The 72,089-nt window shown below is 44.4% G+C and overlaps 1 protein-coding gene across 4 annotated transcripts; it reads left to right on the top strand.

The window, feature by feature from the left end:
* Window positions 1-12,768: 12,768 nt before the first annotated feature.
* PATZ1 (POZ/BTB and AT hook containing zinc finger 1) lies at window positions 12,769-58,409 on the top strand. 4 transcript variants are annotated; one of them, XM_069215071.1, is made up of 5 exons: window positions 12,769-14,909; window positions 24,004-24,067; window positions 29,266-29,437; window positions 45,153-45,290; window positions 57,200-57,877. In XM_069215071.1, the coding sequence occupies exons 1-5, from the start codon at window positions 13,678-13,680 to the stop codon at window positions 57,739-57,741; spliced, it is 2,148 nt and encodes a 715-aa protein (XP_069071172.1). In that variant the 5' UTR covers window positions 12,769-13,677; the 3' UTR covers window positions 57,742-57,877. The 4 variants fall into 4 exon arrangements, with proteins under 4 accessions (XP_069071172.1, XP_069071170.1, XP_069071171.1 ...); XM_069215069.1 differs by lacking the exon at window positions 45,153-45,290 and having other exon boundaries at window positions 57,200-58,409; XM_069215070.1 differs by lacking the exon at window positions 45,153-45,290 and having other exon boundaries at window positions 13,535-14,909; window positions 24,004-24,034; window positions 57,200-58,409.
* Window positions 58,410-72,089: the final 13,680 nt, after the last annotated feature.

Here is a 72,089-nt window from a genome sequence, read left to right as displayed (position 1 = left end):
TGCCAGAACAAGGGGACCTAACTAGCACACTCGCCCTGGCCTAGGGAAACCCACAGCCCACCTCCCCCACCCAGACACCTCCACTGCGCGCAAAATCAGCAGAATGAGTGTACACTCACCCCCTTGTGGCTGCTGTGATGCCCTTAAGCGCCCATCCAACTCCGGGTACGCCACCGCCAGGATCCTGAACATCAGGGGGGTCATGGTGCGACGGGCACCCCTCCCACGTTGGGAGGCCATCCCCAGCTGGGCCTCCGCCGTCTTCTTGCTGCAGCGGCAAATGTCCTCCCATCTCTTACGGCAGTGAGTGCTCCGTCTGTGATAGACCCCCAGGGTCCGGACGTCCTTGACGATGGCACGCCAAATATCCTTTTTCTGGTGGGTGCTGACCTACATGAATTGTACATGGGGAAAAGAAAAGTTATTACCAACTGCACCGTCACAGTCATTGGCCCCCATCCCTACCCTTGCCATGTGGCACATGCACTCACCGTCGTTTCATGCACGTCTCAATCTCCCCCCGATCTTTCATCTACCCCACTCCACATAGGCATTGCCCATACAGCATGGTAACGGTGTACTTACCTGTTTGTCTGGAGGACCGTAGAGTAGCGTGTACTGGGGGAGGACCCCATCCACGAGTTTCTCCAACTCCTCCGATTTGAAGGCAGGGGCCCTTTCCCCAGACGCACGAGCCATTGTCTCTTCCAGACCGAGGTCACAACAGCACTTGCAGTGTAAGTCCTCTCCTGTCGAAGATCAGGTATCGAGTGATTAAACAGACAGAAAATGGTGGTCACGTCCACGGCGGTGCGTACCCTCGCCGCCGGCGTACATCATCATTGGCCATAGGGTCCAATGTTAACCAATGCAGAATTGCGCTGCGGTCTTCGACCGCCTACCGCGACAGTTTACAACGCCAGCACAGTTACCTCACATCCCATTGTCCCACTTTACAGGTCAGGCAGCCGCCATTTCAGGGGCCCACATGGCTTAATTTTTAACTGCGTCACACATACCAAGGCCTTGCCTCAACACTCATACAGGCCAAATTTCGGATTATGATTCGTGTTCTGTGTAAGCTGTGGGTACTACCTCTGAGTTGGTTGACTCTGTGCTCACTGTTGTCCTTCATAGGCACCGTCCGCTGGGACATGAGGAGATGGCGGCATCCTCCGGTGTACAGACCGCTGGTGGACCTGTCGACAATGGAGGAAAGACATGTGATCATCACCTACAGGCTTGATCGTGCCACAATCCTGGAACTGTGTGCCCAGCTGGAGCCAGACCTGATGTCAGCTATCCGCCATCCCACAGGAATCCCCCCTCAAGTGCAGGTGCTGCCAGTACTCCATTTCCTTGCAAGTGGGTCATTTCAAACAACAGTGGCCATAGCATCAGGGATGTCCCAGCCTACGTTTTCCAACGTGTTGTCCAGAGTATTGTCTGCCCTGCTGAAATACATGCAGAGCTACATCGTTTTCCCTCAGGTGGAGGATTTGCCTGCAGTAAAAGGTGACTTCTATGCCCTGGGACATATCCCCAACATCATAGGTGCAATTGATGTGACACATGTGGCTTTGGTACCCCCCCGGAGGAGTGAACAGGTGTACAGAAACCGGAAGAGTTATCATTCCATGAATGTGCAGATGGTGTGTTTGGCAGACCAGTACATCTCCCATGTTAATGCCAAATTCCTTGGCTCAGTGCATGACGCTTACATCCTGTGGAATAGCAGCATCCCTTATGTGATGGGGAAACTCCAGAGGCACCGTGTGTGGCTATTAGGTGAGCACCTGGAAGCAAGTCAGTGGGAATGGTTGTCTGGGTCTGGGGATATCCCTACAGGTTAGTGTGTGTCGAACAATTGTCCCTCGCCATTTGCAGGTGACTCTGGTTACCCCAACCTGTCATGGCTACTGACCCCAGTGAGGAATCCCAGGACAAGGGCAGAGGAATGCTACAATGAGGCCCATGGGCGAACTTGGCGGATTATAGAGCGGACCTTCGGCCTCCTGAAGGCCAGGTTCAAGTGCCTCCATATGACAGGTGGATCCCTATTCTACTCACCAAAGAAAGTGTGCCAGATCATCGTGGCCTGTTGTATGCTTCACAACTTAGCTTTGCGATGACAGGTGCCTTTTCTGCAGAAGGATGGTCCAGATGCCGGTGTTGTTGCATCTGTGCAGCCTGTGGACAGTGAAGACGAGGAAGCAGAAGAAGAGGACATCGACAACAGGAACTCGGTGATCCTGCAATATTTCCAGTGAGACACAGGTAAGAATACAAACCTGCTTACTACATGTACTTTAACAGTACTACCTCTCAACTGTCTGTCGTTTTCACCCAGTGTATGGTCACGGAGTTGTCACTTTCCCTTACGATTTCACAGATGTGGGTCCCACTGTGTGACATCTGCTTTGTTTCCTTATGGACTAGAGCTGTGTGACATAGGTATGTTGACATTACATTTGAAAGAGCATTTTGACACTGTAATTGCTAATTCACTATTTCGAAATCACAGACTGACTCCAGATTGTTTTGTGCTTCAAGGGTGTTTATTTAAGTGCTCAATATTGGAGGGGGTTGTAAAATGGTGAGGGGTGATGGTGGAGGAATGTCCATGGCAGAGTCCAGTCTATTAGTCTCACAGGTGCATTGCCCAAATGGGCATAGGAAGTGGAGCTGGGGCAGTTTGAGGATGGACAGGGTGACAAAGTGGGACAGAAGGATGACATTCAGGGTGGTCTCTTTTCTTGGCGGGGGTCTTGGCATCGTTCTCTGTCTTTGTCCTGGATCTCAGGGAACGTTTGCGGGGTGGTTCACCCTCTGCAGGGGGTGGGGTGCTGGTGTGGTGGTCCTGTGGCGGTGCCTCCTGTCCACTAGTGCCGGCGGAGGTAGTGGGCAGTTCATCGTCCAGGCTGTCAGGGGCCCCTTGTTGTGCCACAGTGTCCCTCCTGGTGTTGAGGACTTCCTTAACCACCCCTACGATGGTGCCCAGGGTGGAATTGATGGATCTGAGTTCCTCCCTGAAGCCCAAATACTGTTCCTCCTGCAGGCGCTGGGTCTCCTGAAACTTGGCCAGTACCGTTGCCATCGTCTCCTGGGAATGGTGGGAGGCTCCCATGATGTTGGAGAGGGCCTCATGGAGAGTGGGTTCCCTTGGCCTGTCCTCCCCCTGTCGCACAGCAGCCCTCCCAGTTCCCCTGTGTTCCTGGGCCTCCGTCCCCTGGACCGTGTGCCCACTGCCACTGCCCCCAGGTCCCTGTTGTTGTTGGGGTGGTGGGTTAGCCTGGGTTCCCTGTAGTGGTGGACACACTGCTGATTGACGTGTCCTGGGGACAGAGGTATGGGCCCACTGGGTGGGTGCTTTGCTGGTGTTTCCAGAGGGGGGAAGCTCTGTGTTGGCCTATGACTATGTCAGGGGAACCGACTGTCCAGAGGTCCCCGATGGGCAGGGCTGGGCATCTAGATCCAGTTGGACGGAGCTGCTGTCATCACTGTGGGCCTCTTCTGTTGGTAGTGTGGACATGTGTGGACCCTCCTGTCCGGTGACGTTGAGTAGGGGTCCTGCAGGGGTATAAAAGGATGTTTATTACATCTGTGTGTGGCATGGTGTGCAATGGGTGGGTGACCGTGTACCCCAGTGCTTGCATTCCTGTGTGGGTCCTTGTGTGATGGTGGTTTAGGGGGTTGTATGGGTATGTGCAGTGGCCATGCTTTGTTGTCGCATGCAGGGCTTGGGTTTGGGATGTGTCGTTTGTGATTTTGGGACATTTGTGAGGAGTTGGAGTGATGGGGGTATGTGATAGCATGCAAGTAGGGTGGGGGATGTAATAGTTGAGATTTGACTTACCAGAGTCCATTCCTCCATCTACTCCTCCAAGGCCCTCAGGATATGGAATCGCCAAGACCTGCTCCTCCCATGTTGTTAGTTGTGGGGGAAGGAGACGGGGGTCTGCCGCCAGACCGCTGAACCGCAAGGTGGTGTCTTGAGACCACAGAACGCACCTTCCCCCGTAGGTCGTTCCACCTCTTCCTGATGTCATCCCTATTTCTTGGGTGCTGTCCCACTGCGTTGACCCTGTCCACTATTCTTCGCCATAGCTCCTTCTTCCTAGCAATGGAGGTGTGCTGCACCTGTGATCCGAATAGCTCTGGCTCTACCCGGACAATTTCCTCCACCATGACCCTGAGCTCCTCCTCAGAGAACCTGGGGTGTCTTTGCCGTGCCATGGGGTGGTGTGGGTGATGTGTGGGGTGGTGTGTGTAGTGATAAGTGGGGTGATATTTAGTGGTGTGTTGTGTGAGGTGTGTGGAAGTTATGTGGGTGATGGTATTGTGTGCCTGTGGATGCTTGGTAGTTGTTTGTAGTGTCACTCTCTGGCCTTCTCTCAGTAATTTTGTCGTAGGGGTTTGTGGGTGATGTGGGTGAGTTTTATACTGTAATGGGTGTGTAGGAGTGATGTGTGTATGTGTATCAGGTGTGTGTATTTTGAATTGTCCAATGTGGCTGTGTTTTGTAGATGTGTGTGTATTTTGAGCGCGGCGGTGTGTACCGCCAATGGAATACCGCGGTTGAAAGACCGCCACGTGGATTCGTGTGTCGTGATTGTGTGGGCGTATTTCTTTTGGCGTGACGGTGGAGGTTTTGTTTTCGCCAGTTTATCACTGACCTTTGGTGTGGCGGACTTCTGTGGGTGTCTGAATTTTGGCAGATTCCGAGCAGTGGGTCATAATGACTGTGGCGATATTCCGCTGCTGCGTCGGTGCGTTGGCGGTCTTCTGCACGGTGGTAAGCGGCTTTTACCGCCAATGTTGTAATGAGGGCCAGTGTCCTTAAAAATATATTGAGACATGTGTAATGTGTGCAAGAGGTTCTTTCCCAGGATGCGAACAATGAAGACACAGACTGGTGAAGAAGATGCAACAAATTCGATATCTGACGAGCAGAGTGATGAGAACATCGTAAAGCAGACCGATCAAAAACATGTGAAGTGAGACATATTAGAATTCATAGATTTGGTATAGAACTTTCACTGGACAGCGTAATAACGTACGATTAATTGACCAATTGAGAATTAGGTGATAGTTTGGGTGACTTTGATATAACAACACAACAGAGGAGAATTATTCAGATTTTAGGCAGACTATTATTGATGGCAGATCTAACCCCATTATGAGATGCGATATTGATAAGAGGAGATTCGACATTCTGGCATTTGACTCATACTCTCTGACTGAGAGCCTGATGTTTTGCTGATCGATTGATGACCTGAGGACGAAGACTGATTCTGCTTGATGACTCATACCGTGGATATGTAGATATGACAACGTGACTGAATTATATTTTTATGCATTTTCTTTCTAGGTACCAACTGCGCTGTCTTAATAGTTTTCTTTAGTTAGATGTTTTCTAAATTTGTGTTCTAAATTGTTTTGCATGAAGCCCCACATGCTGATGCTAATCTGGGTTAGTTGAGGTAATTCACATGACAACTGACAAATTGCAGAGACAAATGGCTGACAAATTATTTTGCTGAACTCTATGGATTATGCAGTCCTGTTTAAGATGACTACTAATGATTTGTGCTGATGCCTTAGGAAGCATTGTGTTTCAAGCTTTGATTAGATCATGTTTCTTGCGTCTTTTTGGTTAACAAATATTATTCATTGATTTTGATTTGATTTGGAGATTAATCTACATGACTTTAGCATTGTTAACATAAGGGAAATAAACTTACTAAACTTTTACTAAAGGTGTGGTTATTCATGGCTGAAAGGTCATGGTGTGTCACAATTACTAACTCCATTGATTATTGATTTGACCAATAATTATTTATTATTGTGTATTGATTATTGTTTCTGTTCTGGAGCTATGGTAAGAACATCTTGAACGAGTCAAAAGATTAATCGACCTATACGAGTCCCCTTGTAAGTTTACTTATTAAGGGCCAACCAGCTACCACACCTTAAGTGGAACGGGTGTGCCCAGACATGGGTTCTGTGCACACTGCGTCACTAGAACCAAGCAATACCCAGCTGATGAGCCCTAATCAGGGCAACATCGGTCCTGGGTTGCATGTGTTCTGGTTCGCGGAGGACCTGGCCTGGCAGTTCGCACTGGACTGTTCCGAATGGAGCAGGGTTAAGAAGGATTTGCATATGGCTGCATCCAAACTGAGGTGGCATGGTGAGCAAAATAATGATGGGAGGCAGCCCTTACCCGATAATCCTATGTGAGTCTGGATGCGCTGCTGAAGTTAAATGTCCAAGTGAGGTGCAAGGTGGGTCCCAGCTTCCACTACAGTCTCCTGCTATGGCTTAATGATCGCCCCGCTGTCTCCACACACCACAGGGCTGGGTCAGAGCGGACAATCTTAGTGAAGTGCCTTGTCAGAAGGCACCATCTTGGAAATTCCATTTTGTCTCCTCTCTTTGTGCACAAATATCAGCACCTTGTGGTCTCTGAACGTAATTAGGACCTCATTTCACCCCCACGGGCATGTTCTCAATTGCATTTGTGTGGAAATAGTGATAAAAAGAAAGCTAAAAACGATTTACGGACTGGCCGGTCGGCAGACCGACATGGTGTTGGGTCCCTGCAAGCAGAATTTGACACAAGATTGTGGACTGAGCAGATATTCAGTGCTTATATTGGGGCAAGTGTGGCTGTGGAGTATTTCCAAGATGGGTGTAGCATTTAGTAGACCACTGGCCATGCACTGAAGAGGCAGTGTTGTCGGTAGGAATTGGGGACACATGGGCAACATTTATTACTGGGTGGATTCAGGAAGCTACATGAGAACGTCTGCACAGTAGCAAACTTGCAAACAATATCTATGAAGTTAAACACAGCAAATTATTTTTAAAGTACTGCACCTGTGCAGTGTTAACAAGACTTCTGGGACGAAGAGCCCTCCAGTCTAAGCTCTGCATGTCAGGGGAAATGTTATTACTTTTTATGCTAGGGGACATAGCGCCAGAATTTAAAGGCAGTACTTATAATGGTGGATCAGCAAGTTGTATCAGTACAGGTTGCTGGCTCTACTCACTAACAGAGTGGGCTCAGTTCATGGGAGCAGTATTGTAGTGCGGAACACTTTTGGTTCCTGAAGAACTCTGCAGAGCTGTGATGTAGACGCATAAAGATGTATAATACATAGCTCTATGTGTGGAATTTATTGGCAGGTACCCAGGCTGGGGAGGATGCTACAATTGGGAATGAGATAGGGAATAATTGACCCGAAGGTCGACAGTGCTCTCCCAGCGTTCGCCGTGCTCCAAGCAACCTGCTGGTTTGTGCTATGTGTGCCTTCTTCAAAGTGCAGAATCGATGTTTGGCGTATGTGGAGTCAAAGCGCAACTCCAGTGGGTGTGAAGTGTTTGAGGATAAAGCTTCACTGAGAAGTCTATGCATCATCATTGGTCAAGAGCCTACTGGCAAGGCTATACAGAGAGGTACAGCACTAACATGCAATATGGAGCTATACAGTACGAGGAGCGCTACAGCTGAAGGCGGATACAACTAGGTTTTGGAAGTGCAGCAAATTACATGATAACGTTGCGATCAGCAGCACTGTGAGGCAACGATCAACCAGGTGTCAAAAACCGCAAAATAACCCCTGAAAACGCAACAGTTCAGATACAAGGAAAGGCCATCTGCTTACCAGAACTGATTAAAGAGAGTCATCATACCGCAGCACTGGGAAGTGGCTCAAGGAGAAGTGCCCAGAGTTGTGCTACGGAGCCATCCACGCCTGAAGTGACAAGAGGCACCGTAGAAGGCTGTTTTCCAATGGAGACCAAGAAAGTGCAACGTTTCCTGCAGTACTAAAGATGACCCTGAGGCCAGCATGTCACAGGGCCTGGCTGACAGTACGAATGGAAAAGGTCCTGATGGACAGCAGATGAAGCTGGCGGGACCTCTGATATCAATGTCAGTAAGTTCTACAAATGGTAATAATCTGTTGTTGACCTGAAACCACCACCACCATTTCAATACCGCCAAAAAGCAAAATACAGGTGATAGATTGACTGATTTGATAGAGTCATTTGATGAGTTCATTGATGTGCTAGAAGAAACAAATAAAAAGATTATCAAGTACCTCAAGAATCTTGCTGGTGATGGTATAAAAGAAGGCATAAAGAAAATGCTGCGAGCTAATGAAGTTATGTACTGTCAAATTAAAGCAGCTTTGAATCTCAAGTTAAATCCCATGCTGAATGTACATTACAAAAGGTACATATTCAGTCAAGAACGACAAGGAGTTGGTGAAAACATAGACAAATTTGTTGAGAGACTGGATACGCTCAAACACTGTACATTCAATGAATTCACTGATGAAAAAGCAATAACGGATGCCTGTCAGATGCATTCAAATGACAGATGCTGAGAAATGTGAATTCAGTAAGACAAAGCTGAAATTATTTGGTCATATCTTTTATGATGTGGGCAAGACACCAGATCCAGCTACAGTGCAGCGGTGTCAACTGCCAGTCCTCCACAAGATATTTCCGTGTTACGCTGATTCCTTGGCATGGCCAGTTACTGTTCCAGATATAAACAAGACTTGGCCACTGTGAGTGTTACATTGAGAAATTTGAGGAAAAAGAATGCTTATTTTCAGTGGTCACATGAATGCGAGCAATGTCTTAAGAGAAGGAAACATGCTATTAAAAAATCTACGTACAGAGGTTGTTGTTGACGTTAGCCCAGTCAGCTTAGGTGCAATCCTGCACAGCACAATAGCCACCCAAATGTTCGAAGACATATTGTGGCATATGCAAGCAAGAGTTGGTCTCAGACTGACCGTGCTTCTTCACAACCTGAAAAAAAAGAGTAAAGCAGTAGTGTGGGCTTGTGAACATTTCCATATGTTCCTACACAGAAAACCTTTTATGCTTGTGACAAATCATCAAGCATTGCTGACCATCTTTGGTAATCCACACCAACTCCGCACACTGAAAGTTGGGGTATATGATTACAACAGTACAACTACAAAATAGTGCATCATCCAGGGAAAGATCAAAATCCTGCCGACTACTTCTCCTGAGTGCCTATACAGTGTCAAGGTAACACTTCTAAGACAGCAGAAGCCTGCTGTCATTTCGATGGAACAAACTATCACTGCCATGAGTCACGATAGTGACACTTTAAAACTGAAAGACATTATTACTCATCGATCATGGGACCAACATACTTGGCCGCTTAACAGTGACAGTGAATACCAGAAATTAAAAAATGTCAAAAATTAACTGTCTTTGACACAAGAAGGTATTTTCCGGAGAGGTTAGAGAATTGTCATTTAGGAAAGTCTGCGACAACAGATAATTGGAAGTGGCCATGAAGGATATTGTGGAATTGCTGCCACAAAACGAGCTCTCTGCGATCAAGTTTGGTTTCCTCATCTTGATGAGAGAGTTGAAAGAGAATTAAAGGCAACTGCCTGTCATCGAAAATCACTCAACACCCCTTAAACATGTCAGAGTTGCCAAAGCATGCATGGGAAAGAATGGCTGTTGACTTTTTCGGTCCACTTGACAATGTTTTCCATTAGTAGGCGATCTCTCACTCAGGAAAGAGTTCATTGACAGATTAGATGGCATCTTTGCGACATGGGGCATTCCTGTGGTTTTAAAATCTGACAATAGCCCACCTTTCAATACTTGAGAATCCAGAGACTTTCTCAATCCACTTGAGGTAAAGCATCAGAAGAGCACACCTCTTTGGCCACAGGCTAATGTCCTTGTTGAGCATTTCATAAGTACATTAAAGAAAGCTGTTCAGCGTGCTGCAGTAGGAAGGATCAACCTTCAGACTGTCTTGAATTCTACCCTACAAGCTTACTGTTCGACTCCTCACTCAGCCACAGGTGAAAGCCCTGCAACGTTGAAGTTTAGGAGAGTAATGACAACCAAGTTACCTCAATGAACCAACACAAGATCAAGCACTGAAGAAGAAACCTATACAAAACACTTGGATCGTAAAAGGAAAATGAAGGCCTATGCTGACAAGAGACGACATGCAAAAGACATTTTCATCACAAGAGGAGACTGGGTGCTCATTTGTCAGCCAAGAAAACATAAGTCTGATGCTCCATCTGATGCCAAGCCACTCCATGTTGTAACCAGCAAAGGACACTTGGTGACTGCCCAATGTCCTGTGAAATCCATTATGTGAGATTCCTTGCATTTCAGACAGGTGGCTCATCACTCATCAGATACTGATGGCTCTGTTTCGGAAAGGACAATTGCGAAACCTCAGACTGACTTTGCTCCTGCATCGCCAATGCAGATCATGGACACTCCTGTTGCTGATTCCAAGTTTCTGAAGACATAATAGGGATGAGTAATGCACCAAGAAGAGTTATCAAAGAGCTATGATTGTGTAGATGTTTGTTCATTTTTTTAATTTAACAGAGGGGGAGATATAGTGTCATGTATGAATGACAGCACCCTTTTGGCTCCTGAAGAACTCTGAAGAGCTGTGACATGTTAAACTTGGTGAAGTGAATGCAGATTTAGAATGCTGAGTTTGCGGTTACATGCAGACAAAGACATGTAATACATAGCTCTGTGTCTGGTCTATTTACTGGTGGGTACCCAGGCTGTAGAGGACGCTACAAGTACCACGGCTTCTTATTGGATTGGCAGCGAGTGATATGTATAACTGAGTATATCTACGTATAGGGTGCCCACATCAGCAAAGCAACAACATGTAACAGTTCTTTCCATGGAGAAATTGCCCTAAGAGTTCATTTAGCAACAAAAGAAAGGAAACCACTGGTTAATCAGCAATGTCATGCTCCAAGTGACTGCCAAAACTTCAGTTCTAAGGCTTAGCCATGCATAAAGCAGTTTTCGTACGAGGAAGAGTTCACTTTGGACACCTGGAGGTTAAAAAAGCACATTTAAAAAAAAAAACAATAGGCTTTGATACTATTGTAACTATTGCATATTGATTCAATATGGATCTTTAATCACGTGTGGGGGGAGAATTTCTTCACCTAGGCTGCTGATTAATATTGGACAATTCCCCACAAACACTTGACTTAATTACTAGAAGTGAATGATGTGTGTGCCTTGAGGAACTGCACATCTCGCAATAAAATACAGGGTTTGAAGATAACCATGGAGTAATCATATAGAGAGTGATGCTAAAACGGCTTATATATTACAGACATTAGAGTGGGAGACCATTGCCGAGCTGCTGAACGAGGGGGAGTTGGCATTTTGTTTTGTGTATGCTGGGACAATACTAGAGCATCCAAATGAATAGGCATAGAGAGCAGATGCTCCTGGTCCGAAGCATGCTGCAACGAGTCAGAGATGAGGATTAGCACCAATTGCTTCTCATGGCGACAATTCTAAGTTCAAAGAGTAGGAAGCTGCCAGTGACCGATTTTGTTCATTTGGGGGAAGTGTTACTACTGGCAGTGATTGCTGTTACTTAGGATGGGCATTGAAAAGCATGATACGGTATTACAGCGATAGCTGTTGCTTATGATGGGCATTGAAGAGCATCCCACGGAATTACCGTGATAGCTGTTGCTTATAGTGGTAGCATTGCTGAGGCTGGCACAAGGTGCGACATCCGCTTCTAATGATGTGGCAGTCAATTGCACCTCACGAGGAATGACGGTGATGAGTTGCTTATGGGCTGGCAGACCAATGTCATTTCATAGGGGATGCCAGCGATAGCTGTTGCTTACAAAGGGCGCAGTGCTTGTGAGCTGGCACCGACAGTTGTGGGGCAGTTTAGAGCATCTCACCAGGGATTAGTACGGATAGCTGTTGCTCCTGGTGTGTATAAACTCATTAGGGTGGGGGGGGTGTACAGTGAAGGTTTAGGTCTGCTGGGGGCGGGCAGTCAGCGTTGTGCACTACTGATGCGGTGCCAGATCAGCTCATGGCGGGGGCCAGTGTTCAGTGTTGTGCATGGTGGGGGCTGCTGGCAGCACAAGTGAGCGCTGTGCATGGCGGGGGCAGAGATACGGCAGCTCTAGGTGGGGGGAGAGCTGGCGCTTTCCCACTTCCTGGCTCACTGAGGGGGAGGGCAATGCTAGGGGGCGGGCGGGCATGGGGGGGGGGGGGGGGGGGGGGGTGAGGCTTCTGACGGTGGGGGTGGGAGGGTCTAGTCATCCTTGGCCGGAGGGGGCTGGCTTTGCTCAGTGCAGTGGGGGCTGGCCTTCTTCCTCCGGGGATATTACTACTGGGGGGTGGGGGGCACACAACAGATCAAATAATTTGCTAAAAATACACAGGGGTGGGGGCGTTTATCACGGCTCCCACCATTGTACCCACCGCCCCTCCCTGACTCCCCAACCCCCCCCCCCCAGCCTGGGTTGCCTCTCCCCCTTGGGGGTGGGGGGAGTCAGTTCTCCCCCCTCCTCCACCCCCCCCCAGGGGTGAAAGTGCAAGAGGAAGTGCCGCTGCTGCCATTTTTCCTCCTCCCGAGCTAGAGAGGCACGAAGCGGAGCGGGGGCGGCGGACGCGTGACCGGCGGCGGCGGAGCGCAGGGTGCCCGGCTGCGCATCTACTCGAGTCCGGGGATTAGCGCGCCGCGCCGGGCCGCGTGGTCGAGAAGGGAAGTCTGCAGCCGGCGCTCTCTGGCGCGCGCACACCGGGCGGGCAGGGAGCGAGGGGGCCACGGGGGAAGGGAGGGAAGAGCGAGGAGGACACCGGGAAGGGAGGAAGGGCACGGCCAATGCGCCCGGCCCGCTTCCTCACAGAATTCCCCTCACGCGGCGAGCGCGCGCCCGAGCGGGGGCGCGCCTGGCAGGGAGGGAGGCGGGAAGGAGGGCGCGTGCCCCAGGCGGGCTGTGGCGGCGCAGCCCGGCCGGGAGCGCGCGCTGCACGGTGACCCCTCCACACTGACCGATCCCATGCACCCTCCCCCCACCGCCAGAAAACCGGACCTGGCTGCGCTTGGAGCTGCACCACGGGCAACTGAATTTACAAGAACACTTGTGGTCAACTCTACACTGTGTAAAGCATCCCATTCGTAAAGCCGTCAGAAACTTGGACTGAACTTCATTCCCTCCTCAAGTAAAACTTGTCTCCCAAATGGCCACGCGATTTTGACGTGAGTCTTGTAGACTGTTATTTCCCCCTCATCCATTATAACGGGTCCCTCGATTCAACAGGTGTTAAAATACATTCCGTGCAACCCTCAACTCTTTGCTTAATGTTAATCCCTCCAGGTCTTTAGAGAACACAAAGAAGCCCCCATTCAACTAAAAAAAAACGGGTTGTACCCCCTCCTAATTCGAAAGCTCGCAAAACCCTATAAACACAGGATTCTTTGCCTTTTTATAATTTAATACCAGAAATAGCAAAAAGTGCATCATGTCTACTAATTTCGTGTATGGTACATTAATTTAGCAGACGAAGGCTTGAAAGCGTCTGCCTCCTTCACAAAATTGACTACAAGGAGTCCAGTAAAGGAAAAAATGTACATCGTATGCCACCCCCAACTCTGTAAAGAATTTCTGCCTGCATTTATTGCATTGCAAGGTTGAATCTCCTTATCTACTCTTTACCAACATCTCAAACGACACCTGCCCCCTTTTACTCTCCCAGTTTTATGGTCTGTATAATTTACGTTCTGGAGTTGCTTCTGGAAAAATCCTCCTAGGTGCGTTTGCTTAGTTCCCAACCCACTCCTTATTAGCCATGGAGCGCATAAATGAGGCGTGTGGGCCCTCTCACTACACTTACCAGGTTAGCCGGCACAGTACTGATATGCTGCATGGCCTAAACCAGCAGCGCAAGAACGGGGGACGCTTTTGTGATGTCCTCCTCCGAGTTGGCGACGATAGCTTCCCTGCACACAGGGCTGTGTTGGCTGCTTGCAGTGAGTATTTTGAGTCTGTCTTCAGTAGCCAGTCCAACATGGGGAATGGAAGGGATGGTGGTAGCTCAGAGGCAGGTGGCTCAGGGTGCCGTGAGCTAGAGATGCACACCATCAGTCCCAAGGTTTTTGGGGATATCCTGGATTTCGCCTACACCTCACGCATTGTTGTGCGACTAGAGAGCTTCCCCGAGCTCATGACTGCTGCCAAGTTCCTTGTGATGAGGTCGGTCATTGATATCTGCCAGGAAGTGATCAAGCAGTCTAATGTCCAGATCTTGGTACCCCCTTCGCGTGCAGACATTATGCTCTTCCGCCCAGGAGGTGAACTGGGCTTTCCCTTGGACATGACTCATAGCCAAGGTATGACTTCAAATGGGATTGCTGGAAGTATGCAAGATGAGGATAGCGTCCGCCCTGGGGCAGCCATTGGTAGCCAATCCTCTCTGCCACTCATGCAGGGTGTGGACCGGTTATCAATGGTGGCAGGCCAAGTTTCTCCCCAGCTACTTTCTTCCCCATTCCAAAACATCGGCCAGAGCCTACAAGGTTTAAGCAGTAATAGCAAGCGGGGTAGGGGTCGCCCCAGGAAAGCCAGCATGCTTGATTCCGTGTTGTTTGGAGGTCCTGGTGGCTTGAGGGATGCTGGCATTCTCCCGTGCGGCCTATGTGGTAAAGTCTTCACTGATGCCAGTCGCCTTCGCCAGCACGAGGCTCAGCATGGTGTGACCAGCCTCCAGCTAGGTTATGGAGATCTGGCATCACCATCACGGGTCAGTGAGAATGGACTTCTCAGCCAAGACAATTCTGACTCACTGCAGAAAAGAAACCGCAGCAGGAAGCAGGTGGCTTGTGAACTGTGTGGCAAGATATTTCGGGATGTCTACCACCTTAACCGACACAAGCTGTCACACTCCGGTGAGAAACCATACTCCTGCCCAGTGTGTGGCCTGAGGTTCAAGAGGAAAGACCGCATGTCCTACCACGTACGATCCCACGACGGCTCTGTGGGCAAGCCTTACATCTGCCAGAGCTGCGGCAAAGGCTTCTCCAGGTAAGACTTGGGCACTATTGTCTTCTGCATTGTAATTTGAATGTATGGCTGATATTGGTTTGTTAGCACATTATGTGAAGGAGCTATTGTTGGCGAGAATTACTGGCATGATTACAGTCTCTGTGGTAGGAATTTCAGTAGACCGTTTACAAATAGTTTTTACTGTATCCAGTATTTGTATGTGTTTTTGTATATTGGACTATATGTAATAAAGTTAACAAACCATCCAAATTCATTTAGTTAAATTGAAAAAACAAGCAATAGACACCGATTAAAAATAATACTATAAACCATTTTGAAGCTGCAAATGGAACCCGCTTGAATTTTCTCCAAGGTTGCTACTGCTGTGGCCCTTTTGGAGACTGTGTCTACTGTTTCAGCAAATTCCGGGTGTGATTTTGCAACTGAAGCATTCTTACACACCTGATACTGGCAATGCTTTGAAAACACACTTGTCCCAATACATGCTGGGGGAGAATTTTTGACACCAAGCACCCTTTGCCCAGCAGCTATTGGAAAGTGATTACGCTCTCACAGCAGCCTTTTCTAGGCACAATCTACGAACCAATTAGATGATATGATTCAGTAATTATGATTCTTCGTGCTGGGACTATGGCAACGTCCATTGATGAATTTGCCTTCACTCATTCCAGACTTTACCATGTTACACCGGGCCTGGACCAGGTCACTCTGACCCTCAACACTAGAATTAATTACTTTTCTTCCCTTCGTAAACAATCATCATTCTCCTGGCACCATTTTAGTCCTATGTAAAAATATCGAGGGTGCAAATGAACTGGCAAAATATGGGCTACCAGAAAATTGAGAAGGTAATAATATGTGAGTACATATAGATTCACTCTCCTTTAATTTCAAATCTATGTTTCTTGAAGATATACATGTAGATAGGAAAGGACAGTTGGTTAAATATATAAATCTATATATGCCTACCTTCATGATGTTGTGGTAGGCAGAGTTGTTGTATATCTTAAGGTACATAGATGTAGAATTAATAACAAAACACCTGTACCTCACTATGTATACTTCTCGCCACGATGTTCTGGTAGTCGATAGATTGTTAGGAGGATATTTAAATATCGATATGCTGATAGTAAACCCCATTGGGCCTGCTTTGGTGTGTCTGGCGTACAGCGTTGTCGCTAGTGAGCCGTATTGAGGCCAGCGCGTGATTCATAACAGACTGTATTTGCAGCGTGTGGGCGATATAGATGGTTGGGATACCCTTTACTAGTTTGATTTGTGCACTGAAACAGCATAAACTTAATTCCAAGGTTTGGGCATTTAGGAACTAGCACGTTCATGTCTTTTAACTTGTATGATAATACAATGTGCGCCAAATCCGACAGATTTAAAGGCCGTGCCCAGCACCACATCAGCCAAAAGGCGTTGCTGCATAAAACACACCATCTCAGTTAAAAAAAAAAAACAGATGGTGATCCTATGCCACGCTTAAAGGCTTCAACTGGAACGTCCAAACAAGAAGCCGCAACATGCTGGCAGTAACACACAGCAGTACAGCTGCTTTCTAGCATGGGTTGTAGTGTTTGATCACGTGACATGTTTGTTATTCCCTTTGGCTGTCACTATGCGCTCGTCTACACCACATCAAAATTGTGATGCAGTATCCCAGGAGGAAGCATGTACACTGTACCTTTCTTGCAGCAAGTCTGTTGCAGGGATAACTGACCACCTTGTTCTTGCTGTTTTTTTCCTAATTGTTTTTTATCACTTGCTGCCCATGCATACATACCGCGTCTGATCGCATCATGCACAACTGTCACCCGTTTATACCGTATACAGTCATATTTGCCCACCCCAACGTTGTGGGGACGGTGTAGGGCTGTTCTATTCATAAGGCTCACGGTTTTTCGTTTTTACTGATTTTTACAGATCAGTACAGATAGAAACCCATCTATTTTCCTGTCTATTTTTAAATATGGATAAATACGTAAAATAGATTTTCTTTTGGATGACTCTCACTACTGTTACTCATGAGTGCTAGGTCAATAGCTGTGCAGATTGAAAGGTAGAGGAGTTAAGAAATGAAATCTGATTTCCTAGTGAAGCTTGAATAACTGCAGCAGTTCCTCTGTTTAAGCTACTCTGCAATTGAAATAGTTTCAAATGACTACATTGTACTGTAAGTGGCTAAAACTCATTGTACATTTAAATATGAGTAAACATTTGTCGGGTAAATAAATGTGGGAATATACACATTACAGCTTCAATTTTGTATTTTTTTTACACTAAATACAAAATAAACATGTAAATGTCAAATAAATTCCATAAAACGGGGAACCCTATATTTTTTATTGTTATCACTTTACTTTAACAGAGTCTCTCAGACATTATTAACCAAGTGTGGCCGCTTTTTGTCCCTGTTTCCGGTTAAGCAGAATTTAATGTGTGATTGATGCATGCTGAACTCAGTAGTGTGTGTTTGTAGTAGTGTCAGACCGATCCAAAGAATCATAGGGTTTGTCTTTCAAATGCTGCCGACTCTGGGGTGCAATATGCCACGGAGGTGGTTGCAGAGCTGAACGTGCAGCGTTTTACGTACCCGCAAATTGATGAAGAGGTTGTTAGTATATTACACAGATTTGAAGAGGGATCTATAGTACTTGTTTGCATGTGCAATTTATTACTGCAAGACACTAAGCCGAAGAGGATGTGCAGTGTATGATTGCAATGTATAATGTTTGTGTGGGTGTGTCGTTTGTAACTGAGACGGACTGTGCTGAAACTGTGTGCAGTGTGTGACTAAAATGCATTGTGCTAATTTGGTTGTGCCGTATGTGACTGAGGTGAACTGTGGTGGGTAGGGTGCATAGTGTATGACCAAAATGCTCAGTGCTAATGTGGGTGTGCAGTGTATAGATGAGGTATACAGAGCTGTTATGGGTGTGCTGTGTAATTTTCTTTACTGTAACAATGTGTGCTTGTTAGCAAAGATAGTACCTAAAATAGGTAAGATTAAACCATCACTAAAGGTTACTGCATTATTACTTTCTGACATGTAGCTTCCAAACTGGGCCAGACTGGGGAACCAAAAGCAGCTGTGGCAAAAATACTCGCAACAGCCTGTTCCATTCCCCTCCTCGCACTATCTCTTTCCATCCAACTGTTCTCTCTCACTTCTTCTCCTTTCCCTCTTATCATTTTGTCACTATCTTCCACCTGACCTCTTCTTTTTTCCCCTTTGAAACCTGCCTTATGCCTGCTGGGAAAGGTAACTGTAGGAAATCTGCCTTTACTAGATGGTCCTCTCTGATATTTCACCTTTTGCTGGACCCTAACATGGTTGAACTGACGTATTCTTAATCAGCACGTTTAACTTGCCTATAAGTTCCTATTATATGGTATAGAAAGTGAACCCAGGGCTTGGAGGTTAAATGTCAGCAGTGAACAGCAGCGCCTATTGTGCCATTCACTACAGTGGCAAAGCAAACATGATTTGGGGCCTACCCTGTGTAGCCAGATTGCTGCAGTGTAAACCTGCAAGGAGAGCTGTTAGCTAACCTTTTTTGGCTGGTAAAAACTTCCCTTTTAAATATTAGTAAGCCACTCCTGTGTAGGTCTAGCAGCCCACAAGGAAGGGTGCAGAATATTTAAAAGTGAGATATATGTTACCATGTCCATATAGTGTCAAATTCCAAAAGTCTACTTTCACTGTGGCAGGCCTAGCAGTCATATATAGAAAGCCAGAGTGCAGAATGAAATAGTAATGATGCTGACTCTGGAAAGGGATGAGTCATTATTTTAAAAGTTATTAAAATCCAGTTTAATGGTGGTCAGATTTTTAATACATATTAAGGAAAAGTAACTTTTAGAAAGTTACTCTTTATCTGCCTCAACTTTCAAAGGCTAATAGGCATAGACCTGTCATGTCTCAGCCTGTGCTCAGCTTTGAATAGTTGTGAAAAGAGGTGTGTAATGCCCCTGTAATATCCCCATGGAGCAAACAGGCTGACCTGAATGGGCAAAGCATATCAACTGAACTGCTCAGTATATTCAGAGTGGGGGCTGTGGGCATTCTGCTTGGCAGGTCTGTTAAGACACATGTAACACTTGGGAAACACTTGAAGGACGAGAACAGGATCCCAACACATTTCCTATGTATCTATCACCTGTCTCGTTACTGAAGGACCCTGCTTTTGTACTACTAGACTTCTGTCTCTGGGTTTGTTGTGGGTACAGTGCCTGCTTCAAACTTTATTTTAGCGTTGGGTAGGTGAGGATACCAGAATTATCATAGTACACACCTCACACACATCCCCAGCCTTCAGAACCCAAGTTTAGCGCTGTCTTTGATCAGTAAAGATAAAGCGCATGCACAATAACCTTTAACAGATGTGCTTTGTCAATGTAGTTAATTTCAGGACTGAGAAACAACACGATGTATAATATAATAAGGCAGTTCAAAGATTATTGGGCGTAACATTCCACATTATCAGCTCCATGGAGCTGTAACCAGCGCCCCTGGCTCAGTGGCAGCATTTCACAAAGTTTGCTTCAAAATTTAGGTTGAAAAAACTGTGTGCGATGCATGTTTGAAATACGCAGGGCTGATGCTGGTATGCACTTTATTGCTGACAGACTGCTGAACAGGGTGTACTATGTATTACATATGGGTATGACTGAAATACTTATGGCCTGGTTTGCAGTGACGTTATCAATGGTTTGTGACTGCAACTGTGGTCGTAAACCACTGATCAGACACCGATAGATCGAGGGGAGGTAGGTGAAGCGCACAGGGGAAGCTGTTCCCGCTTTACACAACTGCCCCTTTGGGGATCGTGTTGGGCAGCCTCTGGGCGAGTACATACTGGTTAAAAGGACACTGCCATGCATATAGAGGAATGTTGCAATTGGTGCATGTATTGCGCAGTCGCAGTGGAACAGGCAAGGGATGGCTGTGGCAGTGGCACGACACATGGGCAGGAGCATCCAGCGAACAGTGTAACATCAGAGTCGGTGGCAGCACAAAGGACCAGTGTTCATGATGTGTGCGTTGTGTAACAGAGATGCTGGTATTCACCGCCCGTAACCCACTTTTTCCATGCACACAGACCCGTGTGTCCACCCCAGTGTGTCCATGTAAAGGCTCGACAGTGGAGCGACTAAGGCGCCCTCCTCACACGCCCTGTGGATATTCCAGGCGCTGCATCACAGACTATGCTTGGTCTTGAATGGGGTAGCGGGGCAGCCCCATGGCCGCTCTGCCAGCTCACAATAAGAAGCCTTCATATCCCTCTGACGGCAGAGTGATCGGCGACCCTCGGGCCCTAGCCCGTGTCACCAGCAGGAAGGAGTGAGGGAAGGGTCAGAGGTCAGACTAAGCCACGATGTCAACAAAGCGGAGGCTGCAGAGTTAAAAATGAGACCTTTTTCCATTAAGGACGTGGAGCTCGTGGTGCGGGGCTTGGCTCAACCATTCATTGAATTCTGGCACTTGTAATCATGAAACACTTGAGTTAAAGAATTCAAACCAACACATCTGAAAACAAATTGTAAAAGAAAGCAGCCTGTCTGGAGTGTTCGGGTCATGGTGACATGGAGTCACCTCGTACCCTTTTAAAGGAAGGTACTTAGGCTTCATAAAGCTGCGAAGTTACCAGTTGGCCACACGTCATAGAGGCGTTTCCAGTTCCTAGCTTGCATTTTACATTCTGCTGCATTCTGGGAGTTGCAGTCTTGGTTCGTGTCAGCTGAGCAAGTCACACTAAAGTGCCCGGTTGCACTAGGTTGTAAAGGAAGCAGGCAGGAACGGAAGCTGGTGTGGTAACAACCTTCCTGTTCATGTACTTAATCCAGAAACGAGTTGTACTTTCTAGATGCACAGTAGGTGCACCTTGTAAGGAATAATAAAGTATAATGTGTTTATTCCCGTTTATTATAATAGAATACTTTTTTGATAAGTATGTTTCATTTTAACATTAAACTAAATCTAAATATACTTTGAATGTCGACATAATTTAATTAATTCATCATTAATTGATAGATGTTGTTATTTTAGTTCACTGCCTCCGCTATTTTCCATGGGAATATGTTGCAAACCGTGTGAGTTTCCAGGTCTGGCGCTTGATTTACTCCCAAGATATTTACACCTGTTTTTACACTTTTAACAGGTTGGGGGGCAATAGTAACATGAAAATTGTAGTTTGTGAATAGCAACGGGCTTATTGTTTTGTGGTATGCATTTGTTTTACCATGTCCCCCAGAACCCCACCTTAAATTTCCCTAAACACCTCCCATTTGGTAGTAAGCATTCACCTTCTTCCTGCCACAATTACTACTGACACGTGTACCTATGTGCGTGGAGATCTCTACCACCATGGCGTATTTTTATCCTCCATGAAAAATCAAACTAGCAGTTGATCCTAGTTTCTCAGTGCTTGGCACCATTGTGGTACCAGATTATTCTCCAGTAGGCCAACAGCTACCTATGACGTGCTAGCAGAGCCTAATGCCCTCCCCTTTACCACCTTCACAGCAGTGATGCCCACTAACTGAGAAGGTCCTCGAAGTTCTGTGGGATTACTGTCTCAGTCAGCTGTATGGGCAAACTGATCACAAGCCCTGGGGTTACTCTTCAGTGCTAGTGGTTTTCGAAATTTGCTTAATTTGCCTTTGTGTAATTAAGATACATTTCGGGAAAATTACATGAAATGCAAATCCGTTTTATAGCTCACTTGTGTCCCTACTGCACTTTTTCGCGCAAGGACATATTTAGCTCTGCAAACAGCAAGAGAAACGCAGTCGTCGCAACTGGCCCCCATTTTGCGTTCTCGTTGTTCAAGTTGTACTTGTGCTCCCGCTCTGCAATTTTGTACATAACTGCAGCCAGATTATGTGACATGGCATAATTTAAGCAATTTCTCGTAACAAGTTTAAACGGAAATTACACCTGCACAATTTGAGTTTCTCATGGGGTTTCTCATTTCATCTTGGGGAATAAATCTGCAGCTGCAATTGCCGTTCACTTAGTAAGTGGGTGGAAAAATCATACGAGGCAAACTGTCATGACCACTGGAAACAAGAAAACGTGAAAGGCATTTGTGAAATTGTAATATACTGTGTTTGTAGAAGGATGGCCCACTGTTGTTGGAGTGTGGAATAAGAAGGGACGGATTTGCATGCCAAACCTGCTAATTAAGAAAACATTGTAACTGGCTCATGCTGAACTTCAGTGACTTGCAAAACACCAAAAATGCAGGCATTTGCAGAGCCAATATATCTGGCCTTATGGTGACGTGCAAATATAGCCGTGCACAAGTACACATTTATGTATGCCTGTGCTTATACGTATTAGCATGTTTAGCTAGCCCTGTTGAAGTGCCCATTGGATCTTCATTTCACATGGAAATGAAAGTGGGGCTCCCACCCTAGTTGTGCAGACGCATGGAAAGATGGCTCCAGCATATCCACGAGAACTACACAGTGGACCTTGAAAATCCTTACGTCCATGATATTGCCGCTCACTACCACATTGAACCCTCTGTGCCTCAACAAAACACCTACCACTACAACACGCAAGGCTGTCAATGTCGGAAAGATGCTTCATAGGTTCAGGTGCCCTCTTGCATCATGAATAGTCGCATGTTATTTGACACAACCTTCAGCCAGCTTTGGCGTTAAGCGATCTGCACTTTGCATTTTTAGGTTTGTCGTTTTTCCTTTTTGCGTTCTGTAACTTGCAGTTTTTCTTTCCCAACCCAAGTGCAGGCCAAAATCTTCTAGAACGCAAAACTCTTCTAATTTATAAGCCTTAAAGAGTCACACGTTGCATGTGCTATTAAGAGATTTAAAAACGAATCCCAGCATGCTTTAGGATAGCATTATCAATGTCTATCATTTAGACTTTAGTTTCTCATCCCGTAAGGCAGTCTTAGATTACCCCTTGGACCCAAAGTCCCTATCCTGTTTTTAGGGTGGGATTGCGCTGGATTTGGACTTTGTGGCCAGTGATAGCATTTCCGATTCACATCCACGCTGCACCCAGCAAGCAATGCAGTTATTGGTCTGTTTCACTAATTCTTCATCACTTTTCTGATATTGATACTGGTCAGTTGACTTTTGTTGTGTGAGGTTGTTGTCTCATTTCCAATATAACTATCCCTTCATCACTGTGCATTTTAACACCGACTATCTTGAAAAATACAGTATTCCTAAAGTGTTCTCTCCCAGCTTATACAAGAATATATGCTTCCAATTTATATTTTTCTATCTTCTATCATATATGTATGCCACCCTGATGTTATAGTCTACCTACTGTGATGATGCATCTTTGGGGTATGTACTCTTTCTTAGCATTGTCTGGGCTCAAGATCATAGTAGTTCATGAGAAAAATAGTTTCGGCAGGTGTTGCAGGAGCTATATAACACTAGCCATTATGAAATTCATAGTGCTGTGCAGTAGTGTTGCTATCATGTTTTATAATGCATCCAGAGGAATGTAGTCTTTGTCGCTATTAAAAGGGAGACCAAAAGTATTGTATGCAGTTCTGTTTTTGCCACATACGGTGGCCTGTGAACCTGTAACGTGTGTGTGTGTGTGTGTGTGTATATATATATATATATATATATATATATATATATATATATAGTGTGTGTATATATACACACACAATTTCGTTTAGTATTGCCTAATGTATTATTGTCTAATTTATGAATTTATGTTTTATGTATGCTAGTGTGTTGTAGAAAATGTATTTGTTATCAATAAATGTAGAGAGGAATTGTGGGTTATGTATTTGTTTTTACTTATGTTGGTGCATCCTGGTATAAGTAGCCTACATAACCTTCGTAAACCATGCTCATTATGAATACCAGGATGTGAAGTTATAATTACCTTTGTAGGACCCTGATTTTAGAAGAATGCAACCAGTAGTACGGGGCCCAGCCTACATTGCGAGCCTGAGTAAGACTCCCATGGAGTATGACGGGTCACGGAATGTAACGTGGCCCTAACTCTGGTGGAGTTTTCAGGATGGATGTCGGGTGGCTGGTTGGGTAGCCAGGGTCAATGCTGCCATGTCTAACTTGTCCTATCATTTGTTTTGTTTTTCTTTAGACCGGACCACTTGAACGGGCACATCAAACAGGTGCATACCTCAGAAAGACCTCATAAATGTGAGGTAGGAACCTCGGGTACAAGAGCAGATGGGAAGGGTGAGAGTAGGACTGTGTCAACAGTACCATCTGAGTGTAGGCCCAGTTGGGACCAGAGCAGGCCGGTGAGTACAGATAGGTCTGTCGCAATGATATTTTGTCTGTAGGATCTGCGAGTAATGAAGTTGGTGGGTTGGTGCAGCTGGGTCCGTGGCATTGGAAAAATGGTGCAAAGACTACCAAGGCAAGCATAATGGGTGCTTCCAAAGAACAGATTCTGAGGCATTGATCCACTTTTTGTTACCAAGAGTTGTGATTCTCAGAACATTCGGAGTGTTGTGTGGAATTAATGGCCACTCTGTTCGAGGAATGAGAATCTGGTCGCAGGTGGTTGTTAGTGATGAGGCTTAAGGTAGCAGCTATGAGTGCTGGAATATGCAGGTTACCACAGATGCTTTTCTATCGTTTATGCTGATGGTGGGACGTGTTGTACTGAAATGGTACTGAGTCTGCTTGCTAGTAATTAATATAGGAAGCCGAGTCCTATGTTGTGGTACAGCTGCTTCTTTTCGTTACAGTGTTTCTCTGCAAGGTCTTCATCTTTGAAATATCCTGGGCTGAGAATTCAAACAATTCTATGTGCTAGCAATAACAAGCAGTTGCTGCAGGAATTCCCAGAGGTGTACCACCATTCAGAAGTGGCAGTAGAACAATGTGGGTGTTTAGGGTATTCTGAGACCCGGGCAGACAATAATTCTTATGAAGCCTTTGAGGGGGGAAAAAGGAGTATGCAGAGGCCCCCTAGGAGTTTAAAATTGATAATCTGTGTATGTCAATTCTTCACTGTAGGGGCACTGCATAGTATCTTGTAGTCATAGAAGCCAAATCGGAGCTTTGCTCCACTGTCATCGAATTGCTTTGCAAAATCTAGCATACAAAGCATATTTCGCTGCTTTTTATTGCAGTCTTCACTGTATAAAAATAGTCAACCTTTTGGGCATTTTCATGCAACAAAGAACAAGGCAGTAAATTATCATATAAAAAATTATCAGTATTGTTCCCTGGCCATCTTTTGGAAATCGCATTGTGCTCCATGAAAGGTTGACAACCCTTCCTGCTCTTGCCAGGTGTCTAGATGTTTTCATCTCTAGGACACGTTTTAATGTTGTGCATGTGCTACCCTAAACCGCAAAGCAAGTGTATGGCTGGTCTCTTGGCAGTACTCTCCAACCTTGCAGCTGGAGTAATGACAATGGAAATGTTTCCTCCAAAAGTAGAAACAGCATATTTTTTGAAGGACCTGTTTTTCAATTGGCATTAAAATTGCTCACCCAGAGTCAGCTTCAAGCTCCAGCAGGTATTATACGAATGTTATCTGTCTCACAAAAATACCGAATACCATTAAGAATATTTTACTTTGAGCAAAACATGTTCCATGTTTTACCGTTAGTTTGATGTAGCAGTGACCTCTTTCATCTCGATTACGGTCAACTGGTTTCATTTCCCTGAGATTGTATGATGAAGTTACAATATATATAGAGAACCCCTCTACTCGATCTAATTTGCTAACAAGTCCGATGTCTACTGTAAAAGACTTAGGCGAGGCAATCAAACACTGCTGCCGCTCAAAATCTGGAGGACTAGATGAAATGGAATCCATAAGACTGAAGATTATCAGGATTTAGTAGTTAGCAATTTCAAATTCTTCCCAGGTGATGCAGGGTGCCATCACCAGGAACATTCTCACCCTCATGAGGACGCCTCAGATGTCGGGGCATGGTGAGTTCAGCTCACTATCAGCCGATACCATGATAATGCTCTCCCAAGTACCGTTGCAGTCCAGATTTTGTGTCTCAAGAGACTGAAAAAAAATCCATATTTTCGGTGTGATCTATATCCATCTCTGGTGTATTTTTTATTTTGAAGAGCCATTCAAATCTTTAGCATCTGAGAGTCATGAATCCCAGTTGTGGAGCATTTCTCAGACTGAGCGAGCACATACACTGATGATACATTCCTGTTGCAGCAAATCTACCAAATTCAGAAACACCCTGATGGGTGAATCTCGAAAATTATGCTTCTAAAATGTCATCTGTCTCCAACTAAGAGTACCTGCTTTATAGATCTGGTTGAAGGGGCACTCATTGACAGTCCTCTTTGGAATCATCTACAACCAAGTGCCACTGAACTTTTTACAGAGGTGAAATACTTTCCCATCTCTTGAAATATTTAATCGCTTGTACATTGTTTTCAATGCAAGCACTTGCTTGATGACTCACTGACAATCTGTATGGACAAGCTTCTTCCTCAATCATATAGCTACCTACGATTGGTTTGTGCTTAATGGTTTGGAAGGTGTCCCCGAGTGAGGTTGCTGTCTGAGCAGCAGTCCAACAAATCCTAGGAAAGCGGGTGCTGTCAACTGACTAACATCACAGTATCTGATTAGACGTTGAAATCATTGGCTTATGGTGCCCACAGGAATTGCCCCTGTATCTTTTCCAGTCCCAGAAGACCAATTAACTTCAGTGCTTCACACTAGATGTTGCATGATTTCTTGCACATTGTGTAGATGTGGTGAAGCGTGAGAAAGTAAAACTTTTAACAATTTTATGATATGAGAGACCCCCCCCCCCCTTGCTTATGAAGCTTTTGTTCAACCATTCAAGCAGTGATCTTATGTAAGAGACATGCACTCTCTCGGAGGTCGCTGTTACTGTTGAAAAGTCTTTTGAAAAGACTGCTGGTAGTGTAGTCAAGTGGGAGAGCAGAAAACTGACAGTGTTGTCTGCTCATTATAAATGAGAGGTACGAATAGCATCGATTCAGAATGTGGTTTTATGTAGTTTGTACAATAAAAACTAATCATGTCTCGTCCTGAAGGTTGAATAAATTGCATTCAGGCGACCCTAATGAACCTCTTTTTCTCATTGGTTTTATAGATGAGAACATATCTAAATACTCTCATATGATTTATTTTAGTTGCTTCCAAGCTTCCTTTGTTTAGTGCATGTGGACAGGTATTTTCCTCCTTTTGTCCTCCTTCGAAATAGTGTCCAAAGAAACCTGATATGGAGCATAACCACTAATCTTTGGATACTGGTCCGGAACTTCTTAACACTTTGGGTTCAACTTTCCTCAACATCTCGAAGATTGCATCAAGCTGGCACACCAAACTACTATCAACCACCTAAAACGTGACCGAAGGAATGCTAGCGAAAAGCCTAAACCATTGGAAATTATTATGGGTAGACGCTACGCCTTTGTTGTGGTTGCTTGTGTTCCTGTCTGGATGGGGCCCCACCTGGCAGTATGGGATAAGACTGTTCCCAGGAGGAGCAGACAGTACTGATTTTCAAAAGGCAGGTCTCTGTATAGAGTGGCACAGTGGGTGAAAAATGATGGGTTGGAATGCTACTTTAGAGCGACTGTCAGTGGTTTAAACTGTTTGCAAGGATTTCTCCCATCACTTTTTGTGTGTTTGATGTAACTTGTAAGTGACCAAGGGTACACCCAGACATGGGTTGCTTGCTCGCTGTGCCGTAGAATCCGCTGACTAGGCCTAACAAGGCCAAGACCGTCTGGGGTTGATTGTTTTTTCTTCTGGAGGGAGCCTCGCCTGGCAGTATGAGATATGCTGTTCCCATGGGGAGCAGAGTGAGTACTGATTTGCATAGGCCAAGTCTGTCTAGAGCGGCACAGTGGGCAAAAAACGATGGGTTGGAATGTAACCCTGAGTTATTGCCAGAGGTTAAGACTATTCACAAGCATTCCCCCCTATCACCTTTTGTGTGTTAGCTCCAAGTAACCATAACTGGGTATTTGATCCAGCCGCTTGAAGTACAGCGCATTAGCAGAGGTCGTTCAGTCTCTCAAATGATATTCGTGTGTGTACTGGTATTAATATGGCGCAAACTTAACTATGAAGCATCGTCACAGAGTGTTGGGAGAAGAGCTGCAAGATCGTGTACATCACTAGGAACACACTAATAAATTTTACATGTGTTTAGATACAGGGAGTTTAAGGGCCTGATTTTAGAGTTTAGCGGATGGGGTTACTCTGTCAAAAACGTGACAGATATCCCGTCTGCCATATTACGAGTCCATTATATCCTATGGACAGTGTGATATGGCGGACGAGATGTCCGTCACGTTTGTTACAGTAACCCATCTGCCGTATTACGAGTCCATTATATCCTATGGACAGTGTGATATGGCGGATGAGATGTCCGTCACGTTTGTGACAGTAACCCATCTGCCGTATTACGAGTCCATTATATCCTATGGACAGTGTGATATGGCGGATGAGATGTCCGTCACGTTTGTGACAGTAACCCATCTGACAAACTCTAAATCGGGCCTTAAGTGATTTACCCAGAATCACACGAAGTTGAATTTAGTGCTGAGAGTAGGATTCAAGCCTAGGTCTCCAGGTTTCCAAGGCGTCAGCTCGAGCCGTTAGACCACATTCTCTTCATGGCACTATGTGCACATTTTCAACAAACAAATCTCCTTGAAAAACGTTCAGGTTCTGATCCTGCCTGGCCTAAGAAGAAAGGGTGTGGTAAGCTTCTTTTTAGGATGCATCTAACGTCTAAAACCCAAAAGGCTCTTATAAATGGGATCTGTGCAAAATTCCTTTCACAAAGGGATACGCGGTAGACAGTTCCAGACAAAATATTTTTGTGTGTTCCATTATTTGCATTCTGTAGCTGTGACATCTAGCAGCTGATTTACAAAAAAAAATAGCAGTAGAACTGTCGAAGATGACATTTTGTACCCTGGGCTTACCTCTTTTGGGGGATGGCAGGCACACCCGTGGGAATCTTTGCGAACTCTGGCTTTAGAAGTGTGGCACCATAGGATATTTCCAAGATGAAGATTGTATAAACTATTCAGTAGACTGATATTTGACAATAATTCTAGAAGTAAGGCACTCATCTGTGGGTAAAGTTATGTTGTCTGAGAACATTGTTTATACATAGATTGAAAACATTGACACTGAACAAGGATCTGTGGGCAACCTTCAAGTAGGCTACTACCAATGACTCTAGCAGTTAGCAGAAGAGATGTGATCGCACTAGCCCGCAAAAGATTTTGTAGATGCTTAGCGTATGAAGAAGGCTAGGTCCAGATCTTGCTCTATCAGGCCTATGGTGCCTATGTTATTTCCTCATCTCTATTACTCTTGCTCTGTTTTTTTCTTGTTCCCATTGCACCATAGACCTGCAACGCCTCCTTTGCCACTCGAGATAGATTGCGCTCACACCTGGCCTGCCACGAAGACAAAGTGCCATGCCAAGTGTGTGGGAAGTACCTGCGGGCAGCCTATATGGCAGATCACCTGAAGAAGCACAGTGAAGGCCCCAGCAATTTCTGCTCCATCTGCAATCGAGGTAAAGCATTGTTTGTTTTGTTCCACAAAAAAAGTGTTTTTTGTGCAATTTAGCGCATACAAGAAGTGCTCTGTCATGTTTGTGTCGTAGACACCACAATTATAATGTTGTTTTCAGGGGGTTGAGTACTGAAACCTGTGCTGTGTCAGTACACTAATGTCTGATGCAGGCGAGTGGAAAGGGCTCAGGTGCTTCTGTTGCAAATGGAGAAGAATCGCAAAACCCATTAAAGTCTAATCTTAAATGAGCATTATGGTGTCTACTTCATTACAACTGGGTATCAACTCATGTGCTGACAAACTACAGTGCCAAGGGTAGGCTAAAAAAAATTGGAGTTGCTATTAATGCAGCAAATTAGATATTTAAAGATGAATTCACCATTTAAGTTATTTTTATTTTATTTTTATTTTTTACAATCCTGTGCTTAAATTATGCTTGTTTTGTTATAGCGTATGTGACCAGGTTTCCAAAGCAGGTAGTAGGTAGGTGGCTGAGGGTTGAGCGATTTTGTCATTTTAAACTACAATCACTTTTCGTGGATGGTCATCAAAAACCTGGTCAGTGTAGCTAGTAAAACAAAATTCTCAAGCTAGCCACCAATTCTGATTGACTATGCTGTCTAGTTACAAATATGCATTGGAAACTGTCTGCTCTGTTACACGTGGTTAATTGTAACTTTGCTTACAAGTGCACACATGGTTTAGAGGTTGCAATGTGATCAGCTTGTGAACAACGGGCTCCATAGGCACTCTATTTTTTTTATTTTTAAATGTGCTTTAAGCAGGCAGTCTTTCATTTTGTTGCCAGACGACTACAAGGGTTTTTTTTTTATTGGGGGGGTGGGGGGGAGGCTTTAATTCTGATTACTACTCTCCTATTTCTTGTGCTATCCACCAAGATTTTCTGTCCTCACCACTCTTACTTCCTCCTTATGCCACGAGCGTTCATGTCCAAAGCAATGCCTGGTGTCATTTGTACGCCCGCCCGTGATGCCTTTCACTTGAATGTGTTAGCGGCACATCCTGGAAATTTGAGCTATACAACCTGCTTTGGTACTTGATTGTGTTAGCGGCAGATCCTGGAAACTTGAGCCATATAACCTGCTTTGGTAGTTGTTTTGGAGGCTATTATTACCTGACAGCGGCCTTGATAGTTTCCCGATTTAAAGTTGCTGAGTCCACCTCTCTTAGAAGTTCCTCATTGTGGCTTTCAAACAACAATTGAATTTGAGGTTCTTGACATTAGCAAGTCTAAGTTCAATACAAAATGTCTTGTTGTTGGGCACCTTGGTTTTCTCCTTTTTTGTTTTCCTTTGAAGGAGGATCTGTACCTAAAGAAAGCAGAGGATACTAAACCAGGTTGCCTTTTTTCGCAGAGTTAAATAACACATGTTAACCTAAATTCACTGCGCAGGGCCCTATCCAGCACTGCTATATGTAAATGCCGTAGGTCAAAGCTACTCGACAGTGCTGAGTCAGCGCTACCTTTATTTGAGAGCAGATCTAAATCTTCTGTCTGAAATATGAGGACGAACACTCAGTATTTCACATCAAGGCTGTCAAACACAGGAAAGGTGATGGGAGGAAAGTTTGCCGTTTTGTCTAACCTTTGGCAATTTCTCAGGGTAGCATTCCTGCTCATCCTTGTTTTGCCCACCATGCCTCCTCAGACACAGGCATGTGCAAATCAGTCTTGGTCCTGCTCCAATAGGAGCAGTTCAGCCTAACTGCCAACCCAGGTCCCCTCTGAACCAGAACACAAGCACTTCTTGGCTTACCTTTGGCCACTTAGGGCATTACAAAAGGTAATGGGAATATGCTTACAATTTGTCTAACCCCTGGCAATCAATCCAACAAAGCTGGACCTGGACTGAGGCTAATTTGCACATGGCTTGGTATAATCAGAGGTGGAATGGTGGTCAAAAAATGATGGTTTGGAATGATGTCCTGAGCGATTTCCAGTGATTAGACAAACTGCAAGCATTCCTCCCATCACCTTTTGTGTATTTGATGTAACACATAAAAGCTCGCCTGTAAAGTACCTTCTTTTTCTTTATAATTAAATGTGAATTTCCTGTTTGGAAACTGTCTGGGAATGTCTACAACTGCAAGGAGGGAGGGGGCAACAGTTTCTTCCAAAGAAAGCCTAGTAGGGGCTAAACATGAGCTCCCCCCTTCTTTAGCACTGCCCTGCCATGCTCTCTACCCATGCATCCCATCCTTTTCCACCCAGTATTACATTTTTCTCAGACTGGGTAATTCATTCTGATAGGATGGATTTACAGTTGTTCCTCAGAAGGGAGGGCCATGATTACTACCAGAATCACAAGGATGGTGATTTTTCTTTTCTCTGTCAACTTGCTATCTTTACTTCAGGCTCTGTTGGGAACCAAGCCTAATTGGAAAGGGGGGCAACCTGGTTTCAAGCAAATGAGTGGCATTGAACTTATTATCTGAAAACAGAATCATTTGCACACACAAGGAGTAATGCTCACGTAAACCATTAAACAGTAGCCCAGTTTGCTGCTTGCAGATTTTAGGAATTACTGTATGTTTAAAAGGCCACTGATTCAATCCATGCTCCAGTATGAAGATTGGGAGCACCCGAAATTTCACAAAATTAGTATTTTTTTTTTTTTTTTTTTTTTTTACATATGGTGGTGGTATTTACCCATTCTTCCAAGCTGTTACCATGCTCCATGAATACTGCACCTGTTTATTAAACCTTGGCTAGAATCTGCTTATGCTAGCTCATGCTCTCTACCCACCACTTCAATCTGCTTGCTCACTCCTGCTGCAACCACTCATTTTCCACAGCTCCACTTTGTAAATCCTACTTTTATTTATTGACCTGTTGCCATTCTTCAGTTATTCCGTTTGGTGAGCGCCCTCAACGTCAATCTACCCTCTCTTGCGCTCAGACTGTGCTTAAAGAGGCATAGAAATGCGTCATTAATATACTTAAAGGAGATCTGAGTCAGAAGAGGGAAAATGAGACACCTGGATCTTCGTGGAAGGAGAGGGCGAATACTCATCTGAGCGGAGTCTGACCCTATCAAATGGCAAATTAAACTAACCTGCCGTTTGCTTGCAGAGCCAAAGCATGGAAACAGCCCCCCCCCCCCCTAGCAATCTGAGGGTTCCAGGACTATTTCAAATGGTGCAGAGCTTTAAGACAGACTAAATAATCTTGTTATTTATCTATAAACGTGTTCTTAGAGCATCTGCTTACACATTCTACTGCCCAAGGAAGTGACTCAACCAAGGATTTTGTTCTGCAGAGCTTTGAAGCTGCATACAGTTGGTTGACCAAGAGCATAATACCACAGTGCCAGCCCATAGTAGCATCAAATAAATTGCTGCTCTATGATTTGTTTAGATGAAGGAACTGGCAGCATCTATCAGTACTTAGATTTTTATCCTTGTCTTTCTGGTACTCTCTTTTCTTATGCTTGAGAACAGACAATGCGGAAACAGATGCAGACTTTATCTCCATTGGGTGTCTAAAGGGTGAACTTCGCCTTTGAGTTTGCACAGGTTCAGCCACTCTGGATTGAATTAGCCTGAAAGGCCTCACCATAGCCTCCCACTCAAGGGATTTACCCACCTACGTATCTGAATTACCAGCAATTAGTCCAGAGTCTAACGACCATTGAATGCTCTATGTGGTGTTGATACCAAGGTAGAACCTGCTGCCACCACCCACAACCCTTTCCTCTGCCTGAATGCCTCCCTCCCCGTTTAGTGGTCTCATTGAAACTTATTGGGACACTGTGGTTTCCCTTTGAGAGGTTCTTGGCAATGCTTGTACTAAGGAAGGCTGTCTTGCAGAGACGGTGGAAGGCCTGTAAAAGGGAGTGATCCTATCCTTGATGCAGTGTGACCCTCGCACCTTTAGAGCTAAGCATGATTGTCATTTGTATTGCACCTTGAAGAAAATCCTGCTTGCAGTAGTACGACAGCATATACGTGACAAAGCCAAGGGTTCCCTGCTGCATCTATATCGGCCCCTTGTTAGTAGTAAATCAAGTTAGGTTTTGAAGTGACCTCTACCCAATTCCAGTGCAAGAAATGCCTATTGGATGGGAGTTTCAGACAAGTAATCCAAGGTGTGTATGGGTCAGTTGCCTAAAAATCCTCTCTACCCTGTATATTGTGTGCATCTGTAGTAAACCCCATGTTTTTGAGGGATAGAATCACACAAAATAGAAGAACTGTAAAGGTTCCTGCCAGAAAAAAAGCGGGCAGCTGATGGGGGAGGAGCGGGAGATATGTGGGGAACGGCAAATTTTATATGGATACGTTGCCAGAATTGTGCACTCTGAAGAATTCTTAAAAATGTTCCCACTAGCTGGAAAGGCAGGAGAGTAAGATGACAGAGTAGCCTGGTAATTGTTGTCCTGTTTAATTTCCTGTTTATTTTTATTTTTTTAATCTCTTATTGGTGTAGGGAGTATCCAGCATCTCTGATCTCCATAGCTGTGCACTTAACTTTTCCATTGTCACATCTAAAATTGACATTTATAGCTACCACCATTCGCTTTACATGCCTGTTCATTGTCTGTCTTTTTCTCAATTTGCTTCTGTTACCATTTGCTGAGATAATTTTGTACTTCCTTACAGAATAGATTCCTTTTTTTCAGAAATTTTGCCTCCCTAAATCTGAGATCTGATGACTTATTCAACCTAACTTGTAGAAAATCTATATCTTATTTTTCTATCGTTAAATTACACTGTGGCTCATGACTTTTTCGCATGAATTTTTCTTTTATAGGTCTTTAGGCTGTGTTCGGTTTATTTGTAGAGCACTCTTGCACAACAGACAACCTATCTTTGGCACTAAAGAACAATAAAACCATATAACCTGATGGTGGGGTGAAACAAATGAAGAAAAAGAAGCCGAAAAGACTAAAGCACAAGCCAGTAAAGACCTACATGGTTGCTCATTAACAAGGCCCCAAGCACAGATGGTGAGGCAACAAGAGCCAAGCCTTAACACCCAGTGTAGAGAAGGCCATTAATTCAACATTTTAGTATTAGGCGCATTTAGTGAGGCATGTTTGCACAGATTAGCGCCATTTTGCAGCAGAAGGTCATGGATGACTGAAAGACTGTGTGTGCCGCCAATAGATTTGAAGATTAGTTTGCTTCGCATAGACAACCAGTGAAAGGTTTGAGGGATAGGGCCGACAAGTTCTGCGCATTGTATTCCAGTGAGGTGCCGTGTGCTTCCTCTTGCACAAGTTGTAGACAGCCCAAACGTTTGGCGACCCCATATAAACTGAATAATCGACCGCGGGATGTGGTCCATGACTGTGTGGTCGCACTTGGAGATGGACCGTTTTGTAATCAAGAGCCTGGTCACAGCGGGATCGAGTTTAAGAAAATTAGATGACATCCACAAACTGACCTAAGTAACTTAATCAGCCAAGTTAGAGGATTCGTGAAGCAATTATGCTGGGGACTTTATTAAGTGGCAATAGTGTGGATCCCTGGTGGATCTTTATAGACTTGGAACGTTCGGATGGTCACAAAGCCATTTGTGTTCTATCCCTCAGGAAGGATTTCCTGCAGTTCAGTACCGGGCCTCGAGCCTGGAGAAAAAGATGGAGAGCTGGGTGGAATTAAATGTCTCCCAGAGCTCTATTGGGATCAGTGTCTGCCAGTTCACACATATTGTGTAGCATGGAGGGAAGGACCATCTCCGTGCTATAGACGGGTCTACCTCGTGTCTGTAACGCATCGGGCGTGCCAGTGTTTTCCACGTGTTCCTGTGGGTGGCTGTAGAGTAGTTTCTCAGTTGGTTTCCTCAGGTCTGGCAATAGAGAAAAGGGGCAAATATCAGATGGGGATCGATCCTTCCTTCCTTCCTATCTTCCTTTCTTTCTCTTTCACTCTCTCACTTTCTTTCTTTCCTTTTTTCTTTCCTTTTTTCTTTCTTTCTTTCTTTCTTTCTTTCTTTCTTTCTTTCTTTCTTTCTTTCTCTCTCACGTTCTCCTTTTCTCTTTCTTTCATGTTTTCTTTCTTTCATGTTTTCTTTCTTTTTTCTTTCCTTTTTTCTTTGTTTCTCTTTCCCTCTTTCTTTCTCCCTCTTTCTTTCTCCCTCTTTCTTTCTCCCTCTTTCTCTTTCTCTCTTTCTCTTTCTTTCTCTTTCTCTTTCTTTCTCTTTCTCTCACGTTCTTTTCTTTCTTTCTTTCATTTTTTCTTTCTTTCTTTCATGTTTTCTTTTTCATTTTTTCTTTTCATTTTTTCTTTCTCTCTCTCTTTCTCTTTTTCTCTCTCTCTTTCTCTTTCTTTCTCTCGCCCTTTTGCTCTTTCTTTCTTTCTTTCGCTCTTTCTCTCGCCCTTTTTCTGGCCCTTTCTCTGTCACTTTCTTTCCTTCTCTCGCTTTCTCTCTCAGCAATTTACAATAAACCTCACACTATAGGTAATATCTAAAAATGCCCGATCCATAACTGTCTCTGTAGTAGGAGCAGATATTGTACGAATAGACCCAGATGTGTATTCCTTTATTAACATTTGAGCCATTGTGCGTGCTGCAGAAGGTGGTCTTTGACAACTTGTAAAAATTGCCCAACTATTAAAGAATGCAAGTGAAACATTCATCCCATGGGCAATATATTCAGCTTGATGGATACACTCATGACAAAGGAAAATGACTTTTGGTAAACATTCCCTGGATTTCAGACATGTGGTGATATTGATAACGTGCTACTCTGCAAAGTTGCAGAGGCTAGAAAATTAGGTGGGCATCACAAACTTTGAGGTGGCAGTAATAAAGGAGATTGACCATTGTATGAAACTGTGCTGGAGGCCATAAACATAAATGATCTTGACACCACAGCTGTCTGTCATCGCAATTGTGGGAGTACCCACTCCACCTCTCCCCATGTGGTACTGGAAAGGCCATTAGACAACAATGACATTGTTAAGGAACACTCGCAATGGGCAATGTATGGTGCTACAGGCAGCGGAAATCTGACACCTGTTGGAGCATGGACACTGTTTGGTGTTTTTATTTATTTATTTACTTTTCTGCACTGCTTTAGGGAGTCCTAGAGCAGGGGATGGGAACTTCATGTGGTGAGTATGGTTTTGCCAGAGATTTGGAGACTACTGTACTCCACTTATCTAAGCTCCCAATGTTCAGAAAGAGACAGCACACATTCATGCAGGTGGGAGGCAGATCAGAGGTTTTGGACATCATCAAAATAAGAGTTTGTGCTTCTAAATACTCTCAAAGCTCAGAAGAACTAATAAAAGCTCTACCAGGCCAGCAATCACAAAATATTGAGCATTTGTGTGCATGGGCATGTATAAGAATGCAGTTGAGGGGTGCCGGTAATTACATCTTTTTTTTTTGTTGTCCTCCTGAAACTGCCTCAGTCCCTTGATTGGTTAATTTTGGCAGGAGGCTGTAAATACTTTTTCCCCCCAAGAAGTGTGAAAAAAGATAATCAATAGCAAGTTGGTGGACATGAGGTGGTGCAGATCATTGTTTCCCTTACTAATTTGTGCAACAAAGGCTAACCGGTAGGTAGGTATGAAGATTGTTTTCATATTTTTCTTCTTGTGAAGGTTAAGTTGTTACCGCTGTACAGTAACATGCAAGGCTGTGTCTGTTTGAAATCAAATTAACGAGCAAAATTAAATCAAACATGTGGCATTAATTTTGTTCTGTGGAGTGCCTCCAAATCTACCATTTGTCTTTTATAGGTTATTGTTTATTAAGTTTTAAGAAACTGTTTTGTCAAGGACCATGACTAGGACTGAAAGCTAAGCGTCCCTCGCCATGGAGGACGCAAAGGCAACCACACTCCATTTTTCACCTGTGCAGTAGCCTTGTTTACCCTCTGCTAAAATGTCTGCTGCAGGGAATACTTTACAGCTAATGCTGTAGATAGGGCAGGTCTGCCTGCTAATAGCCTTGCCCACCCATTGGTGCAGATGCTGACTTTGCTGTTTCTGCCCAGACGATGCACAGGATGAGATGGCCAAAACTGTCCATCGCATGTCGCCTGTCTAGCAAACTTGTGTACCTTGCAGTTTTCGCAATCCGTAATTCAAAATGTTAATTGTTACATTACTGGCCTTGCACATGAGGAAAGGGTTGGTAACTTGCTGGTTGTGTGACTTTAAATTTCCAAGTAGTTCCAAGAGAAAGCAAAGTGGCAGCAGAGATTGATCTGTGGTCTTGGTTGGGGTCCTCAAGCCAGTACATGTAGGCAGGGATGCATGAAGGAATGTCTTGGAAAAAATGGTGAACTTTAGATGTGGCTAAACAGCAACATGCAGAACAAGTGGTAGAGAAAACAGATTCCCAGGTCATAGAATAGTAATTTAATAACCAGTTCAGTCGTCATACAGCATTTAGTCCAGTAATCCTCACCTTGAACTTCAGCCAAAACAAGGCTGTTTATTTTGAATTTCTCCACTTGAATCTTAAACATTAATGGTAATAGGTACCCAAGGGAAATAACATGCTTGTATGAGGGTGGCTTTTTGAAGATGTGCAGCTATCATACAAAACCCACTCACAAAAGATTGCATAGTTTTACAGCAACCTGGATCCTTATGCCATTAACTAGAATTGTGCGTATTTCCCAGGACCTGTAACTATAAACCTTTGCTGTGGATTGCATCCATTTGCAGCAAAGTGGTACCATATGTTGTTAATAAGGATTGTGGATCTTTTGCACAAATGTTATTCATAAATTTTTTTAATGGATTGGACGCCCATCTAGCAAACAGGAGCCACATGCATTTAAAAGGTATTTGTGGGCCCTTCCCGCAAATATTGATCCTTAAACTTTTCACGTTGATTGCATGCATTTTCACCAGTCTGGTTCCAAGACCAATTAGTCTGTTCTTAAACAGTCACAGGGTGCGGAATCTGTAGTAGAATTTGGAATGGTGCTGGAATTTATCAAGTTTTGTAGTGTTCCACAAATTGCGCCTTTAAGGTGTCGTGGATGCCTGCCTTTACAGCAAACTGTAGGACACACATTTAGAAAGTAATGTGGGCCTTTCTTATATCTATATCTTCAAGAATGTTTCATGTATAGCATGCCTTTATACCTAAGTGGAACCATGGTGGGTTAGCAAGAATTGTCGGTTCCCATAAACTGTGTCCATAAGCATAGTTTATGGATTGCATGTTAATAGAGCATACTTGATCCAAGCTCTTTTATCAAGGATTGTTGGCCTTCCCCCAAAACTGCTTTCCTACGCAATTTAGTTTTAATGCAGAATTCCCCCACAAACTGTATCTTCAAGTGCCATATAGAGATTCACAGTCTTTCCTGCAAAATGTATAGTTCCTTTAAATCTCGTAGAGGTTCAAAACCAATATTTGCTGTTTACAAAAGTTTAACAAGCAGTTGTTTCTATTACAAGCTTCTTAGAACTCGTTCTACTAAGTTGTGTCAATAGCATTTATAACTTTGTGTACATTTTTAAATATCAGTTGGAATAACAAACTCCTGATGCTGTGAATTAATCGTTAGGTGGAAGGATTTGTGAAATAATGAGGATTCTTTCCTCTAGGAACTCCTTTGTTGTCAATGTGCAGTTTCAATTCTTCGTTAATGTGGGTTTTGGAACAGCAGCAGAGACATGGAAGGCCTATTTTCCCTCATTAATAGGTTGCATTTTGAAACTTAAGTGTATGCATGTTCCTTTATGCATTCAGACTTTGACTGTTTACCTACCTTCACAGTTCATTTTCTCTCGCTCAATTTAGTAACTACGCAGAAGGGAGCAGGAATGACTTGTGGATAAACTACAAGATGAGGTCTACATGTTTAGTAGTTAATATGTTGAGTAATGTGAGACATCCAGCCCCCTTTCTACAGATTCGTATTAATATTTTACTACACAAAAACATTTTAACAGGTTTTAACAGAAGTTTTCTAGATCTAGCTAAAAATATGAATTGCGTAATCCTTAAAAAAAAAAAAAAAAAAAAAAGGCAAGCCGAATAATCCAATGTGCTATTTTTCAGTTGATAACCAGAGGCATAGAGCAGAATGCCATTTGAATCTGCATTGGCATTTGTGTAGACCTTGGCAGTAGGGACTGAATCACATGTAACCATACCCATGTGCTTGGACCATTCCAGAATTTGTGTCAAACAATGAGTTTTGAAAGCTTTAGGAAAGCAGAAGTAGCCACGAATCATTCTGAATTGCCTAGTCTAGTATGATCTGAAGGACTTTCCTTGCATCTAGATAATGGAGGACCTTCTCCGCATCCAGAGAAGGATTCAGAAAAAATAATGCATCACAATTGACTAGTTAGAATGAAACTTGAACAGACCATTTATTAGAAATGCTGCATAGAACATATTTTGGGAAAGGCTGCCCAAGTTTATAGCAACTGCAGCTCACCTGTGGACGGGCAGACGTATCAGCCTGTAGAAATGCAGTCTTATTTGGTATCAGTTGAGTGTTTCTCTTGACCACTGTATCAGAAGATGTCAGTGTGGCAGATGCCATTGACCTCTGCTATACTGCTTAGCTGCGGAATTAAAAAAACCAAACATTTTCTCTGAGTTTCTGTAAGCCCATCTCTGGGTGAGGATATTCTATAGAACTTCATTAGGCCTGAACTTGTGAGAAGGGGAACAAAGGATAGAAGAACGAGCAGTGGCAAATTCAGTAGTTCTGACTTTTAGTTAAGAGTGAGTAGAAGAGTAAGCGTTCTTCCTAGCAAGTGTACAAAGAACAGATATGGACACTGTTTGATTTGAATGCACATTTCAAGATAATATGATTCCTCTTGATGCAAAGGAAATAGCCTACTGGCTTTGAACCAACTGTAAACAGAAGACACAGTTAAGCACATAAGGACGACCAAAAAAACTCCATCTAGTGCGTCCTTCTGGTTGAGATGTTTAGGTCTTCTGGGGGAGATGGATCCTTCAGGAGCCAGGCATCCTGGTAAGTATATGTATGTATGTATGTATATATATATATATTCTATGTATTTATTCTACTACAAGGGAACTTCGCTCCCCTAAACTAGCCTTAGCAATATATATATATATAGCTAAGGCTAGTTTAGGGGAGCGAAGTTCCCTTGTAGTAGAATAAACGTGTACTCTGGTTTCAAGATACTGATGCGCTATATGATATAAGACTCGATGGCTCAGAATGAGTGTCTTGAACAGGATCTGTTCCTGACTGGGGGCCAGTGGCGAGAGGAGAGTTATGGGGGAACCTCAGTTCGCAAAGGGAGGTTAAGAAGAAGCTGCGCTGCTGCATCTTGTACATCCTGAAGCCTTTTAATTAGATGGACTGGCAGGTCTAAGTAGAGGACACTAGCCTAGTCCAGCCTGGAGGTGATTAAGGCCTGAACCACTATTTTCCTGTCCAGCAAGGAAAGGAAATACAAACCTTTTTTTTTTTTTATTAATATGCGGAAAAGCCCAAAACATGTCCCTAGCTGTGCCAAGACTTGCGATGGAAAACAGAGCTGATTATCAAACTTAACCCCAAATTTCTGACCCCTTCAGATTGAGAGGACAGAGGGGGGAGCACTCTCTGGCCAGCGCACAGACCAATCGAAAGGAGAGTCAAAGCCGAAGAAGAGGATCTCCGTTTTGTCTGCATTACACATGAGTTGATTTTTGCATATCCAGTTGAATACTGCGCCCAGGCGCGGTTTAATCAGGTCTGGGTCTATTTCGTCACCTTAATTAAGAGAAGAGCAGCAATGTGTCATCAGCGAATGGAATTATAGACTTCACAAAGGTGCAACACCACTGCCAACTTTGTCAGAGCCTAGTTGGGACTTATATCAGGCCATTGTGGTAGTGATTCTGTCCGACACAAACATTTTTTTTCTGAGGCCTCTAGATGAGTTTTACATTGGGCACCCATAAGTTCCACAGTCTTCTGGTTGCATTGTTGACAAGATCTATAGGGGTTATAGCTTCAACTTTTCTCTTTTCAAGAACCTGTTGAACCAGTAAGGGCCTAGGATGGATATATATATATATAAAAGCAGTATTGCTTCCAGCTGCCTGTCCTTTTAAAACCCTAGCTTCTGATGGGAAGAGACTGCATATCATTGAGGAAGTGGGATGCAGGGTAAAGGGTTAGGTGGCTGAGGCCTTGTTTCGCCACAGAGTGATCTGCCTTTAATGCGTGAGATTCAGAGGCACTGTGCATCTCACTGTTAATGTATGCCTTTCAGAGCTGAAGTTTTGTACTGTGTGGTCCAGAGCCTATGTCATGCATGTTTACGGGATGAAGAACAAAGAGGCCTTGGAAAAGAGGGAACTGTCTTATTTTGAAGCAACCATCTTGCAGTTTTAGCTCGTGGTCTATCAAGGCAGTGCAAAATTCCATGCAGTTGACGGACGATTCGAACAATCTGTTCTGGGGTTCCTTTGACAGATGGGAGGAATAGAGCCAGGCTATTCAGTAGGTCCTAGCAGCATGCCTCTTGCTGAGGAGTCCATATGGATGAAGGCAGAGTTCGGTCTGAGTCACAGCTTGTGGCAATTATTTTCACAATCGAGGGCCTATCCTACTGGTAGACTTCTTTGCCTTGAAGAACAAACTGTTGGCTCTGACTGGGTATTTTGGTAAAACCTCTTTGCCCACACTAGCCAACAAGTTGGCTTTCTTGTGTAAGAGAACTTATTCGAAACACCTAGGGTGACCAGATTTTGATAAGCTAAAACCGAACAGGTCAGACATAAAAGTAGGACTAAATCCTTTAGCCTTACTTCTATCTGGCCTGTCCCATTTTTTGCATAGCCTTGTAAAGTGTGTGTGCACGCTATAGGGTTGTAACTCTTGTAAATGTGTGCATATGTATACACATTTAAAAGTACATATATTTACACACACACACACACACACACACACACACACACACACACTTACTTACAAGACTACGTTAACATTAGCAATGGCAGGACCTGCGCCTCTTGCTCACTCCTGCCCACTCAGTCTTTCTGCTGCACCAGACACCAGCTATGCTGCCTGGCAGAAGCGGATACATTACTTAAATATTGTAAAACATTAGCAGCACTTGTAGAAAGGAATGCATACCTTTCAGTTCTGCTTAGCAGGATGACCTGACCTTCCTCTAAAGAAACGGAACATTTATTCAAAATTAGCTAAAGCATTGGGACACCTGGACAGTACCCTGAAAACTGGGACTGTCCGGGGAAATCCAGGACGCCTGGTATCCTTAGTCCAAGAGAACTTAGTCCAAACACTTGACTTTGCTTTTGTTTTCTAGTCAATGTATTGCCGAATTCTGGATACGTTAATCTTCAATTCCTTTCTGAGGGGAATTGATTGCCTACTGCTTACACCCCTGAACAGTTTGAAGACAAGCAAGCCTAACTCAGTAACATTCAAAATGATAAAGAAATAACCTTATCGCTTGATGTGAAAACTGGATTTCAGCAAGCAGAACAAGTAGCAGTAAAATGTATTGGAGCGCCACCTGTCGGATCTCTGGGGTTGGGATTATGCCTAGGTGAACCTCCAGTTCATAGTGGGTAGGAAGCATGTCAGGTGCTGGATTAGCAGGCGTCAGAGTGGATAGTCTGGCCATTTTTAAAGGCCTGGTGTGTTTAGGAAATGGTAGAAATACTAGAACACTGCAGTGGATCTGGACCAAGAGTAGCATCCGTGTCTGAGCATTTGTATCTAAGCATGTCTGAATGCTGGAAGAGTTGCCAGTTGAAGAGCAATTACTGAGGTCCTATGGAGACGGAATAGACACTCCAAGAAAAATGGGAGTTACAGGCACTTTTAATCTGTTAAAGGACTATGTATAAGCTCTTCCTGAAATCTGAACAATGACAACTATGTCCAGCTGTATTTGAGACAGCAATTGTAAGGGTCCTGGACAAATACACAGCTTGGACCTTATTATGCAAAGGTCATGAGGTGCAGATTATGCCAAGGATTATCCTACTCAACACGTGATCCTCGTGTTGAAGTTGTTAGTCTCCTGAGGGGAATGACCTGCAGCACCGTGTGATGATTGATGATTAGGGATACTAGGATGCCACCACGTGCCCAAAGTAACCTTTTGGATCACCAAGGTCTTGAGCAGGACTGATGTCCAATCCTGTATGAGACACCAGCTCATCCATGACATCCTGTACCAAAGACCCTGCTGGTAACTCCAGAGCTGCTCCTTTGATTCTTTCAACACCCAAAGGGAAAAGCTCTACCTGCTCAGAGGCCTACTCATTCCACAGGTGCAGGATTACACCTAGATGGATAAGACTGTACTATTGAATGGCGCATTAAGTATATCTCCAAGGTGTGAGCAACTCCACTGATGCCATTGTTTGACTTATGTTTAGGCTTCTTTGCAGCCCAGGAGCTGCTACAATATACCTTTGGGTGGGTCCAAGTATAGTAAGCTCCTAGAGAATCCTTTAAGCATGTTGTAGTAATACCCGTGGCTTTAAGTCCAGTGGAAATTCTAGATCCATCTCTGGTGTCTGGTGAAGTCTTCAGGATCTATAGCTCCTATGAGCAGATCTAGCATTGAGGAGAGCTGGCTTCAGCTGTGGGTGGCAATTGAGCCTTCTAGTAGGATAAGGCTAATCAGGCTTCTCCATGGATACTCTGATGCTCTTTGGCAGCATGGCCAGTATAGGTGAAAACGTGGTGTGTGAGCTGGCCACCTGGAGCAGAGCCAGTGTTCAGTGGTGTGAGCACTTCACAGAAAATGCTGGTGTGCACAACAGAAGAATCTTTTATCATCTACCAAGGATGATTCCTGGGTTGCATAGCCTGTGGATTGCTTTTTTATTTACCTTTTATTTCTTACAACGATTACCAAGAACTCCTTAGTCAGCTGTACTAGAGCCCTGGCTTTTTGTTGCGAGTAAGTTTGAATTATTCAGAGCAGATGTTGAAAGGGAATTGCAAAGCACTTAGGTGAACATGTGCAAGCACTCCAACTATAGTGTTTGCTGGTCATCTAAAGAAAACTGCAGACTGCATCTCTGATCTCCTCTGAAAACAGCAACCTGCTGCATGCACAGGAGTCCCTGCAACTACACAAGAAAACTGCTGGGACAGGGAGCACAGATGTGTTGAAGACAACCAAAACCAAATTGTTGAGAATTTAGACTGCAGAAGGCTCTGTTGCATTAGGAAAACATTCTGACGAGGGAAGTACGCAGAAGTGGTAGGTCTGTGCACGTATTGGGCTGAATACACCTATGCTTCCATTTAATCCATTATATACCTGGCAAATATGTGATCCCATTCTATGACCTGCCAATTCAAGACTTGCCAAGAATCTGGAGGAAGGGCAGCTTGATGTACTCTCACTAATTTAAGGCACAGAAAGATGGAATGATACAGAGTTTCAAGCCTATGTATGGAGTAGTTGGTCTTGGTTTAGGAAACCTAGCTCTATACTCCGAGGTTCTGTCGTGGACGTGCTGCTCCTCCTTATCCATGAAAAGTGTTGCTTTGATTTCATTTGTTCCGATCATTTTGCTAGCACATAATTGATGAATGCTTTACCTCCCTTGATACTGCCAGGATCCTCGTTTGCACACAGAGCGGGACATTGTGTTGGGTTTTTAAGGTTCTAGGGCACTGCTTATCCCAGATATGGTAGTGCTGACATCCATTTCGAAGAGGAAGCCAATTAGGAGCTAGAAAGAGGAGGTCTGTCTGTGCTAGTGACAGCATCTCATCTCCTTTTATCTTGTTTAGGTTTCTCCTCTGCCTCCTACTTAAAGGTTCATGTTAAAACCCACCATGGCGCCCCGCTTCCCCAGGCCTCTCAACACCTGGAGTCCATCTCGAACGGGGGAGTGGCGTTCCACTGCGTCAGGACATGTGACGTCAAAGGCAAGCAACACCCAGCTCTGCACTTTGCATCTCTACATTAAACTTTGTGATGTGGGAGGTGGGACTGGGCTTAAGAGGATGGGGTCAGCCAGGGGGATGACTGCATCATTTTTTTTTTATATTAGCAGATTTGGCCAGGCATGATGTTTGGTGACCATCCCATACCAGTCACTGCAAGGATTCAAAATCTTCCATATGTTGGGTTTTGCTGACAATGGAATTTTTATCCTAAACATCCCTTTGGAGTCTATTGCAATCTCCACTCGAAAGAACAATCCTATAATCACATTTTTCAGATTGCCCAAAAAAATTAAGAGGCACTCTTGCAAAGTCCTTTGTTCCAGTAATAGGACGACCGCATTGGAGTAGCCGCAAATTGAATTTTTAGAGTATTTTGGCACACTTTTACTTCATTGACTGGTGAGACGGAGATGGTAACACGTTTGACCATATCTCAGATTTTCTGTCCATTCATATATTTTGGTTCAACTTGAAATGATCACCGTTAAATTCTCAAGATTCACAGTCTCCAAACTCGTGGGCATAAAAAGAAACCTGCCAGATAATTTCCCAATAAGTATTTCTTCAAACTAAAGAGAAGCAAAGCTGTTGCATGACAGCTGTTTACCGAACTCACCAGCTGCAGCATGGTTTATAAGCATAGTTGGTTTGTAAGTACATCAGAATGCAATTCTTCTTGCTCACTTCCACGATGGTAACTTGAGTGAGAGTGGTTCAAGTAAATGAAAGAGCATGCCGACAACACTTACATTGGCCTTGATGAAGCTGATGTAAGAATAGAGAGCCTATCGCTCTTGTTCCAAGAGAACACCAACTCCAGAGAGAGCCCATTGCTTGAATGCCTGGAACAATCCACTTCTATCATGACCATTGAAATTCTCTATGTAGAGGTAGAATAGCTGACACGGCCTAGAGACAAAACTCCCCTCTTACTACTTTAAACATCCAAACAACAATTCAAACCATCAGTGGCCAGATCTCTCATTCAGTGCCAGAACTTATTTATTCAGGGGCTAAAGAAGCAAACCCTGAGATAAGTGTGAGTCTACCTCTTAGATTTAGAATCGCTAGTGAGAAAGTGGGCATCAGCCGAACAAGTATAGACAATTACCTTCTTGGTCAACCATGGAGGCTGTCACTAGAGAGATTGGGTGCTGCAGTCAGAGATAGCCCCCAATGTATGCTCATCCAGACTAGGTTGTCTCTGTAAAAGAGGGACACCGTTGAATAAAATGGAGTCTCTGTGGACTCCAGTCCTGCTATTACTCTTGAGCTAAGCCACTGATTGAAGGTAGGCTGCTTCAGTCTGCCAGGAAGAGCTTGTGGTTCAGTGGCATAAAGATGGCAATCGCCTTCTCCTTAGAGTTAGTCGTTGCTAGAATGGCAAAAAAATTGGGTTTTATTGGGAATAGCATCTGAACTTGCTTCTGAACCTAGTAAAGACTGGATCATATTCCCATATCTGCTCTAGAATTTCTTCATAATTATAGAACGCCACTGAGAAATGAATGAAAAACAGTTGACCTCCCCCCCCCCAAATCCAACAGTCTCCACCCCAATGGTAAGGGGTGCAGTCTGTTGAACTGAATTCACAGGAGACGTGTCCTCAAGACTGAACTTTGGAATGAGCCTTCCAGGGAAATACCAATAATTAAAAGAGGGTGAAAAATGGTTCACACCACCTCCCCAACAAAGGGACTCTTTAAGAGGTAGAGGACAAAGTGGTCAGACTGCATCTCAGCACTAGAAGAGACACATTAAGAAATGTTCAGTGTATGAATGAGTACATTGATTCAGCGCACCTACACACTCTTATAAGTGATGGTTAATGGAAGGCATGCTATGGGCACTATTTTGCATCTTGCTAGTATGTGATAAGCCCTCTGAAAGAGTAAAATTAAATAAATAACCCCACTCACCAAAACTCCACAGGAACCACTACCAGTAAGGGGTTGGGATTAAAACCTCTTTCTCTCCAAGAGCTCTTATTTTTTCAGTGGAGACCATGATTAAATAAAGCACCTGAGGCCTTTGTTGCTAAGCCTAGGTCCTTTTAAAAGCGGCCAAAATTTGAACTAATAGACGAATCCCAAAAATCTGCGAGAAGAGACCACTGAAATAAAAAATGTAACATGTACTATAATTTATTTACATGCCAAGGAAAGAGCTTGAGCTCTGACCACTAGATTTGAGTCTTCTCCAAGCTCCCATTTCAGCAGAGTGAAAATGTGTACTAGGAGAGGAGCAATACTTGAAACATGGCAAGAAGATCTCCCTCACCCCCGTTTCCAAGCAGTGCCCACTTGTTGAGAGACAGTGCTGACTCATGCTCCCTCGTCACCTTACATTTGATTCTTCAGAAGAGAGGTAGTTGATTCATTATGAATGGACACTAGATTCCCTATTTATCTCTGGTGGTACTCTTTCATAAACTAATCCGTAATTGCAAGGCAGAACATGATCCTTCATTTCTCCCCAAAAGTTGTCCATCTAGAGTGGCTGATGCTTGAATGAGCAGCTCGAACGAATGCCATTCTCATCATTTCTTATCCATGCTTTTCATTTATTGATCCATTCAAAAATCAGAAGTCAATTATGGTACATGCACAAGACAAATGACACCTCATATGATGAGGTTGCCCACCTAGAGAAAGACCATACTAAGTGCCTGATTTAGATATTAGGGGACAGGTTACTCCGTCACAACGGTGATGGATCTCCTGTCTGCTAAAAATCTAAATCCCATAGTACATAATGGGATTTACATTTAGCCGGACGGGATGTCACCGTTGTGACAGAGTAACCCATCCGCCACTATCTAAATCAGGCCCTAAGTGCTACGGGTCATATGTATGAACACATTTTCCCATAGACACAGAATGGGTAAAACCTTTTGATAAATCTGGCCCTAAATTCGCATGGAGTGTGCTTGCCAAGTGACACCTTTATTTTTATTTTTTTATTTTTTATTTTTAGGAATTAAGTATTTATTGAGCACAAAAAGTAGCCGCTTTTCACCTTGATGTAGGACACTTCCATAGAAGTTAGGAAACCATGGCAAATGAGATTCTGAGCTTACCTCTACATTCCTTAAGAGAAAACCCAATGCATGTATCTGGAGTTACCCAATTTCCTGGAGGAGCATGTTCTGTGTAAATAGGCATCATTGAAGTTAGAACAAACAGGGCAAACGGAAGAGCAAACGTTTGACAACTAGGGATTAAAGTTGTGGCAGCTGCCAATTCTTGCTTGTGATTTGGGAGACAATGAGCAAAGATACTTCTAGAAAATCTCAGTAAACCTAGTTCCACAGAGAACTCGCGCAGTTGGTTGAATCTGACACTCTTGCATCCACAGTGCATCTGACTTATTGGAAATATCAAATCATGATACAGCACAGCTGGCATCATTGCTTCCAAAAGATTTTCGATTTCCAGTAAGTCCTTGAACACCACTGCCTTGTGGCTCAAGTGTAAATTCTTAATACAGATCTTCCTTCTGTTTCAAACAAGGACATTTAGGCCCTCATTATGAACACGGCAGTCTGGGCCGCCATGCTGGTGGTGGGGGCAGCCTGGCAATGGTGGAGTTACATATCTGACAGGGCAGCGCTGCCCGCCGGATATGTACCTGATTTCACCAGCCTTTCCCTGGGGTTTTCCCCTGCCAGGGAAAGGCTGGTGGAATGGGTGCCTCGGGGTCCCCATGCCCAGCCCTGTCACACGTCACTGCACGATTTATGGGCAGTGACATGCGCGACAGATGCTGCTGCACCCTCCACACTGCTACATTGTCAATGTACAGGCCCTGCATTCCACTGGGCTGGCGGGCAGAAACACTGTGTTCGATGGCATCTGTCGCTGTAGATACACATGTTCTGCAATAGCTCGCCATCTGGTGTTGGGTCGGAGTGTTACAAGTTGTTTTTCTTCGAAGAAGTGTTTTCGAGTCACGGGACCGAGTGACTCCTCCTTCTGTGCTCATTGCGCATGGGCGTCGACTCCATCTTCGATTGTTTTCTTTCCGCCATCGGGTTCGGACGTGTTCCTGTCGCTCCGAGTTTCGGAACGGAAAGATAGCTGAAAACGGAAGATTTTCGACGGTATCGTTGCGATCCGGTTCGAGATAAACACACACGACGACGCATTGAACATCGAAGCGCTTCGGTGCCCTTCGGGGTAGATTTCGGCACACCGTCGGGGCCTAGTCGGCCCGACCGCGTGGAGAACAACGCCGATGGAACGGACCCCGTTTCGATTCTGCCCTGAATGCCACAACAAATATCCTTATACGGACCAACACTCGGTCTGTAACCTGTGCCTGTCACCCGAGCACAGCGAAGAATCCTGTGAGGCCTGTCGGGCGTTCCGGTCCCGAAAAACTCTGCGCGACCGTCGAGCGAGAAGACTGCAGATGGCGTCCACGCCAAAGGAGCATCGACAGTTAGAGACAGAAGAGGAACAGGAGGAATCCTTTTCCATCAAGGATTCAGACTCCGACGAACTCGACAATACAAAAACTGTGAGTAAGACGTCGAGATCAGAACTTAAAAAAGGCAAAAAGGCCCAGGGGACGCCACTGCCAACCGGCCATGGCTCAACCCAAATTACCGGTGACCAACAATCGGCACCGAAAAAGGCCCATTCAGTGTCGAGATCGTCCGACTCCGGTCGAGACACCGGCACGCAGCCTCCTCGGGACCGAGAGAGTGCTAAAGAGAAGCATCGACACCGAGAGTTCGGTGTCGACACGGATCGACGCCGAGACAGTGGCGCCGAAGACCATAGGGGCCAAGATTTTTCGGCACAAAAGAAGAGGAAGGTTACCTCGGAGCCAAAAAGACAAACAACAGGGTTTTCGGAGCCGAAAAAAGCACCAACAGACCCAGTTTCAGGCTCCTATACTGAAGAGCATTCTATGTCTTCACAAATGAAAAAACACAGATTCGAACAGGAACTGCAATCCACTGAAGTGGATCACACGCAAAAGCGTATCTTTATTCAGCAGGGGACAGGGAAGATCAGTACCCTTCCACCTGTCAAAAGAAAGAGAACACTTCAGTTTATAGCACTAGAGGCTCCTCAGCAACAAACAGCAAAGAAGGTAACACCTCCTCCCTCGCCTCCACCTGTAACTCCGGCTTCGCCAACTTACACCCCGTCACATTCGCCAGCTCACACCGCCATGAGCCACGATGACCAAGATCAAGACGCGTGGGACTTGTACGATGCACCAGTGTCTGATAACAGCCCAGACACATACCCAACTAGGCCATCACCACCTGAGGACAGCACAGCCTATTCACAAGTGGTGGCTAGAGCAGCACAGTTCCATAATGTGGAACTACACTCTGAACAAGTAGAGGATGACTTTTTATTTAACACCCTCTCCTCCACCCACAGCTCCTACCAAAGCCTGCCTATGCTCCCAGGCATGCTACGCCATGCAAAGGAGATCTTCAAGGAACCAGTTAAAAGTAGGGCAGTAACGCCTAGAGTGGACAAAAAGTATAAGGCGCCTCCTACGGACCCTGTATTCATCACCTCTCAGCTGCCACCAGACTCTGTGGTGGTAGGGGCTGCCAGAAAACGGGCAAATTCACACACTTCTGGGGATGCACCTCCCCCAGATAAAGAAAGCAGAAAGTTTGATGCAGCCGGGAAGAGGGTCGCTGTCCAAGCAGCAAACCAGTGGCGCATCGCAAACTCACAAGCGCTGCTAGCGCGATACGACAGAGCCCACTGGGATGAGATGCAGCATCTCATTGAACATCTCCCAAAAGATCTACAAAAAAGAGCAAAACAGGTTGTTGAGGAGGGTCAAAACATTTCCAACAATCAAATACGCTCCTCTATGGATGCAGCAGACACAGCCGCAAGGACCATTAATATGTCGGTTACCATCCGTAGGCACGCATGGCTCAGAACGTCTGGATTCAAGCCAGAAATTCAGCAGGCAGTACTTAACATGCCAGTAAACGAAAAACTTCTGTTCGGTCCGGAGGTCGACACAGCCATAGAAAAGCTCAAAAAGGACACTGACACTGCCAAGGCCATGGGCGCACTCTACTCCCCGCAGAGCAGAGGATCTTATACCACCTTCTGCAAAACACCTTTTAGAGGAGGGTTTCGGGGTCAGGCCACACAAGCTAGTACCTCAGAGTCCGCACCGTCCACCTACCAGGGACAGTACAGGGGAGGCTTTCGGGGCCAGTATAGAGGAGGGCAATTCCCTAGGAATAGAGGAAGATTTCAAAGCCCCAAAACCACTACCAACAAGCAGTGACTCACACGTCACTCACCCCCCCCACACAACACCAGTGGGGGGAAGGATAGGTCAATATTACGAAGCATGGGAGGAAATAACTACAGACACATGGGTCCTAGCAATTATCCAACATGGTTATTGCATAGAATTCCTGCAATTCCCTCCAGACATACCACCAAAATCACAAAATTTATCAAAACACCATTCACAGCTTCTAGAGATAGAAGTTCAAGCACTACTGCAAAAAAATGCAATAGAATTAGTACCAAGCACACAAATAAACACAGGAGTTTATTCACTGTACTTTTTGATACCAAAAAAGGACAAAACACTGAGACCAATTCTAGACCTCAGAGTAGTAAACACATTCATCAAATCAGACCACTTTCACATGGTCACACTACAAGAAGTGTTACCATTGCTCAAAAAACACAACTACATGACAACCCTAGACCTCAAAGACGCATATTTCCATATACCAATACATCAATCACACAGAAAATATCTAAGGTTTGTATTCAAAGGAATACATTACCAATTCAAAGTATTGCCTTTTGGTTTAACAACCGCTCCAAGAGTATTCACAAAATGCCTAGCAGTAGTCGCTGCACACATCAGAAGGCAACAAATACATGTATTCCCGTATCTAGACGACTGGCTAATCAAAACCACTTCGCTCACACAATGCTCAAACCACACAAATCAAGTCATACAAACCCTCTACAAACTAGGGTTCACCGTCAACTTTGCAAAATCCAACATTCAGCCAAGCAAAGTACAGCAATATCTAGGAGCCATAATAGACACGACAAAAGGAGTAGCAACGCCAACTCCACAAAGAATTCACAATTTCAACAGTCATTCAACACATGTCTCCAAATCAGACAATACAAGCAAGAACAATACTACAGCTCCTAGGCATGATGTCCTCATGCATAGCCATTGTCCCAAACGCAAGACTGCACATGAGGCCCTTACAACAGTGCCTAGCCTCACAGTGGTCTCAAGCACAGGGTCACCTTCTAGATCTGGTGTTAATAGACCGCCAAACTTACCTCTCGCTTCTATGGTGGAACAGTATAAATTTAAACAAAGGGCGGCCTTTCCAAGACCCAGTGCCACAGTACGTAATAACAACAGATGCTTCCATGACAGGGTGGGGAGCACATCTCAATCAACACAACATAAGAGGACAATGGAACATACATCAAACAAAACTGCATATAAATCATCTAGAATTATTAGCAGTTTTTCAAGCACTAAAAGCTTTCCAACCAATCATAATCCACAAATACATCCTTGTCAAAACAGACAACATGACAACGATGTATTATCTAAACAAACAAGGAGGAACACATTCAACGCAGTTAAGCTTATTAGCTCAAAACATATGGAAGTGGGCAATCCACCATCAAATTCGTCTAATAGCACAGTTTATTCCAGGGATCCAGAATCAACAGCAGACAATCTCTCTCGAGATCACCAGCAAGTCCACGAATGGGAAATCCACCCACAAATTCTAAACACCTACTTCACACTCTGGGGAACACCTCAAATAGACTTATTTGCAACAAAAGAGAACGCAAAATGCCAAAACTTCGCGTCCAGATACCCACACAAGCAATCCCAAGGCAATGCCCTATGGATGAACTGGTCAGGAATATTTGCTTACGCTTTTCCTCCTCTCCCTCTCCTTCCTTATCTAGTAAACAAATTGAGTCAAAACAAACTCAAACTCATTTTAATAGCACCAACGTGGGCAAGACAACCCTGGTACACAACACTGCTAGATCTCTCTGTAGTACCCCACATCAAACTGCCCAACAAACCAGATCTGTTAACGCAACACAACCAACAGATCAGACACCCAGATCCAGCATCGCTGAATCTAGCAATCTGGCTCCTGAAATCCTAGAATTCGGACACTTACAACTTAGCCAAGAGTGTATGGAAGTCATAAAGCAGGCCAGAAGGCCATCCACTAGACACTGCTACGCAAGTAAGTGGAAAAGATTTGTTTGTTACTGCCATCATAATCAGATACAACCACTACACGCAACTCCAAAACATATAGTAAATTACTTGCTCCATTTACAAAAAGCAAAGCTAGCCTTCTCTTCTATTAAAATACACCTTGCAGCTATATCTGCATACCTGCAGACTACCTATTCAACTTCCTTGTATAGGATACCAGTCATCAAAGCATTCATAGAAGGTCTTAAAAGAATTATACCACCAAGAACACCACCTGTTCCTTCATGGAACCTAAACGTGGTCCTAACAAGACTCATGGGCCCACCTTTCGAACCCATGCACTCTTGCGGAATACAATTCCTAACCTGGAAAGTTGCCTTTCTCATCGCCATTACATCTCTAAGAAGAGTAAGTGAAATTCAAGCGTTCACAACACAAGAACCTTTTATACAAATACATAAAAATAAGATCGTCCTACGACCTAATCCTAAATTTTTACCAAAAGTTATTTCACCGTTCCATCTAAATCAAACGGTAGAACTACCAGTTTTTTTCCCACAGCCAGATTCTGTGGCTGAAAGAGCACTACATACATTAGATGTCAAAAGAGCATTAATGTACTACATTGACAGAACAAAGAACATCAGAAAGACTAAACAGCTATTTATTGCATTCCAAAAACCTCATGCAGGTAACCCAATATCAAAACAAGGTATAGCCAGATGGATAGTTAAATGCATCCAAATCTGCTACCTTAAAGCAAAAAGACAACTGCCCATTACTCCCAGGGCACATTCAACAAGGAAAAAAGGTGCTTCAATGGCCTTTTTAGGAAACATCCCAATGCATGAAATATGTAAGGCAGCCACATGGTCTACGCCTCACACATTCACCAAACACTACTGTATAGATGTGCTATCCGCACAACAAGCTACAGTAGGTCAAGCTGTATTAAGAACTCCATTTCAGACAACTTCTACTCCTACAGGCTAAACCACCGCTTATGGGGAAATAACTGCTTACTAGTCTATGCAGAACATGTGTATCTACAGCGACAGATGCCATCGAACTGAAAATGTCACTTACCCAGTGTACATCTGTTCGTGGCATCAGTCGCTGAGATTCACATGTGCCCACCCACCTCCCCGGAAGCCTGTAGCAGTTCAGAAGTTACCTTCAATTTTGTACATTTGTATATATATTATTTAAACCTTTAATAGGTACATACTTACACATTTCATTGCGCGGGCACTATTACTATATTACAACTCCTACCTCACCCTCTGCGGGGAAAACAATCGAAGATGGAGTCGCCGCCCATGCGCAATGAGCACAGAAGGAGGAGTCACTCGGTCCCGTGACTCGAAAACACTTCTTCGAAGAAAAACAACTTGTAACACTCCGACCCAACACCAGATGGCGAGCTATTGCAGAACATGTGAATCTCAGCGACTGATGCCACGAACAGATGTACACTGGGTAAGTGACATTTTCATTCTGCCCGCCGGCCCAGCAGAATGATCATTATGTGGCCAGCGGGGTCCTTGGCGCGTTGGTGGTCTTTTGTTGAACCGCCGAGTTCATAATGAGGGGCTTAATGTCTGAATACTATGGCTCAATGGGATGAGGCCAAAAGGTTTAGAAATGGAAAAAAAAAGTCATGCCTGTCATCCCTAAATACAGTCCCATGTGAATATGAAGCTGATCTACTATCATTTGATGCAATCCATCAAGAATGCAAGGTCAAGGATGTAATAATTATTGATACTCGTCTTCCATTAATGCAAACCCTAAGATAACAAACCCAGGCATGTCATATAATTATCGATGCTGGTTTCCCTTCCATTAATGCAATCCCTCAAGAGAGCAGGATCAAGGCTGTGATAATTATTGATAATAATAGCCTTCCTTCCATTTGCAGTCCCCTGAGAAATCAAGGCCAGGGATAGAATAAATATATATACTGGTCTCCCACCTATCAATGCCTTCTTTACGAAACCAAGCTATGGGGTACATTAATTGTTGAGAGTATTGTCCAACCCATAATACAATCGCTTAACTGAGCACAGCCATAAATAGAATAATTTGATAGTGGATTCTCATGCAACAATACAGCCCATTCAGAGTGCAAGCCAATAGATCTAATGATCTATACACCTGATCCTCCAGTGTGACACCACTTCCCCAGCTTCAGGTGTGCAAACATCAAAGAGCTGGCTTCTTAAGAAGATAAGCAAAGATTGTAGAGCAAAGTACCGAAATTCTATTACAATATATTTGATACACAGCAAATTGTATGTATTTTTAAAGAGAGTATGTGTCCTTATTGTTTGTTCACCTCGGTTATATAGATTCTGCCAAACTACTATTATTTTTTAAAACATTGTCGCACACCTAGAGTGTAATCAGTTTAGTATAGTAGCCAGTGAATATGGCCTACTGAGTTCTTCACCCGACAGGGATTCATTCAGCTGTTTTTTTTTTTTTTTTTTTGGTCCATCATTTCAGTTGTGTCACAATCAAAGTATGTTTAATCACTTGTAGCGTGTTGGGCTGGGTGGGTGGGTGGTGTGGCTGTGGATTGTGCATAAAGCAGGAACATACATCTTCATTTAAATATTAGAGATTCTGTTTAGGGATGGCGTCATCATGAGTGGAATGTCCTGTTCTAAAATAAGTAGACATATTGTTGAAGATCATTCCCCAATAGCCAATTGATTATAATCTGTGAGCACCTGGATGTGGTAGCAGGGCAGGCAGATGAGCCTTTGAGAATAAAGGTATGGACTTGTGCTCTTAATGCTATTAATTATTCTAGTGTTCAAATAAGTGAGTATATTCACACACTAAATCCGATAATAGGCAAATATGGATGATTCAGAGTAAGAAGGGGCGCTTGCAATCACAAATTCTTTTCATTTGCCTGCATCACATCTGTCTGCTTTTTTTGTCTCACAGCTCATTAATATTCTTGTGTCGGTGTGTTTGAATGACTGGGGGATTTAGGGAAATTGATGCCTTATTGGTGGGGTTTTGGGAAGGCGGATTACAACACAAATGGTTCACAGACTAAAAGGCAGATGTCTCCGATCTATGAAAATAAACATAAAATCAATTTCTCTTGCATGGCTCAAATCTAGTACATTAAATTGTGATGCTGCAATCATAGCTATTAAATGAGTAGCTCAGAGATGTCTGACTTGGGTCCAGTAGGGCCTAATTTATACTGGATATTCAGGCTATCCACCTGATGTACATTTCTGTACAAATTATTTAAATTGAAATTGCTTATGTTGCCAGTAATTATTCGGAAATTTTGGCACACATCTAGCCTTTCTGAACCTACGATGGACATTCCTGGTATTGGTAGTTTATGTAGATTATTTTGTAGAGTGGATGCAGTTTGGAGTGTGTGGTAAATGTCTGTGAGAGGCAGCCTAGCAGCTTGTTAATGGGTTTGTTTATTAAGAGTGATAATGCCAATTTACTGCTAATAGTACTCAGGATTTGTCTTGATAAATTCCCTATGTCAAATTAGTGAGCTGTCCAGAATGAGCATACATTGCTGTGTTCTTGGTTAAATGTTACACAGATCCATTTTACAATGTGCGGTTTATAATGTATTTTCCTTGTCTTCCTCCCTGTAGAGGGGAAGTGCCCACATCAAGAGCCATTGGAGAGCTCTGACTCCTATGGGGAGCTCTCGGATGCCAGCGACCTGAAGACACCTGAAAAACAGAACACCAATGGCTCCTTCACCGCCTGTGAAATCATTGCTGCGAAGAGCAAGCTGGAATCTGAGACCGAGAAGAAGTACCCTTGCCAGGAATGTGGCAGCCTCTTCCGCTCCAAGTCTTATCTCAACAAACACATCCAGAAGGTTCACATGCCACCCTTGGGGGGCAATATGGCAGACCTTGGCCCAGCTCTTGGACCCGCCCTAGGCCCAACTCTTGGTCCTGCCTTGGGCCCGGCACTTGGACCCACCCTGGGCCCTGCCCTAGGCCCAGCTCTGGGGCCCGCTCTGGGTCCTGCCTTGGGACCCGCTTTGGGATCCCCCTTTTCACCTCAACAGAACATGTCTATACTAGAGTCCTTTGGGTTTCAGATTGTTCAGTCCGCATTTGCATCGTCGCTTGTGGGAGATGCTGATGGGGGACATCAGTCCATGAGCCAAGATGGGAAGTGAGGATGAGCCTAAAGTCCATGAGGATACATTGAGGAGAGACAAAATCCGAATGGGGCTCTTGAAGGTCTCTTTCGCAGTCCTGCCCTTGTAGTGTTCTTTGTATTTTTTTCTGTTAAACTTCAGGAGACACAAAACCCTGGCATCCCAGGCGAATACAGGGCCAGTCATAGGATGCAGTGGCTGTACTGTGAACACCCGAGGGACATGGGTATTGGACATCAGGATGACCATTCAAAGTTACAGACACCTGTTATCAGAGCCGTGTGCTGGGGGCAAGGTTGGTCCTTAGGACTTGATTTCTATTGCGACTATTTCTCCTGTTACCACAATGTTATGTGCCTCCACAACCAACAAAGCTGAAGCTGCACCATTTCTCATAAAAGTTGATGGTACGCTGGGTCACCAGGGCTGGAAGCTGCTGCCGCTCATGTCCTACGCCTCCCTGAAATGGGCCGGTCCTTTTTCTCGCCTACCTTTCCCCTAACACGACAGGAGGCAACTCTCCACCCTGTCCTTCGATGACATGTAGTTTGGACTTTTTTGTGACTTCTGCCCAGAAGTGAGTATCTCAAAGAGAAACAAAAATCGGACAGTGTCATTGGTTTATAGGAACTTTTTTTATTATTATTATTATTTTCAAAGAATTAAACTTGCTGCCGGTTTTTAAATCTCTTACTTGCCTATATTAATATAGTCTTGGTGCCATGCATTGGTGTATAATTTCTACACAGCATAGGACCACAGCAGTAACTGATAAACCAGTTGAAGGGTTCTCTTTGAAGAACGTTGCTTTGGTTTATTTTAGATGTATAATGAATATTTTTTTTATGTTTTACAGAGAACGCAAACTGGAGGCTAAAAAAAATTAAAAGCAAATAATATTCATGCTTATCATACCATCCATACGTTCCCTGCTCTTTGCTCCATGCTTCCTTGTTCCCTTTGGTGTATGACACATGCTGATAGCATCTCCACATTACATGGTGGGAGCCACCTGGAGAGTTGTGCCTTGCTGTGCCAGATTATATGGATGGCCTTGTGTTCCACCACATTGCCTGTGGGAGGTGACCTTGGTGTGCAGCCTGTGGGCCTATCCTACTTTAGAGCACTGGTCTACAGAGATGCTGAGTATAGTTTTTTTTTTAACATCATGCCATTGTCAATGCCACGTTTTTGTTTTGACTCTCTGCACCACCTGTCACAGGGCCTAATTACCTCAGTTGTCTGAGGTATTATCTTCTCACAAGATAGTCCTGAAAGTGGTACCATGCAGTCCTCATCACTAGGAATTACATCTTTATGTGCACGTCATAGTAGGTGCTTCCTCTGTCTGCCAGCATCCTTCATTTTCACTCCTTGGCTCTCATTTTGTGACATGTAACCATTGTATTGCTCTTCTGTAGATGCCTGTCCTTTCTTAACCAGCTAAATTGAGTTGGAGGAAATGATTCTTTGGGGATCCTCAGATACTGTCCCCTTTTCATGTCACCCTTATCAGAGAACGATAGGATCTGATCTTGTCTCCCTTAGATTAAAGACATTTTGGGGTTTCCAGCATGTCTCAAAGGCAACCAGTTCAGAATATATTTTTGTGAAATTGTGGTTAATGAGCAGCTTGACATTCATGTTATAGTGCTGTCTGGTTACTCTACTCAGTTGTTTCAAATATCCCAACATAATTTTATAAGGCAAAAAATACTGAGGAAATTGTTTTCCAGCCCAAATCCTCTTCCTCTACAACCTTGTTGAGTGGAAGTTGGTTTCTTTCTTCCATTTCTCCCGTTGGTGGTGCATCAGTCTTTTTTCCCTCTTTGTTGAGTACTGCAGTAACCGAAGGAACAAAGGTTGATGTGTGCATCTGTTTTGCAGTTACATTTTTAACTGAAGTAATGAGAGGTACTCACTTGTGTAGTACAGGTGCAAATAGAAGTGGGGTGAGAAACTAGAAGTGGCCTGAGCTGAAGCTTTTTCACACCTCCTTTTTCCTCGCCTGATATTCTGCCACTGATTTTCTTTCCTAATGTTAGCTCAGCTGTATCTTCTTCCACAGGCATTCAGCTTGGTATTTTCTCAGAGCTTCTCTTTCCAGTTTTTTCCTGCCTTTTTTTCTCACCTTTGTCCACCAGATGTTTCTATATCTGTCTGAACTTCTGGCTCCAGTTTTTATCCCTTTTGTTTCCTATTATCTTCTCTCCCCAGTTTTCGCCCTTTTTCTTCGATATGTGTGAATTAATAGAAAATGAAAACGGAGAAAGTATATTGTAGGAAAATAAATAATGGCAAAACAATTTTAAGGAAAGACAATTTTAAAGAAATACGAAAAATCGAAAATTAAAGGAAAGGATTTGTAGGCAAAATCCAAAATTAAATTAAACTTGGGTGGAGTTTAGGGCTACTGTGTAGTTTTTGGGTTCAGGGATAGGTAATGGTTAGGCTGATGAGGGGTTTGTAGGGGTCAAGAATAATTGGAGTTCGGGCTTAGAGAGGGATTTTTAGGATTCAGAGGTAGATGAGGGTGTAGAGAGGTTCTTAGGGTTCACAGATGAGTGGTGCTTAGGCGTGTCAGGTGTTTTTAGGTTTCAGGGATTGGTGGAGTGTAAGGGTTTTGGGATGAGGGTTCATGGATGGGTAGAGTTTGGAACTGGTGAGGGCTTTTAAGGTTCATTTATGAGTATAGCGGCAGGGGTGGTGAAGAGTTTTTAAGGTATACGTTAAGTGTGTGAGGGGTTTTAAGGTTTCATGGATGGGTGGCATTAAAATGTTGAAAGGGGCTTTTAGGGCTCAGGGATGAGTAGTTGAGGGTGATGAGTTATCGGTAATTTAGGGCTAATGTTTAAGGGAGGTGAGGGCTTTTTAGGGTTTAGGGAGGAGTGGAGTTTGTGTGTACTGAAGTGTATTAAAGGGTATTAGATGGGTGGGGTTTAGGAGTAGAAAGGGATTTTTAGGGTTCAGGAATGGTTAGAGTTATGGATAGGAAGTGATTTTGTTTTTATGGTTCAGGGATGGTGGATTTCTGGGGTAGAAAGGGCTTTTAGATTTTAGGAATAACTAGTTTTGGTGTGATGAGGTATAGAATGTGTTTAAGGGTTGTGAGAGGTCCGCGATGGATGGTGTTTACGGGTGATGGTAGGTCAGGGAATTAAAATCATCTGAGGTAATTGTTTGACAATGTAAATATGAAATAATGTCCCCTGAAATAAATATCTCAGGCAAAACTATTTTCTGAAAGTAAGACCTGCAACCATTGCACTTACACCTAAACAATAAGCATTCAAAAGCTAATTTTGACCAAAAAAGAAATCTCGGAATTGGTTTTTTTACGAAAAGGTAAATGCTATTAATTCTGAAAATTGTCATCAAACAGTTTAGATGAAATGGTTTCTCAGAAATGGTATTCCATGAAAACATTTTTCTATGGAATCCCATACAACACTTTTTCTTGTCTCAGTTTCTCTCCCCAACATATCCCATCATCACTTTCTCTGCTTCTTTTTCCATTATACCCTTTTTCCCTCTTTTTTTATTTTTTATCCAGAGCATCACTACCTTTCGCGTTTCCCTTCATTGTTTTGTCAAATTCTTTGTAGCTTATCTGTAATGTATTCTTGAGCTTCTGTTCTTTATTGCAAAAATAAGGTAGATTTGAAAATCCTTGGCTGCTAAGGATAATCAGGCAGCTCAGCAACGACTGCGGATTAATCTCCAGGATGTTTCGCTTACAAGCTCCATCAGCTCCGTATAGGAGCCCGTTCTGCACGTTTTGCCACAGTGTTGCTCTGTTCCTGTGATGTCCCTCCTCCAAACCTCGCCAGCCAAGCAGAGTGTGGGGCTCTTCTCTTATCCATTATTGACTGCTGTTACCAGGACATATGCGGTTAAGTTTGGACAGGAATGTCAACTGTGTCTGTTCAGAATGGGAAAGTGCCAATAGCTGAGAACCCTTGTATTTTGGGTAAGCTACCCATATTCAGACTCTCATAGGTCCACTTAGTCACTAATATCTCAGATACACACCATCTCCTTAGCATACACATACCACTGATTTACAAACCATTCAGGTTGTGCTCACCAACACACATTTTGCAGTCCCTATGGTTCCCCACTGAAACATGGCTCACACTTATATTTACATAAATCTTAGACACCCTCATCTCTTAGGCTACAAAATCGAGTGCAAAGATGGTACTTGTAAGACCAGAGGTGCACTTGCTGTCTTCAAACAATCTGCTTAGATCTCTACCCCAAGTGACTCGACAATACTTACAATTTGAGCACCACATCTACCATTTCCTGCTCTTATCATTCAAGATCAATCTGATTTACAATCCTTTCATGCCAAACATGATTTTCACTGAAGAAAACACAGACAGCATCACCATGACCTGTGTCCAACACACTCATTCATCTTCCTCAGAGACTTTAAAGAAACTTGAGCACAAAGAAACAGACTTCTCCAGTATTGGGGTATCTTTCATAGATTCACCTGCTTGAATCATTCCCAGTCATTGAAGTGGGAGTCGCACAGTACATAGAAAGCAGTAAAATTAAATTTATATTGAAGTTAATGCAAAATACATTCACTTGAATAGCTTCTCAGTGTTATTATAAATGACCGAAAGTCCAGCCAATCAGGCAACAGTACTCTTTAGAACCCTCACCACAGAGGCTCCAGTCTATCAGATTTTCTACTGCACATCGTGTGAAGGGAGTCTCCCTGTGGGCTGCTCAGTTTAGAATTTTTCTGGCAGGAATTCTTCTGAATACTGTTGTTTACCTCTAGAACTGCGACTTCTACGTCATGCCTACAGCCAAGGAGGTTTATTTTGACCCTGCAGCACCTGTGGAACGCTAAGGCACCACTATTAAGACCCTCACAAGGACTGCATATTCTGTCTTCACCCACAACACAAGGTGAAAGATTGTAAAATTTGTCGAATCTTTCCTCACAAAACCTTGAGAGACAGAGCGGCTAGGCTCCTGCTTTGGCTAAAAAAGCTTAAGTCCAAAGAGTACCCCCTCTCTGATGATGACAGCGATACTTCACAGACATTTGTGGCATCGAAGAAGAGAAAAAGGTCTCCAAAACAAAGTAAGGCAGCCAACAAAACCCATGCTGGGGGAGAAAAAGCAGAGGAAAGTCCATCCACCTCAAACAAAGAGAAAGGGAAATGTCATTCTGAACCTTCCACACCAGCTGCCAGTACTATTAAGATGAAAAAAAAAACATCCAGATCTCTGCCACCATCGAAGACTTCAAGAATTTCAGTCTTGTCAACGAGACCATTAATGAGTGCATCTTCAACGACAGCGTTGGTCAGCAGTGCTACCACAGCAACTGCAACGTTTACAGCGCTGCCTTCGCCCTTGATAACGCCACTGTTATCATTTATGACGATAAAATCGGTGAGCGTAAAACAAAAACCTGCTTAACCATCAACAATGTCCCAGGGGAAAAAAGTGTTGTCAAAATCGTCTGAAATTAATGCATAGACAAAGAGATTCTGCTCCTCAACATTGGGCCCATCGACGTCAGTAAGGAAAGTGACTACATCAGAGATATTGAAACCGTCAACACTGATACCGTCGACGTCTTTGCCGACAACCTACATACTGACGACGGCAGCTCTGTAGACGACTGCACCATCGATGACTAACATATCCTGCAGGCAGACCGTCAACGCCAACACCATTGATGACAATACAAGCAATTCCTTCAGCAAGACCGTCTTTTCTACCCATAACATTAATAACTGTAAGGTGCAAATACACAAAAGGGACATTGCTACTGTCCCATACGTCAACCAGAAAGGTATTGCCTGCACATCCAGAAAATCTTCTCTATGAAGAGGAATAGGAAGATGAATATTCTGATGATGGGCTGTTTGGGGTGGCTTGTAGTCCTTCAAGTTTACGAATTAAATGCCAGGAAGACGATGAGGCAGACCAGCAGTATGAACATTCATGAACCATTTGTTAACCAACATGATGCAGTTTCACAACAACAGCAGGAACTGACAGTGCAGATGCCAATGTACCTGATTACTGATTTACATCATATGATGCAAGACCACCATAATAGATTCCCACCACCAGGATAAGCAATTCCACTACCAAGGAAACCACTACAGCGACCACCGCCGCTAAGTCCTTCTACCAGGGATCAGTCTTCCGAGTTCCAGGTACCCGCAACACCGTTACCTCCTCCATTTTCACCTCCCGAAAATGATCCGCCGTCCTCGGATGAGGACCAAGAAGAGGGTGAGATCCTGGACACTGCCTCACTTCCCAATGAGTAAGACGACTACCAAAGACAGACACCATCCCCTCAACTCCACCACTTATAGATTCTCTACCACAGAACATAGGAGGATCCATAGTATTATGGGAAGAGCTGCCAAACGGTTCCAGCTTCCCATTGTCACAAAACAATTGGATTGCTTTCTTTACGACTTTAAAGAGGATACCAGAAAGTCAGTTCATGCAATCCTGAGTGTGGATTTTATTTGGGAAGAGGGCTTTCACGTTATGCAGACCCCATCCTCCATACCAGCGGTACTTCCCAGATTGGATAAAAAGTACAAAGGGCCAGAGAACTCACCAGCTTGTCCGATTGGTCAGCCAAAACCTGACTTCTGTGATAACTCAGGCAGCCCAGCGCAGGTCCAGAAACCCATCTTCTCAGCTTTTCGTATCCCTGGATAAGTCAGGAAGGCGCCTGGATACCATAGGAAAGCATTTCTCCACGATGACGGCTCCCACGGTCAAAGGAACAAATTCATTGGTGATCCAAGGATGATATGACCACCAGGTGTGGTTGGATATTTCCCAATATGTCGATCTCCTCCCCAAGGATACTAGATCTGAAGTGCGGAAGATTTTACAAGAGGGAGAGAAGATCTCTGCGGAGCTCATAGACTGTGCCAGAGATGTCTCAGCTACAGGCTTTCGACAGCTAGTCGGAGCAGCAGTACTAAGATGCCAGGGATGGCTAAAAGCCACTTCGTTCCACTGGGAAGTTCAGATGAGGGTAGTAGAAATGCCATACAATAGAGAACTCATGTTCGGTAGGCATGTCAAGGAGGTACTATAATCTATAAAGGCAGACACAGACACAGCCAGATCTTTGAGTACCCTTCAATTCAGAAGACAGCCATTTTGAAAAGCCTGGGGTTGGGGACTTTCCTCCTACAGAGGCTGTCTCCACCAAAATAGGCAATACCAGCCTTATCAAAGCCAGTTTCATACAGCCACGACGCAACAGCAACCCTATAGGCAACCACCATCGGCAGCCTACAGACATCCCACCAGAGGAAAGTCTTCCTATAGAAGCAAGGACACTTCCAGAAAGCACTGACCTCCATCAGGTGCCAGCCACCACCTCCTTTTGCAATGTCCAGTTAGGGGGCAGAATTTCCAGCTTCTCTCACCAATGGCCCCCAGATCACATCAGACCAGTGGGTCCTCAATATTATCACCAGAGGACATACCCTGGAATTCCAACAAACCCCTCCAGATGCACCACCGCGAGGATCCCCACCTGTCCAGCATCACCTTTCTAGGAGCCGTACTGGATACAGAACAAGCAAAATCCTTCGGCTCCCAAGAGAGGCAGAAATAAAATTGAAATCTAGTGTTACACCGCAACAAAAGAAAGTCCACTTCTATCTGAATCTACAAATGTTTTCTGGGGATGCTCTCCTCTTGTATTCCGTTGATACCAAACTGCAGTTTTCACAGCTGATCACTTTAGGAACATTGTGACAACTAGTGGGTGCAAATCAAAGGATCTTTCGACAATATCGTTCAAATTACCCCCCCCCCCCCCCCCCAATGAAGCAGGCCATAAAATGGTGGTTAAAGACATCACACATCTCCAAAGGTCTCTCCTTCCTGAATCAAATCCCAGACTATGTAATGACTACAGACGTGTCTCTGGAGGGCTAGGGCGCTCATCTCCAACACCTAACAGTGAGAGGGAAATGGACCACCCAACAAACAATGTTCCACATCAACTTGCTAGAGTTAAAAGCCATCTTCCTAGCACTCAAATCCTTCCTAACCAAGATCAGGGACTCGTCAGTTCTGATCCGAACCAACAAGACCACAAGCATACGCTACCTCAACAAGCAAGGCGGTACACGCTCACCAGGCTATCTCTCCAAGCAAGAGATACGTCTCAGGGTGGAGCACGTTCCAGGACTGTCCAACACCCTTGCAGACTCATTAAGCAGGACCACGACAACCTGCCACGAGTGGGAGTTCAACCAGACAACTATCAATCATCTTTTTCATCGCTGGGGAAAGCCCAGCTTAGACCTCTTCAGAACGAAAGAGAACAAGAAATGCCAGTACTACACAAGCTGGCAACCGCAGAGAGGTTTGTGGGGGCAAGGCATTTTTGATCAGATGGTCAGGAATCTATGCTTGCGCTTTCCCCTGATTCCCCTAATCCCAAGAGTTATAAAGAAAATGAAGAGGGAACCTTGCCGGCTGTTGCTCATAGCTCCCAAGTTGCCACGCCAGTTTTGATTTATGGAGCTCTTACTCCTTGGAGCAGCCTCACATTCTGTTGAAGCCAATACCAAACTTACTAACGATGAACCAAGACCAGGTCCGTCATCCCAACCAGACTTTTCGTCGGCCTGGCTCCTGAATTCAAAGAATTCGCTGAGCTAAATATTCCAACCGATTGTCGAGAAGTGCTCGCTAATCCTAGAGCCCAGACTACAAATAAAACATTCAAACTCAAATGAAAAAGAAAAAGATTCTGTATATGGTGTAAGGATTCTGACATCCACCCTTTCACATCTGCTCCAGAACAGATACTTCCATATCTTCTTCACTTGGCAAAATCGGGTCTTTCGCACTCATCCATCAAAGTACATCTGGCAGCCATTTCTAGGTTTTGTTGTACCGCAAATTCTCCATCCTTATGGTCATCCAGAATAGTAAAACAGTTCCTTAAGGGACTATTCAGATTGTTTCTGCCAGTAAAAATACCTTCTCCTCCCTGGCATCTCAATGTTGTACTGTCGCAAATGATGAAACCAGTGGTTCTATGCAATTCGTATTCTTTTTCCCATCTTCCACTATTTCATCTGTATGACTTTTTTTTATATATATAAAAATAAAGTTTACTGCTAGCTATTCTGATTCAAGCATGTGAATCTATGAAAGATACCCCAATACTGGAGAGGGAAATAAGTTACTTACCTGTAACTGTGGTTCTCCAGTATTGGTCTCTTTCATAGATTCCCATGCGACCCGCCCTCCGCCTCATAGAGGCTTAACTTATGTTTTGGTGTCCTCTACATCACTTGTGCTAGAAAATTTGAGAGACTGGAGCCTCTGTGGTGAGGGTTCTAAAGGGTACTGTCGCCTGATTGGCTGGATTTTTGGTCATTTATAATAACACTGATAAACTATTCAAGTGAATGTCTTTTGCATTAACATCAATGTAAATTTAATTTTACTGCTTTCTATGTACCGTGGGACTCCCACTTCGATGACAGGTCATGATTCAAGCATATGAATTTATGAAAGATACCAATACTGGAGAACCACAGTTACAGGAAAGTAACTTATTTTCTTTCTCAGCACACTGAACCTCAAGCAATACATCCTTGAATCTACCCTCTTCAAAGGCACTACCCTTGCAATTACAGCCTTGCGATTAGTTCAGTACATTCCCGTAATAGCTGTAGGATGGTCCAAACATATTGGTATGCCCTGCACTCACCAACACACCAGGGTCAAAACTAACAGAAAGAGACAGACATTGAGCCTTTAGATACTGCTATGTACACTAGCTAGAACACAGAAATCTCTCCACCATCCACAGACCAACAATAGACATCACTTGTCTCCTCCCCCACATATAGGGGGTCATTACGACCCTGGCGGTCGGTGCTATAGTGGAGGTATTACCGTCAACAGGCTGGTGGTACCTACCTTCACTATTATGACATTGGCGGTTTGACCAAAGGCAGACTGCCAGGTTAACACACCGACCGCCACGGCGGTAATGACCGCCGGGCTGGAGACTTCAGTCTCCGTCCCGGTGGCTGTCACTAGGCCGCCCCTGGCATTTTGACCCCGCCCACCGCCATGGTTTCCGTGGTTTCTGTACTGCCACGGAAACCATGGCGGTAGGCACTATCAGTGCCAGGGAATTCCTTCCCTGGCACTGAGAGGGGTCTCACCCGCCTCCAGGCCCCTCCCAGAGACCTCCCCTCCCGACCCCCCTCCCCACATATACACACATACATGCACACCCATACACACATGCATACACACATTCAAACACAGTCACACACACACCCCCACACACGGACAACACCCTTGTCTCCTGCCGGAGAGGGGGTCCTCCGGCAGGAGACCGGATGCAGCGCTTCATGTTCTCTTCGACACAATGCTGCCCCCCTGAAGCACAGCCATCATACTGCAGCACTTCTCGTCAAAGGCTTAGTGTAGTTTGACCACATCACCCAAAGACTGAAGGAGCTGCATTGGTTCCTCCCCCAAGTATTCATGATCTTGAAAACTTGCTGTATCGCATACAAAGCTGCAACAAAAGACTTCTCCATATACCAGGCCTTGAACATATCCTCATCTGGTACACAGGCCCACTTGAGAAGCTAGAGCTTTGCTAGACTGGAAGCAAAAAAATGCTAAACCATAGAAACTAGAAATTTGGCATTCCCCAGCTATACATCTAATTTCTGGACCAACATTCCAATCAATATTAGAACTGCTCCAACCTTTGTCATTCAGATAGGAATCCAAAGATTGGCCTCTTCAGAGAACATTACTCTGGGGGATGTAGTTAATTTGTATGTTGTAAAATATAACCACAGCTTACTCCCCAACCTCCTGCTCCCCTCCAGCGGTACCCATCACTGCACTGTTAATGTACTCTGCACTAATTCATTCTGGTACACAGCACCAATGGTCTCTACGGTGATGCACACAGAATCGTTGCTTTCCAGCAAGTATTTTTTTTGGATTCACATGCTATGCATTATTCTGCCATCTAGTGGGTGGGTACGGAATAGTCCCCTTCTAGGGTTTTTTTTAGTCATTTTTAGGGTCAAGCATGCACTTGCGCGATGCGTATCGCTTGCGAGGCGCTTTAGTAGTTAGAAAAGGCTCGGAGCCACGTCCATGTCACGTCAGTGTCTTTCATTGGTTCGTGGGCTTGCCTTTTAAAATCTGCTTGCTTTCATTAGTTGAAGGCATGCATATGTCATGCTTTTTCCGGTGGTTAGCCCTCCTCGAGCGCACCGACCAAGTACTGAAAACATGCACAAGGCTTACTGTTTTCAATCCGGTTTGTGGACTACTTTTTATCTTTTTTTGCAGCGCGATCTCGCTTGGCAGAACTCGAGCGCTTTGCATGACATCGACCCTGTTACATAGTTAATTGCACTTTTGCCGGTTACTTAGATAATCGCACTTTTGCCGATAGGGTTCACTACAAGTGAACTGTAGCAGCGCGATCGTGCTCTTTTTTTTCCATTTAATGTGGCAAGAAAAGTCCGGTTGGGAGTTTACAACTGCTAATAGCTCTAACTCGGAGAAATGCGAGACCTGTCGCATTGCAAATGCTTGTTTTCTTGACCATTGACCACATGGGCTTATGCCCCTCCTTGTGTGATGTCTGATATGCAACGCCCCGAAAGCTCTTCAACGTAGTTGCCATGTTCAGATTCTTTTTTTCCGCCATTGGGTTTGGAAGCTAACGAGAGCTGTGCAGTCGAGGAAGAAGAAACTGCATCAAGGAAGTCGATTTTACATAAGAAGTCACCATCAAGGGAAGAGGGATTGTGATGGTTGAGAGAGAGGGGCAAATCACTGAAGAATACTGAAGGTGACAAAACCGACACCGTGAAAGTGCGTGGTTGGAAAATTAACATGCACTGGCAAAGCCTATAGGGGTCACCTATGCTTTTGTGTTTTAGCCATGTTGTCCACCATTATATCTTCTGTTCACCATGGCTAAAAGTAAGTGGTGCAGAGTGGGGTGGGGGTACATTGAAGTTGGGTAAACTGGAGTAGAGTGTAATAAAGTAGATTGGGAGTAGAGTGAAGTGGGCTAGATTGGTGTAGAGTGGAGTGGGTTTAGAGGGTGGATTGGGGTAGAGTGGAGTGGGTGTAGAGGGTGGAGTGGGTGTAGAGGGTGGAGTGGGGTAGACTGGAGTGGACCAGATTGGGGTAGATTAGAGGGGGATATAATAGAGTGGAGTGGGGGTAGACTGGGGAAGAGTGGAGCTCAGTGCATTGGGGTAGATTGGAGTGCCATAGATAGTGGGCAGATTGTGATGAATTGGAGTGGAGTTAGAATGGTGTGAGGGTAGTTTGGGTTGGGGTGGGGTAGATTGGAAAGAAGTGTAGTATTATAGTGGGGCGGATTGGATTGGGTAGATTGCAATAGGTTAGTTTGGGATGGGGTGGATTTGGTTGAAGTAGGTTGTTGGGGTGGAGAGGGTAGATTTGAGTGGCACATGGCAGTATGGAGGGAAGTGGAATGGTTAGATTGGGTACAGTAGAATGCAGTATGGTAGATTTTGATGGAGTGGTGTAGATTAGGTAGATTTGAGTGGGGTAGATTAGAGTGGGGTGGAGTGGTTGGATAGATTGGAGTGGAGTGAGATAGATTGGAGAGAGTGTAGTGGGGTAGCGTAGGGCAGAGTGCTGTAGATTGGTTGTATTAGAGTAGGGTAGACTGGAATGGAGTGATGTAGATTGAAGAGGGATGATTGGAGTTGGGTAGTTTATATTGGGGTAGAGTGGAGTGGGATAGATTGCGGTATGGTGGGGGTGAAGTGGGGTAGAATAGTTTAGAGTGGAGTAGATTGGGTTGGGGTAGATTGGAATAGGGTGAAGTGGGTTAGATGTGAGTAGAGTGTGGTTGATTGGAGTGGTGTGGGGTACATTAGAATGGGGTGGGGTAGAGTTGAGTGATGGAGAATGGGTCAGAGAGTGGTAGAGTAGGGTTGAGGGGTTAGAGTGGAGTAGATTGGGGTACAGTGGAGTAGATTGGAGTGGGGGAGTGGGATATATTGAGTTGGGGTGGAGTGAGGTAGATCAGAATATAGTGGAGTAGATTGGAGCAGAGTGGGGTATATTGGGGAAAGTGGAGTGCAGTGGATTGGGTAGATTGGAGTAGGGTGTGGTAGATTGGAGTGGGGTGGATTGGAGTGGAGAGAAGTAGATTGGACTGGAGTGGGGGTAGTTTGGAGTCGAAAGGACTAGTTAAGTGAAGTGTGGTAGATTAGGGTGGAGTAGGATTGGGGATTATGGCGGGGTAGATTGGAGAGCAGTGGGGTAGATTAGAGTGACATAGATGTGGGATGGGTTGGAGTAGAGTAGATTGGGGTAGATTAGAGTGGGTGGATTGGATGGGGTATGTTAGAGGTGGGTAGTTTGAGGTGGAGTGGGGTTAGATTGGACTGGAGTATGTAGATAAGAGTGGAGTGGGGTAGATTGGGTAGAGTGGAATGGAGTGTGGAAGATTGAAGTTGAGTAGGGTGGTTTAGAGTGGAGTTGGATAGATTGGGTGGATTAGAGTAGGATAAATTGGAATGAAGTAGGGTAGATTGGAGTGGGATAGATTGAAGAGGAATGTCTGGAGTGGGGTAGATTACCGTGGAGTTGTGTGGATTGGAGTGGGCTAAATTGAAGTGGGGTAGAGTGGTGTAGATTAAGGTGGAGTAGATAGGGATAGATTGGGGTGGGGTATATTGAAGTAGGATAGATTGGGGGTAGGGTGAGGTGGATTAGAGTGGGTTAGATTGGAGTGGAGTGGGGTAGATTTGTTTATAGTGGGTGGATTTAGGTGGAGTGGGGTAGATTGTGGTAGATTTGAGTGAGGTAGATTTGAGTGGGGTAGTTTAGGGTTGAGTGGAGTAGAATCGAGAGAAGTTGGATAGATTGGAGTGGAGTGGGGTAGATTGAAGTGGGGGTAGATTTGAGTGCATTCAAGTAGATTGGAGGGGGTTGGGGTAGATTGGATTGGAGTAGATTGGATTGGAATGGGGATAGAGTTGAGTGGAGGTTGGAATGTTTGGGGCAGGTTGCGTGGAGTATGGTGGACTGGAGTGGAGTAGTTCGGAGTGGGGTAGAGTGGATCGTAGTGAGTGAATTTTGGTAGATTGTTTTAGAGTGGGGCAAATTGGGTTAGAATGTGGTAGACTGAAGTGATGTGGGACAGATTGGGGTGGGGTGGAATGGGATAGTCTAGTGGGGGTAGATTGGAGTAGATTTGGGTAGATTGTAGTGGGCTGGGGTGAGGTAGATTGGGGTGCACTGGAGTGGAGTGGGTTAGAGTGGAATAGGGTGATAGTGTG

Source organism: Pleurodeles waltl, chromosome 11, assembly GCF_031143425.1.
Source record: "Pleurodeles waltl isolate 20211129_DDA chromosome 11, aPleWal1.hap1.20221129, whole genome shotgun sequence".
Taxonomy (NCBI): domain Eukaryota; kingdom Metazoa; phylum Chordata; class Amphibia; order Caudata; family Salamandridae; genus Pleurodeles; species Pleurodeles waltl.
This window is presented reverse-complemented; position numbering and strand designations above follow the sequence as displayed.

Coding starts and splice junctions, on each gene's coding strand:
- PATZ1 (XM_069215071.1), top strand. CDS start 13,678: ATGGAGCGCATAAATGAGGCGTGTGGGCCCTCTCACTACACTTACCAG. Junction 24,068..29,265: donor AAAGACCTCATAAATGTGAG/GTAGGAACCTCG, acceptor ATTGCACCATAG/ACCTGCAACGCCTCCTTTGC. Junction 29,438..45,152: donor CTGCTCCATCTGCAATCGAG/GTAAAGCATTGT, acceptor TATCTTGTTTAG/GTTTCTCCTCTGCCTCCTAC.